This window comes from Panicum hallii, chromosome 7 (assembly GCF_002211085.1).
Source record: "Panicum hallii strain FIL2 chromosome 7, PHallii_v3.1, whole genome shotgun sequence".
NCBI lineage: Eukaryota > Viridiplantae > Streptophyta > Magnoliopsida > Poales > Poaceae > Panicum > Panicum hallii.
Genome location: NC_038048.1, coordinates 22,917,075 through 22,987,047, shown reverse-complemented (window position 1 = coordinate 22,987,047; position 69,973 = coordinate 22,917,075). Strand labels below are relative to the sequence as shown.

The 69,973-nt window shown below is 44.9% G+C and overlaps 5 protein-coding genes across 8 annotated transcripts; 1 reads left to right on the top strand and 4 right to left on the bottom strand.

The window, feature by feature from the left end:
• The first annotated feature begins 20,885 nt into the window (after positions 1-20,885).
• Positions 20,886-23,182, top strand: LOC112901319 (triacylglycerol lipase 2-like). Its single transcript, XM_025970208.1, has 8 exons — positions 20,886-21,116; positions 21,312-21,419; positions 21,552-21,692; positions 21,794-22,051; positions 22,181-22,221; positions 22,326-22,405; positions 22,498-22,593; positions 22,682-23,182. Exons 1-8 carry the CDS (start codon positions 20,907-20,909, stop codon positions 23,005-23,007), a joined length of 1,260 nt encoding a protein of 419 aa, XP_025825993.1. The 5' UTR covers positions 20,886-20,906; the 3' UTR covers positions 23,008-23,182.
• Positions 23,183-23,749: 567 nt separating this feature from the next.
• LOC112899621 lies at positions 23,750-25,178 on the bottom strand. Its single transcript, XM_025968160.1, has 4 exons — positions 24,630-25,178; positions 24,073-24,437; positions 24,027-24,040; positions 23,750-23,942 (listed from the first exon to the last, which is right to left on the bottom strand). Exons 1-4 carry the CDS (start codon positions 24,979-24,981, stop codon positions 23,927-23,929), a joined length of 747 nt encoding a protein of 248 aa, XP_025823945.1. The 5' UTR covers positions 24,982-25,178; the 3' UTR covers positions 23,750-23,926.
• LOC112900539 (zinc finger MYM-type protein 1-like) lies at positions 25,061-26,650 on the bottom strand. Its single transcript, XM_025969393.1, has 3 exons — positions 26,578-26,650; positions 25,187-26,501; positions 25,061-25,091 (listed from the first exon to the last, which is right to left on the bottom strand). The coding sequence occupies exons 1-3, from the start codon at positions 26,618-26,620 to the stop codon at positions 25,061-25,063; spliced, it is 1,389 nt and encodes a 462-aa protein (XP_025825178.1). The 5' UTR covers positions 26,621-26,650.
• Positions 26,651-28,741: 2,091 nt separating this feature from the next.
• LOC112899620 (uridine-cytidine kinase D) lies at positions 28,742-44,732 on the bottom strand. Of its 3 annotated transcripts, none has more exons than XM_025968157.1 (27): positions 44,513-44,732; positions 44,327-44,442; positions 44,089-44,227; positions 42,590-42,688; positions 42,439-42,507; positions 42,202-42,336; positions 42,036-42,104; positions 40,607-40,662; positions 39,774-39,933; positions 38,328-38,492; positions 37,132-37,216; positions 36,858-37,061; positions 36,634-36,725; positions 36,499-36,541; positions 35,200-35,357; positions 34,439-34,549; positions 33,411-33,479; positions 33,161-33,304; positions 32,953-33,027; positions 32,519-32,695; positions 32,343-32,428; positions 31,699-31,753; positions 30,950-31,075; positions 30,736-30,849; positions 29,455-29,574; positions 29,147-29,276; positions 28,742-29,068 (listed from the first exon to the last, which is right to left on the bottom strand). In XM_025968157.1, exons 1-26 carry the CDS (start codon positions 44,651-44,653, stop codon positions 29,211-29,213), a joined length of 2,874 nt encoding a protein of 957 aa, XP_025823942.1. In that variant the 5' UTR covers positions 44,654-44,732; the 3' UTR covers positions 28,742-29,068; positions 29,147-29,210. The 3 variants fall into 3 exon arrangements, with proteins under 3 accessions (XP_025823942.1, XP_025823943.1, XP_025823944.1); XM_025968158.1 differs by having other exon boundaries at positions 44,516-44,732; XM_025968159.1 differs by lacking the exons at positions 42,590-42,688; positions 44,089-44,227; positions 44,327-44,442; positions 44,513-44,732 and having other exon boundaries at positions 42,495-42,513.
• Positions 44,733-45,930: 1,198 nt separating this feature from the next.
• Positions 45,931-57,131, bottom strand: LOC112899745 (tRNA-dihydrouridine(20/20a) synthase-like). 2 transcript variants are annotated; one of them, XM_025968342.1, is made up of 12 exons: positions 56,885-57,106; positions 56,642-56,768; positions 56,380-56,507; positions 56,228-56,297; positions 56,032-56,134; positions 55,539-55,656; positions 55,051-55,132; positions 47,669-47,730; positions 47,386-47,458; positions 47,203-47,286; positions 46,583-46,663; positions 45,931-46,341 (listed from the first exon to the last, which is right to left on the bottom strand). In XM_025968342.1, exons 1-12 carry the CDS (start codon positions 57,046-57,048, stop codon positions 46,153-46,155), a joined length of 1,281 nt encoding a protein of 426 aa, XP_025824127.1. In that variant the 5' UTR covers positions 57,049-57,106; the 3' UTR covers positions 45,931-46,152. The 2 variants fall into 2 exon arrangements, with proteins under 2 accessions (XP_025824127.1, XP_025824128.1); XM_025968343.1 differs by lacking the exon at positions 45,931-46,341 and having other exon boundaries at positions 46,599-46,734; positions 56,885-57,131.
• Between the last annotated feature and the right edge of the window lie 12,842 nt (positions 57,132-69,973).

Sequence of the window (69,973 nt, the reverse complement as noted above, 5' to 3'; positions counted from 1 at the left end):
CAACCAGGAATACGGGTTTTGTAGTCGTGCTACAGACGTATGTCCTGCACTTTGGAAGTGCGTATGGTCCTGCAGTTGCTTGTGGTGGATCTGATCCACGAGTCGGAATGAAAGGCAAACGGTTGCTTCGGAACACCCCTTTGGTGTTCCAAGCGTGTGACTTAGGTTTACCTTGCAAGGTTAAATTCGATTGAGAATTGTCCGCTTCTCACGATGGTTGAGACTGTTTGATCTCTTTACCACATTGAGTAACAAGAGCAATCATATGACTATCAAAGATGATGTTTGATCAAAGGTTATACCATGCTTGCTTAGTTATAAGTGCTTATCTAGAATGGATAATCACCTAGAACCTGAAAGCTAAAAGTTGAAAATAAGGACCTACTCTTTATCGCTTTTCAGCTGAAAACTAAACTAGGATCCATTACAAACCTTCATAAGTCTAGATACATGGCTAAGTATACCATGACCGGGTAAGCCTTGCTGAGTATTAGAATACTCAGCCTTGCCTTGTAACTTTTGTTCAGGTAATCCTCCTGACGGCTCAGCTCTGCCTGTACCGTGGCCCTATCCTCTGCCTGATGGTTGGTCCGTGGAGTGGGACCTGTCCCCGGCCAACGCAGACCCCTCCGAATGATGTCATGCAAGGGCGAGTATGACATCTGCACTGACGACGTGTACAATGCCGTACTTTAAATTCCGCTGCTTGACCTAAAACTTATGTCTGTTCTGTAATAATTTCCCCAGTTGGGAAAGTTATGTTACTTTTAAACACTCATGTAATATATCTGCTTGTGATGTAAAATGTGATGGCATTTTGTATCTCTGGACTCGCCTTCGTGCGGGGTACCTTGTTTGGTCCTGCATTCGGTGGTTTATCGGGACGTTACCCGACAGGCCAAAGACTTATACCATTTGAAGCACGTTGAAGCCCGCGGAAGTGGACTCGCGCGTTTGAGCCAGTGTAATTCGAGTTGGTTCTGCCACAGATAACAAGTTTTATTTTTAGTTTGAAAGCTACAAAGGTTCTGGCCTTGAATTTTTATAAGCATGTTCATCTCTATCAGATGAGCTTGCTATAAATTTTTCATAAATTTTTGAAAGCAGAAGCTAAGTTATTTTAATTAAATTCAAATTTCAAGTTTAAATCAAATCCTAAGGCAAAACAGTACTATAAAATTATTCAAAATTTATTATGATTTTCTCAACATCAGAACAATACATGATAAAAAGATTTAAGTATGGAAGCATCAGTAGCATGCTTGAATACATTTACTTTATTCCAAACTTACTTTGCACAAGTTTAAATTGTTTCAAGTTAGAGTACAGTACTGGTGGTAAAATTTGTACACAAGTTCACTCATATCACATACAAGTTGCATATAAAAAATAACATGAAATAAAGCTAGCATCCAAGAAATATATACAAGATTCTCTTTTGTTAAACTTTGAAATAACACTTAAAGCATTAAGCTTCAAACTAAACTTTAGTAACAAAAATTGTAGAACTATACTCCCAAGAGTATCACAGAACTGGTTTGATAATTTTTGGATTTTTCTACGAATTTCTACAGATTTTCAAATTTGGCTAATTTGAATTGAGGGGGTACTGATATTTTGCAGATAAGACACTAGAAAGAAAAGAGGGTCTGCACTTGGGTCCTTGGTCGGTTTGAACCGAGGGACCGCAACGGAGGCGATCAAAATCCGGCGAGGAGAATCACCGCCGGCGAGGGGAAAGTGGGGGAAATGGTTCAGGAGCTCACGGCGAGCTCGGGGGTGACCGGAATCGAAGAAGGAAGGTGCGGAGACGGTGGTTCGATGGAGAACTGAGCTGGCACGGCGAGGTCCCGAAGCGGCGGCGGCGTTCCAGCAGCCGGAGTGCAGGAAGGCGGCGAAGAAGTGGCTAGGAACCTTCCACGCGTAGACGTAGTGCTGGTGGTGAGCTCGGTGAGGGCCAAGAAGGGGCGGAGCCGCGGGACAACCGTGACACCGAACGGCGGCGGTGGACAGGACGGCCGGTGTGGCGTTCTAGTGGCGTGAGCGTGAGGGGATGGAGAAGAACTGGTCAAGGAGCTTTAGTGGCGTGTAGTGGTGCCGGTGGAGCACGGGATTGCGGGTGTGGGGTGGCGGAGGTGGCTGACAACGGGGAGCAGAGACTGCGGCGGAGCGGTGGTGACGGTGGTCGAGTGGAGAAGAAGCCGAGGAACCGAAATGTGGCTGCGTGAGCAGGTAAAAGTAGTTGAGCAGGACTCCTGGACGTGCGGCGGGGATTAGAAGGGGCACGGGCGAGCCGGAGCAGTTGCTGGCGACCGGCGGCGCGATGTGGCGGTTTCGGGCGACGGCGGCATGACGTGGCGGGGCGGGGAGAAGCCAGCAGGGGTCGGGCGAGCGGCGGGCAGTGAGCTGGAGGGCCAAATGGTGGGGTTCAAGCGGTAAGGGGCAGCTGTCATTGCGGGAGTGCGCCGGCGAGGGGTGGCGGGCGGTGGAGCAGAGCAGTAGAGAGAAAACAGAGAGGGAGGGAAGAGAGGAAGACGACGAGGACTTCTCTGTAATTTTCCAAAAGAGCAAGGGGTGCACTATAAAGTAAAATTTTCTTTCAAACCATAGCCCAAATGAAAGTATGCTCAAAAGCAAAAGTGTAGAGTTTAAAAAGATCTACAACTTTGCTTTAAGAGTGGGCTTCAAAAGAGTTAGGGTTTTGAAACTATTTCAAAGTCCGGCAAACTATCGAATTTCACATAAAACCTATTTAAAATTCACATTCCAAATGAAACCTACGGATAATTTTACTTCTTACAGTGATTTAAAAGTAAATTCTTGCCTTTACAAAACTAACCTTCATACAATTTGAAATTACCCTACCTTCAATTTAGCAAAAGAACCCTAATTTTTCCATAATTACAAAAATACCCCTTTAACTTGCATTTAGGTTTTAAAAGTATTTATCAAAGCAGCACATACTTCATTCTAACAAGCATAACATATACTAGAATTTAGCATGCCTATCTCCTAAGTACCTGAATGTCACAGCCTTTCCCCCTAAAAAGAATCTCGTCCCGAGATTCCGAAATAGGATGGAATCGAATGATTAGATATGTGGATTGGCTTTAAGAAAGTCTAGAAAGTTGTATTGGAGATATGACTCGGTTTCCCAAGTCGCTTCTTCTTCGGTGTGATGGTTCCACTGAATTTTAAACATCTTGACGGTCTCTCTTCTTGTACTTCTTTCCTTGGTCAATATTCGGATCAGGTGCTCAGTATATGATAGATCTGATTCGATTTCGATGGCTTGTGAATCGATGATCTCAGTAGGGGTTTTGATACACTTCCTAAGTTGAGATATATGGAAGACATTATGAACAGCTGCTAGTTGAGGAGGAAGTTGAAGATGATAAGGTACGGGTCCACAGACTTCGATAATTTCAAAAGGTCCAACATATCGAGGAGCGAGTTTTCCTTTTATGCCGGACCATTGAATACCTCTGGTACGAGATACTCGGAGATATACGAAATCACCAACTTCAAACTGTAATGGTTTTCTTCGTTTGTCCGCATAACTCTTTTGTCGAGATTGGGCTGCCTTTAGATTACTTTGAATGATCTTCACTTTCTCTTCTGCTTCAGTAACAAGATCGGGTCCAAAGATTTTACGTTTGCCGGTTTGAGACCAACTTAAAGGAGTTCCATCTTAAGACTCGACTGATAACTGTTATTGTAGGAGAATTCTGCCAAAGCTAAGCATTTGTTCCAATTCTTGTCATACTGGATTACACAGGCTCTAAGCATATCTTCTAGGATTTGATTTATTCTTTCTGTTTGTCCGTCTGTCTGCGGATGATATGCGGAGCTTCGAATTAACTTGGTTCCGAGAGAATGTTGAAGTTGCTCCTAGAAATGAGCAATGAACTGTGCTGCACGATCAGAAATGATCGTCTTAGGTACTCCATGGAGACGAACGATTTGGTCAAGATATATCTCGGCATACTTTTTAGTATTATAAGTAGTATGCACGGGAAGGAAATGGGCGGTTTTGGTTAATCGATCAACGATTACCCATATAGAATTATGCTTTTGAGAGGTGTTGGGTAAGCCAACGATAAAATCCATACTGATATCTTCCCACTTCCAAGAGGGAATGCGTAAAGGTTGAAGGATACCAGCAGTTTTTAAATGGCTGGCTTTAAGTCTTTGACAAATATCACATTCCGAGATATACTTTGCAATCTCTCTTTTCATGCGAGTCCACCAAAAGTTTTGTCTCAAATCTTGGTGCATCTTGGTACTCCCGGGGTGTATGGAAAACTTGGACAGATGTGCCTCGTCCAATATCTGCTTGCAAAGCTGGTGGTCCTTGGGTACAACAATACATCCATTGAACCATAGAATCCCCTTGTGATCCACTTGGAAACACTTCTACTTTTCCTCTCCTTGGCCTAGCATCTGCTTGATGATGTTGACACCTTCATCATGCTGTTGTGACATGATGATGCTATCCTTAAGTGTAGTCTCAACTGCGATATGATTTAGACTACCTTGAGGAATAATCTCAAGATTGAGTTTTCTCATATCCTAGCAAAGAGTTTCACTAAAGGTTTCTACTGATAAATAAGAGCAGTGCGCCTTGCGACTAAGTGCATCCGCAACCACATTGGCCTTGCCTGGATGATAGTACACTTCTATATCATAATCCTTTATAAGTTCCAGCCAACATCTTTGCCTCATATTTAGATCTGCTTGCGTAAAAATGTACTTGAGGCTCTTATGGTCAGTATAAATGTTGCACTTAGTACCCATCAGATGGTGTCTCCAAATCTTAAGTGCATGAATAATAGCTGCCAGCTCAAGATCATATGTAGGGTAATTCTGTTCATGAGTCCTGAGTGCTCGCGATGCATAAGCAATTACTCGATTTTCTTCCATAAGTACACAACCAAGTCCAATGCTTGAAGCATCACAATAAACATCAAAAGGTTTAGAATTATCTAGTTGAGCCAAAACTGGAGCAGTAGTGAGATATGCTCTAAGGGTGTGGAATGCTTCTTCACATTTCTCATTCCATGAAAATTTAGCTCCTTTCTTCAGTAATTCGGTCATGGGCTTGGCTATTCTAGAGAAGTCAGGGATGAAACGATGATAATAGCTAGCCAGACCAAGAAAACTGCAGATTTGATGGACTGAAGTAGGAGGCTTCCAATCCAGTACTTCCTGTACTTTACTCGAATCGACGGATATACCATCACTGGAGATGGTGTGACCTAAAAATTTAACTGTATCCAACCAAAACTCACATTTGAAGAATTTGGCATATAAACGGTGGTCTCTCAATCTCTGAAGAATCACATGGAGATGTTTTGCATGGTCTTCTAGGTTTTTGGAATAGATCAGAATATCATCGATAAATACCACAACGAATTTATCGAGCTCTGGCATGAAGACTGAGTTCATAAGATACATGAAATATGCTGGTGTATTGGTAAGACCAAAAGACATAACCAGATATTCATATAGTCCATATCTGGTGGAGAATGCCATTTTTGGAATATCACTGGGCCTAATCTTTATCTGATGGTATCCAGAGCAAAGGTCTATTTTAGAGAATACCTTGGCTCCGGCTAATTGATCGAACAAGATGTCAATGCGGGGAAGAGGATATTTGTTTTTGATGTTTACCGCATTGAGAGGGGGATAGTCTACACATAGTCTTAGACTATTGTCCTTTTTCTTCAGGAATAGGGCTGGACATCCCCATGGTGAAGCACTTGAACAATAAAAACCTTTATCAAGGAGGTCCTGAATTTAATTTTCAATTCGGCCAGCTCATTGGGTGGCATACGATATGGCCTCTTTGAGATGGGGGCTGTGCCGGGATGTAGCTCTATAATGAACTCAATGTCCCTATCTGGAGGCATCCCAGGCAAATCATCCGAAAAAACATTTGGGTACTCACATACAATAGGGATGTCCTCTAGCTTGATTCCTTTTATAGCATAGGCACAAGAGTTGATGCACTTCCGTGGTGAGAGATAAAGAACAGTAATGCCTTGGTAGGGTGAGTCTATCTCAACTGCTCGAAAAGAGATATCTAATGATACTCGGTGCCTAGTCATCCAATCCATACCTAGTAGGATATTCATTCCTTCTAGATCTAACACAATTGAATCTGTCTTTACCAGATTGCTACCCAACTGAATTGGCACATTTCTACAGATTTGATCGGAGGCAATTTTACCGCCAGGAGTCACTATCATATATGCTCCTTTAGTAGGATAGTAATCCAAGCCTACTTTTGTTCCAAACTTTGAATTGATAAAACTATGAGATGCACCAGAATCAAAAAGTATAACTGCGGGTTGATGGTGTAATGTGAATGTACCCGTCATTATTGGTGCACCCTCGGGAAGTTCGGAGAGAGTTGTGAAATTCACCCTCCCTTGGCAGACTTGCACAACTTGCTTGTTGCCCTAGCCCTTGCTGGTCGGGTTGGACGTCTGCCCTTGAAATAATTTCCTAGGTTGAGGGCAATTTTTGATGAAGTGCGATGAACTGCCGCAATTGAAACAACGATTGTTGTTGTTTCCCTGATTGAATTGCAGAAAGTTCGGTCTTGATCCTGACTATTGCTGCTGCAGCTGAGGCTGAGGCACTAGTAGCCTGTTGAATCTAGACTGCTGAGGGGGTCTAGCTACCCATCTGCCTAGCTGATTGTTCCGAGGTGAGGCTTGTGTAGCTGTATTATGGACTAACCGATACCTCGGGGGTTGAACACTCGAGGGTCCAGGGGGTATCTTTCGCTTCTTTTCAGCCCTATGGGCTGAGATGCAATCTTCTTGAGTAATGGCCATGTTGACCAGCTCGTTAAAAGTGTCTACCCTCACAAGATTCAATCCTTCTCTGAGCTTCATGCTCAGGCCACGACGGAAACGATCCCGCTTCTTGGCATCGGTGTTTGCATGATAACCCGCATACTGACACAGGTGATTGAAGACCTTTGCGTACTGCATTATGGTGCGGGTTCCCTGGGTAAGAGCTAAGAATTCATTAAGCTTCCGCTCAATGAGTCCTTCAGGAATATGATGCGCCCTAAAGGCGGTCTGAAACTCTTCCCATGTGACCACATGTCCTTCTGGTTGCATGGCATAGTAATGATCCCACCAAATGCGGGCAGTACCGCAAAGCTGTTGTACTGCAAAGAGTGCCTTATTGGCTTCAGAACATGGTGTAGATAGTAGCACAAACTTGGACTCAATAGTGCGGAGCCATGCATCAGCATCGAGAGGCTCTTTAGTCTTGTGGAATAGTGGAGGCTGTGTGCTGAAGAAATCCTGATAACCAGCAGATGGAGGTTCATCCCGACCTCGGTGTTGGTGATGGAATTGGTTCATCTGTGCTTGCACTAACTGATTAAGTAACTCAGTATGCCGTGCCATTACTTCTGCCAGATTTGGAGGTGCTGGGGGCGGTTGTTGGGAACCGTTAGCCTGGTCTGGCTTGAAACCTTCAGGGGTTCCACGCGTAGCGCCAACCATCTGAAGAATGGAAGATATCCATTTTTAGAAATATACCGCACAAAATAAAACATATAGAGATGGTGCAACAGATTGATAGCTCAAAAGTTAACCGAACGGGAACTCGAGTTATAGATCATAACTAGTGGTCTTTATGTTACATCTTGGTAATCTATCAATTACCATCAAACCATACCTACACCTGCCACATATAATACAACAAGTGGCCCTTAGGTCAAACTAGACTACTCACTCCCTATGTCACACTATTCTACACTAAACACATCTAGGATATCGATGATACGGATGAACTAGAAATCGTCGAGGTTGCCCACAGAAGACTGGCTGCCGGAAGAAGAATGATTGGGTTCGGGGTTAGGTTCTGGATCTCCATGCTCGGAATCGAGATCTGAAACTCCTTCAATCTCTTCCGGATCTTCTTCCTCATCTTCACTCTCAGGCTCCTCAGGTACATCAAGAGGTGCCGGCTGCTCTTGGAGCACATTGGCGTCATCTAACTCAAGGGTGAGGTCGTGGACTTGCTCCTGGAGGAACTCAATAATGGTATTGCACTGAACGATTAATGTGTCACTCTCAATGATCTGATCCTCTGGGTGAATGATGGTTTCATCCCGCTGTGCGATAACTCCATCTTTAGCAGTGATCGTAGCTTGGAGCTCTTCAATCTGAGTAACCTGTTGATCAACATTTCTGTGATGACTTTGAGCTATGCTGGTCAATTGGTTCATACCGCGGTGCTAAAGTATCTGATAGTGGTGCTGTGCATTCATAAATCTGATTGTAGCACATAACATCTCTTCGGCCAGATCGCCCAGCAAATGGCCATAATGCGATACTCGGAAAACCCACTCGGGATCACGAGAATCAGCTGCAGGGAATAGGCCAATGGGATACCCGGCAACTTCTTCTGGATGTTGGTCGCAGAAAATGTGGATAGCTTCAAGTGCTGCCGCTTCTATAGTGTCAACGAGGCAATAACCAACCACATTAATCTCGATGGGCTGCCACAGAGAATGAAAAGAATGTTGAGGGATGGTCATCTTCACTCTGCACCGAGGAACACCCTCTTCACCATACTCAACTCCATCATATTGCGGGGGCTCGGTGTAGCAAAATTGTGACACCCTAGGTGTCAAATAGAGCAAGCCAATAGGGAGAATGTTTTGGTGTGGATTAAATTGTGTTAAAACTAAGTTAGGATATGTAAATAAGGGTATTTGTGTAAATATATGAAAGTACAAGCCCTTTTACATAACTTAGTTGAAATATAAAAGTAACACCCAAAAATTACCAAGGGTCAAAATGTAAAAGGGGAAAAGTAATCATGACCAGTCTTAAATGCTTGTAGATAAGCCCAAGAGTTCATAAAATTTACACTATTAGGACAAAACTTATGTAAAGTTTAAATTGAGTGAAAAATGGTAAAAGAAAATAATGTGTTTTAGGTTTCTGAACTTGAGCCCTAAAGCAAAGTTATAGGATTTGAAAATTTCTACAATTTCTATTTTGACCATTTCCTCATTAGGGCTTTGGATCAGCGGGAAATTTCTATTTACAGTGAAGTCCCTGAGGTTTTTGCTAATTCCAATGAGGCCCCTCGGACCCCCTTCTCTCTTCTTCCTCCTCTGGCAACTCCTCTGCTTCGCCCGCTGCACCCCTGCCGCCGGTGTCAGCACCGCTTCTCCGGCCATGTGCTGAGCCTCGGTCGCTCCCCGGCGCCACCTCCAGCTCCTAGCTACTCCACGCGTCGCCCCCAACCCGAGCGCCGCTCTAGCTTCTCCTCCCTGTACCTCTTGCGCGTGCGCCATGCCGTCCCGCGGCTCTGCCACCGCCGTGGCACTGCCCGTGCATGCCCCCTCGCTCTCACTGCTCCGGTTCAAGAGTAGCACTAGCTCCCGCTCCTTCTGTTCCACTCGCTCGCGCGTCCTCCATTTGCCCAGAGTTCAAAACCCACTGCCGCCTCCTTCCTCTTCGCCGGCGAGCTACTGGTCGCCGCGGAGCCCCCACCTCGAGCCTCCCATTGCCCACCACAACCCCCTAGGAAGTTCCCCGTACCCCACTGACGCTCACCAGCCACTCCCCGTGGCCGGACCTCCACCGGAGCTACCTCGCCGCCCTTCTCCTTTCGCCGGTAAGCTCCTGACCACCGTCGAGCCCTTATCTCCGCCCCTCCTCCGTCCAATTCGACTACTCCATTAGCTTCCTCTTGTCCTGCTGCAGCTCTCAAGCCCAAGCTTGGTCCTCCTCCTCACCGGGAATCCCCTCGCCGACGAGCACCCTTCCGCCGCCGTGGGGACGCCCCTTCCGGCCATCCTCTCCCCTTCCCAAGACCTACAGAAGGTGCGCCTTGACCTCCTGGTGCTCGCTGACCACCCCTTCCTCCACCCCCTACCGTCCCCTCGCCGGAATTTGGCCGGCACCACCCCTGCCCTTCTTCCCCGACGAGCTAAGGGCATATGTGCAAAGATTTCAAAAGTGCTAAGGGTGTCCTTGTAAATTTCCAGAGCCCCCCCAATTCAAAAGCTGTGAAATTCAAAAATGCATAGAAAACTGTAGAAAATTCAGAAAAATACCAAACTAGTTTTGTTGGAATCCTTAAGTTAAATTCAACTACTTTTGTATAGTAAGTTTAAGCTATATGGGTATATTTTCTGATGTGGATTAAATACTAGGAAATGAGTATTTTATTTGTATCTCATGATATATACATGTGCTGTAGCTGAATTTTGGAACTTAGATTGTATGTGCTATGTATAGCTCTGTGTAAAAATCTTGAGTTCTTTACTGCTCTTTTGCTTAGAAATTTGAGTCCTTTTGTTATATGTTGATAGAAGACTTATAATTTAATTCTAGATGTTTTCTTTCATGATTAAGGCTGAAAATTTCACCTTAACTTTGTTTCAGTATGCTGAATCTAAAATAAAACTTTGAGAGTCAGAACCTAAGTATAACTCCAATAGTGATTTTAAGAATAGGTTCAAAGAAAAATTCATGAACCATAGCTCTAGTCCATAAAAATTTATGAAAATAATTTGAGAAATTTCTTTTGAGTAGTGTAGCATGACCACCAAGTCTCAACCTATGATCAAATGTAGAACCACTAAAAATAAATGGAACTTGATGAATAGGTCCATATTAAATAATAACCTAAGGTTATTAATGATAATTAGCTAGATCAATTAAATAAAGATGTTTAATATAATTAACTTAATTGTTGAAAATAACCAGACAGGTTACTTTATGCAGTTAGTGAAATACTTAGGATTACCACCCATGCTACTTAATGTAACTAAGTAAATAGATTAATACCCGATAAATGACTGCCCAGTAAGGGAAATTTGTGTTGTTTGCTAGTATGTAATGTTTAGTTCGTTGGATTGCAACTTTATCGTGAAGTAAAGTAACAATCTATGCATTTTCTAAACTGCATCATTTACATCACATGTAGACTCGATGTTTCTCGCCGACGGTGATTATCAGATTCTCCCAGAACCCGAAGTGGAAGTCTCTGAAGATGCCGGGAACATTAGCGGAGAGATAACTGAGGCCCCGAACCCGAGTTCGGAAGAATTTATTATCACTTCTGACCCCAGCCCTGCCAGTAAAGGCAAGCCCCAAACATAAACCCAGTATCTTATTCACACTGCAATTTACCTTTATATATTTATATATACGTGTGCATTAAGTTCTTAGAAGTTGTCTGGAAACCGTAGATGCATCTCCCTAGGAACCAATGTACTGAATATTAGAAGCTGAGTCCAACTAGTGCTATGCTAATAGGACCGGTAGAAGTCGAGTGATTCCCTATCACTCGCGTGATATAGGAATTGATTGATTACAATTCTGCAATCACTATAAGGATGATGGACGGGGTTATGTGTAGTATCTTGGAAAGAAAGGATACCCCATCTGTGTTGATAATTTTGGTTAAGGTTGCAGTGTGTGGTAGTGGTAGTTAAGCGTTTGAAAGTACTAGCCACATGCCGCGAAATATGGTAAGCGGTAAGCCTAGTAACCAATTAGCCCGGCAAGTGGGCTCGTCCCCCACCACTCGACTTTTATTTTATGTTTACACACACCGACTGTGGGAGTACGTTCTGCAGAGCAGACGGGAATACGGTCATGTAGTCGTGCTACAGACGTATGTCCTACACATTGGATGTGTGTATGGTCCAGCAGTCGCTTGTGGTGACTTTGTTCCACGACCCGGAATGAAAGGCAAACGGTTGCTTCAGAACTATCATTGGATGTTCCAAGCGTGTGAGTTAGGTTTACCTTGCAAGGGTTGAAATTCGATTCAGAATCGTTCGTTTCTCACGAAGATTGAGACTGCTTAACTCTTTTGCCACATAGAGTAACAAGGGAAATCTTATGAGGAGTAATACTGATGTATGCTTTCAAGAGACTCTACCTTGCTTGAGTAGTTACAGGTGCTTACCTAGAATGATTAAAGGAACTAGAAACTGAAAGCTAAAATATGAAATTAAGGATCTACTCTTTGTTGCTTTTCAGCTGAGACAGGACTCAAAACCCTATTAAAGCCTTCATGGTCTAGTTATGGGCTAAGTATACCCTAATTCCGGGTAAGCCTTGCTAAGTATTAGAGTACTCAGCCTTGCAATGTAATTTTATTTCAGGTAATGTCTCTGAAGACCCTACTTACCCCATGCCTTGGCCTTATGCTTTGCCTGATGGTTGGTCCGTGGAGTGGGACCCGTCCCCGGCCAACACTAATCATAACGAGTGATGTTATGCCATGGCTTAGCATGACGTCCCTACTGGCGACGTGTATAGTTATCGTACTTTGAATTCCGCTGCTTGAACTTGAACTTTAAAACCTATTTGTAATAATGACTCTTAGTTTGGAACCTTTGCTATATCTGCAAACTTTGTAATAACTTTACTAAGTGTGGAACTTTGTACTACTTTTGGAAACTCTTGTAATGTAATTTCCCTGTGATGCAAAATATGATGGTGGCTGTATCTCGGGACTCACCTTCGTGTAAGGTAACGTTATTTGATCCTGTATCGGTGGTTTATCGGGACGCTACCTGACAGGCCAAGGGATTATACCGTTTGAAGTACGTTGGAGCCCTCTGGAGTGGACTCGCGTACTTGAGCCGGTATAATTCAGGTTGGTTCTGCCACAAAAATAACTGAAGTGACTCCCACAAAAGACGTGGAAAACCCTCCCAATGCAAGGCATTGGTATGAGCATGTCCCTCGTGATCCCAAAAGATCTTTGGAAATTCTGCCATCTGAAGCAAGAATTCAAATGGTGAGATTTGAAGGTTTTCAACAAAGAGTTGAATAGACTGGGCAATAAAGGTGAATTAGAGGCATGGAATGGCCGGAAGGCGATTACCCTACCGAGAACTCAACTAAGGCTGCCACAAGAATCCTATTGAAACTGCACTGGAGTTAGACAACACTCTATATGTCCTTAAAAGAACAACACATTCAATACATTCACTTTGTTTGATCATGGATTATGCATGCACGTATTATTCAACCTCACAACCAAAAAAAACCTACCAAATATCTTTGGACTTACGTGGTTAATTTTAGTGGCACAATACATACGTCTCTCTCTATAATAACTAGTCGATCAGTCCTATCCGTCATAACCTATTAATCGTGGTTAATGTACCTGCAGAAAATCACAGTTTTATATCGTGAACCTTTCATGCCAGCACGTCATGAAAGCGTCCCCAAACATTATTGTTCACTATAGAAACAGTATCCGTACAATTTCCATCGCACGGACGATGTTAACATACATTACATCTGCAATGTATTCACGGGGGTACCATATAAAATGGGGGTATGAACTGCGATCACCATACCCTGTGCCTAACCATGTACTCCCAATATGACCAACTTATTGTTGATATATTGGCAGCATCTCTAGTAAGCCACTGCTTGAGAAACAGCGTTCGGTTCGCATCACCGACGGGAAGGCCAAGCTCTCTTAGTTGGCTGAGGATCCTTACCTTCTTACCTCTACGTCGAATACGTCGTTACAGAATATAAGGTTGATTGTGCTTGAAAGTAAGTTGTTACAGAAATGTAGTGCTGGAAGTTAGAGTAGTACTATATATATTAGTAGCTACCTGATATATCCCATATAAACCCTTAGGGCTTTACGATCTAAGCACAAACCTTAACGAGTCCAACGTAATTTGTAAACTCTTTTGTCAAACATATTTTTATTCTAAAAATATTTTTAAGAGCTGCTGCAATCTGTAAGCGTAAACCTACAGCTCTGATACCAGCTGTGGCAGAACTGCCTGAATTATTCCGATTCAAGTACGTAGACCATCGTTATACAAGCGACAGAGTCTCAACGCACTTCAAATGGAACAATCCATTGGTCTGTCAGGTCACCGCCCAATTCAACCACGGTTACGCAGGATCGATGTAGGTTTACCTCACACGAAGGCGAGTCCAGCCTTACAACAGCTCGCAAAGTTTACACCACAGGATAATTAAACATTATTACATAGGGTTTTTGTTTCAGCCTAGCTAATACAAAATTATACAAGCATTATTCGAAACTTCAAGTTTTAACTGATATTGTTTAGAGGGGGCAACGAAAAAGATATAACAACGCGACTACTCGCGCAAAGAAGGCACCATACTTAGCCCAGAGCAGGGCGTCACATCGAAGGGTCACTGCCGGCCGGGGACGGGTCCCATTCCACGGACCAGCCAAGAGGAACATTGCTAGGTCAAGTCAGGCTATCTTCTTGAGTCACGAACGACATACCTGAAAACCATATTACTAGCAAGGCTGAGTATACTAATACTCAGCAAGGCTTACCCGACCTTTGGGTATACTTAGCCCATAACTCGACCATGATAGGTTGAACGGCTCTAGTTTTCTTTTACTGAAAAGCAACAAAGAGTATGTCCTTACTTTCATATTTTAACTTTCAGATTCTATTTTCTTTTAATCATTCTAGGTAAGTACCTATAGTAGTCTAGCAAGGTAGATATTAAGCACCCATCAAAATTATTCCATTAACTGTTACTGTTATTACTCTATATGGCAGAAATATCAAGTAGTCTCAATCTCCGTGAGAAACGGATGATTCTGAATTGAATTTCATAACCTAGCAAGGGATCCTAACTCACACGCTCGGAAACTTTCCTTTCCGGGCAACCATTCCCCTCATATTCGGGTTCATGGATCAGGGCCACCACAAGCGACTGCAGGACCGTACGCACATTCAATATGCAGGACGTACATCTACAGCGCGACTGTATAACCGTACTCCTGTCTGCTATGCAGAACATACTCCCACACGTTGGTGTGTGTGTACAACAAAAACTAAAATTCAAGGGGTGGGGTAAGTCCACTTGCCGGGCCAATCAGGTACTAGGCTTACCGCGTACCATATTTACGGTATGTGGCTAGTACTTTCAAACACTTGACCACCACTACCACACACTGCGACCTTATCAAACTTAAATCAACACAGACGGGTACCATTCCAAATCCTGGTACTGCACATAATCCCGTCCGTGATCCTTATAGTCATTGCAAAATAGTAAACAGTCAACTCCTATATCGCGCGAGTGATAGGAAATCACTCGACTTCTGCCGGTCCTATTAGCAGAGCATCTACTCGATAAGGACTAGAAAAACATTACATAGGTTCTTAGGTCTCATGCAACTAGGGTTTCATAACAACTCCTAACACTTAATGCACAAGATATATATATATAGTAATATAAGTGCATAATTTAAAATACTAGGTTATGCACCGGGGCTTGCCTTCGTGGGTGGGGCTGGGGTTAGGAATGTCAATAAGTTCCGAACTTTGGTTCGGGGTTTCAGTAACCTTCGGCGATGTTCACTTGGTCGTCAGAAATACCTTGCTCAGGATCTAGGACCAACACGTAGGTTCCGTCTTCAAGTGTCGTTGATTCTACATGATATGCAATGATTTGAATTCAGTGATTATTAAGTTAATAAGTTCACTTCACGATAAAGTTGCAATCCGACAACTTATATTGAAAGCATCACAAAGCAAAGGTTTGAATTCCAGAATTTCAACCTACTTATGGTACATTAAACAAATTAATTTTACTAACATCATAATTAATTTCTATAGCTTTAAGCATAGGAGTACTGAGGTTAGGAATTTAACTACGCACATCTGAAGCTAATACAAGACTTGTGTTGATTTTTCATATTTTTAAACCTAACAAAATAGTAGTATAAAAATGGACAAATTCAAACTTAAGATAACAAGTTTTATTTTTAGTTTGAAAGCTACAGAGGTTCCGGCATTGAATTTTTATAAGCGTGTTCACCTCTATTAGATGAGCTTGCTATAAATTTTTCATAAATTTTTGAAAGCAAAAGCTAAGTTATTTGAATTAAATTCAAATTTCAAGTTTAAATCAAATCCTAAGACAAAATAGTACTATAAAATTATTCAAAATTTATTATGATTTTCTCAACATTAGAACAATACATGATAAAAAGATTTAAGTATGGAAGCATCAGTAGCATGCTTGAATACATTTACTTTATTCCAAACTTACTGGAGGTTGCATATATGGTGAAAAATAAGACTTAATCACTAGTTTTGTTTATTTTTGTGGGTGCCTAGCACCCCCTAATTATAGTGTAGCTTCACCCCTGTTCGTAGTGGTTTCCCGAAGCACTACAAGAGTGGCACGAATGAGGAACTTTATTATCTATCCAGAGTAAAAAGCCGTCACGCATAATTAACTATCTATGTCAGGCCCTTATACAAGGCTGCGTTATCCTAGCATCGGTAGGGATCCGATCATATTGATGCCTTTATTTTTAGAATATTGACCAGTCGTGTTATCTGTCCAGTAGGAATATTAGCTTATCCCCACCGGTGCTAGTCTACTCAGCTAGCGGTAGTGTTGCTGTTGTTTGGTCCAAAAGAAATTACAATTTTTTTATTTTTTTATAAAAATACAAAATCACACTAGTAGAAATAGTAGCTTCCATGGCGTTTCTCCGCGTGACGTTTGAAACTTCATCATTGAACATACTACATCCATGACAAAAATCCCAGTTTCATCGTAGGTCATCGGCGGCAGCCCTCAGCCCCTACAGAACTACGATGAAACTAAAACGCGCATCACAGAACAACATCTCATATCGCTAAAAAATGGTGCACCATCAACTCCTTGTACCTGTGATGACCTTGACTTGTCGCAGAACTGGTGAGCCACATGAAGCGATAGGACCCATAGGCCACATGTGATGACAGAGGATCCAGCGTGTCTATGTGGCTGCCATGTGTAGTGAACTGGACCTGCCGGTCCACGTCCACGCTTGTGGGTCAACTATATCAACCCAGGTCCATTGGAGAGGTGTGACCCGGGCATCCACGTATACGAGTGCGGGCCCAGCAGGCCGACGTGGCTAACACGTGTAACTGTAGGTCCCAACTGACTAGTCCAACATATCTATCTGGCAGCCCTGTGCGCTGACCGGGACCCGAAGGTCCGTGTGTCAGGGTTTGACGCAGGGTCAACCGGAGAAGTGGGATCCGGCCGTCCACATGTACGAGGTAAGGCCAGCAACCGACGTGGCTAGCACATGTAACTGTAGGTCTCGGTTGACTGGTGCAAGATGTCTACATGGCAGCCACGTGCTGACTGGGACCCAAAGGTCCACGTGTTAGGGTTCTAGGTCAAATATGTCAAAGTGGGGGCCCACTGGTGAGATGGGATCCGGCCGTCCACGTGTACATGTGCGGGCCAGTAGGCTGACATGCCTAACATGTGTAACTGTAGGTCCCGATTGACTGGTCCAAGATGTCTACGTGGCAGGCACGTGTGCTGACTAGGACCCCAAGCTCCATGTGTCAGGGTTCTGGGTCAAATATGTCAAAACGGGTTCCACTGGTGAGGTGGGACCCGGCCGTCCACGTGTACGAGTGCGGGCCAGCAGGGTGTTGTGGCTAACACGTGTTAATGCGCGTCCCATTCGGTGGGTCTACGTGTTGCTTGCCCGGTTCAGCGTGTCCACATCGTGGGCACATGTCATGGTGGTGCCTGCAGATAATAAGACCTGGGCCTATTTTATGCGCCCTGTGTGCCGCCACCCTGCCGTCGGCCGGCGCTTCGCAATATAGCGGTTCACCGACCACATGGAGTGAAACGACCCCGATGGCTACAACGCCCTCCTTGCTCGCCTGATCCAAATCGGCAACCCGGAGGCCTGCTTCATCACCGGGTTGAGAGTCATCTTTGGTGAAGGGAAGCCCATGGCCCGGCCATGCATCGTCGAGCTCACCCGCGCCACCGCGGAAGGGCACAATGTGGCGGCCTATATGGCTGCCGTCCTCCTGTACAGGGCCAATGCCGGCGCCAACGACGATGATGCTGCAAGGCGGTAGATAAGACAGGTCGAGGGTGAGGAAGAAGCGGCGGCGGCGGCGGACCAATAATGTTGAGCAACCAAGGGAGTCAGCTTTGCCGCGAAAAGGCCTATCATGCCATCTTTCAAACGTTACCCTCGGAGTATCTTGAATCGCATTAGCAGCAGCCACCGCCGGTGCCGCGTGGCGATCTTCCATGCGGCAAGTGCGCCTGTCATGTGGTCAATGAATGGATCAGCGAAGAACAATTGGTTTTGTGTTGCAACAAGGACTGTAGGATTTGAAATGAAGTCGATCAGCTCCTCAAGTATTTTGGATTCTAGGTTGCTAGGACTGGTTGCTTTTCTGTTGATTTTGGTACGGTTGACGAAGTCCAGCACTGGTTGCTTTTGTGTTCGTTTAGGTCTAGAGTGAATTAGTGTAATGGGTATTGCTTTTCTATTGCTTGTGCTTCATGTGAGGTACTTGTTGCCAATGTAAATATATATATGTTTAATGAAGATCTTATGTTACCTTCAAATTAAAGTACAAACTTCAACACATCAGGCATAATAGCAAAATAGTCATCATCACAAAAAATTCAACATTATTACATGAATTCCAATACAACAGCATAACCATAATTAACGACTAGTATGTCCAATAACAGGCAACAACACAACACACACGGCTGGAAGCAATACAAATCCTATAGATCATCATCATCGTCTTCAGCTACAACATCTAAACCATTCACATTGTCGCCACGTGGCCCAACATGGGCATAACACGTGGGAAAATTGAAAAATGACGGGCGGGCGAGCTAGAAAAGGACACGTGGGCCAACATAAAACCGACATGTGGGCAAATAGAAAACTGACACGTGGGCGAACCAGGAAAGGACATGTGGGCAAATAGGAAAACAACACTTGGCAGAACCAGGAAAGGAGATATGGACAAACCAGAAATCGACACATGGCAGAATAAGGAAAGGACATGTGGGCGAACCGGGAAAAGACACACAGGCAAATAGTAAAAAGATACATGGCAGAACCAGGGAAGGACACGTGGGCAAATAGGAAACAGACACGTGGGCGAACCAGGAAAGGACACGTGGCCAAGCCAGAAATAGACACATGGCAGCACCGTGAAAGGACACGTGGGCAAACCGGAAATAGACACGTGGCAGCATCGGGAATTGACACGTGGACAAACAGAAACCGACATGTGGCAGAATCAGAAAAGGACACGTGGGCAAACAGTAAAACGACACGTGGACGAACCAGAGAAGTGCCATGGACAAACCAAATCATGACATGTGGCCACTTATTGAGATGACACGTGGACAGAACACAAGATGACACATGTCCAAACGAGGCAAGGACACGTGGGTGGACAAAATTATGACACATGGCATAATGCTAGCGCGCCATGTGGCCTTACGCTTGCTCGCCACGTGTCTGTCCCCTTTGCTGCACATGCTGCCCGACATGTCACTTGCCATCATGGATGAAGCCCCGTGGCATGCCAGCGTGTTTGGCCACGTCACTTGCCAGCGTGGACAGCGCCATGTCAGTTGCCAGCGTGGACTGGAACACGTGGATCCAGTTGTTTTGTGACGTTTTGCGACGCGTCAATATCCTTCCATGATAATTTTTTTTTCAAACCGTTCTGTGACGTTTTTGGGAATTTCATCATGGTAGAACTAACTTGAGCGAGTTCTTTGACGAAGTCATTTTCATCACAAATTCATCACATAACTCATTTTATGACGATTGGCCTTTACAGTGACGAAAGTCGCTCGTCACTGAAGTATTAATTTCCACTAGTGTCAGTCCATTACTTCATATCGTCGAAATTTAGAGGTTGCAGAGATAACATCTTAAATTTTAAATTTAAAGAGGAAGATGTAGAGATCCAATATTAAAATATAAAACTTGCATGAATTTGAAACACCACTATTCATGTATTTAATTAGTCCTTTAAGATGAGGTGAGATTCTCAACTCTTTATCATTTATACATACTTTGTCCAAGTAATAAAACGGTTTCCTTTAACTAATATTTAGAAACAAGCATGCACTCTCTACATCTAATCACACCCAAGCAAACAAGTTAATCCTCATCAAAACCACTGCTAGAGAAACCGGATTTAGTCCCGGTTGGATAGTTATTTTAGTCCCATTTTTTCCAACTCTTATATCACGCATAGCTTTCTTATCATCCCACATATACAGCACATGTGATTCTAGATAAATACTTTATTTTTAAACTAAGCCGTGGAAGATCGAACCCTTAGTCCTGATTGATAACCCCAACCGGTAAAGAATCTTTATTAGTACCGATAGGTGTTATCAACCGGAACTAATATCCAGAGAAGTTTTAGTCACGGTTATTAATACTGATCATATTTTGTTGATCCTTAAATCAATTTTCTACACGTCACCAACTTAAACTTTTAAATGCACAGTTCAAGTAACATTTACCGAGACAGACAGATTACGACCCACGTACCAAAGAAATTAAGACCCGACCGGCTATATAATAGTAGCTACTCACACATGACTTTGGGTGGTCTTGTGCGTGCGGCAGACGTCGTCCTGCGCCACGGACGTGTGAATCCCGTCGCCGTCGTCGGAGTTAAACCTCGGAGCTGCGTACGCATCACGACGCCGTAACTGAGGCGGCCAAACAAGCAATAACCAACCTGGCCTTCACGTAAAACCGGAACGCCCATTGGCTCGCGTCCATCGTTGCAATCATCGACGCCTTGTCCTGTCTCTGCCAGTGACAATAGCCAGAGCGAGAGGTCAGTTGGAAACATGACTAGACAATACAGATTGCATCGGTTCAAACTAATTCACACACACGCCCCGGCGTCGTTTGGTCCGAGCAGAAAATGACACGATAATCAAGTAAAATAAAACCCTCAGCCGATCGAAGCAGTATAAAAGACGAGCACAAAGTACAGGAATTTTTCATCCAGTAACCTTTGCAAGAACCCAAGAACAACGATCAGCATGTTTGGACCGGCAATGTCGTCAGGAGGAAGAAGCAGGAGCAGCAGCACCGTTGCTGTGGCGAGCTTGACGATTCTGCTCTGCGTGGGCGCAGTTGCCGTCCTTGTGGCAGCCGCGCGGCCAGATCCAGACGCGCCACGTGCGGCAGCGGCCAACGGCACGTGCCAGTCCAGGGTGGAGCCGTTCGGGTACAAGTGCGAGGAGCACACCGTAAGTGAAAGAAACCAGATGTTAACTTCGTCGCAGATCGAGCATCGTACCACTGTGCAAATGTTCTTTTTAAGAGGCCATGATAAACTGTTACTACTATCAGAAGATTAACTGTTTGCCAGGAGACAGATTAGGAATTACTCCTACTGTACTGTACAATATGCTGAGCGACTGTAATAACTGGTAAATGCGCAGGTGACCACCGCCGACGGGTACATCCTGAGCTTGCAGCGGATCCCGGGCGGCCGCGGCCAATCGGCGGCCGGCAATGTCCCGGTGCTGCTGCAGCACGGGCTGTTCATGGTAAAAACTCCATCCTTTTAGTACTATAATCTGGGTGAAAACGTTTCGGTAAAAAAGTAGTAGTAACTGGCCAAGAAGCGAAATGGATGTTGCCACCGTACAAAATGAGAGATTCCAAATTCTGGCGCGCAGGACGGCGTGACGTGGCTGATGAACTCCCCCGCCGAGTCCCTGGGCTACATCCTGGCGGACGGCGGCTACGACGTGTGGATCGCCAACAGCCGTGGCACCGTCTACAGCCGCGGCCATACCACGCTGTCCACCGGCGACCCGGTGCGCTCCTCCGCCCCATCGGATGATCGTGTGATCTTGACAAGGATCACTAGGTCTGGTCCTAATGATCTAATTCGATCGTGCCTTATTGGCTCCTGCAGGCGTACTGGGACTGGTCTTGGGACGAGCTCGCCAGCAGCGACCTGCCGGCGGTGGTGCAGTACGTCTACGCGCACTCCGGCGGGCAGAGGATGCACTACGTCGGCCACTCGCTGGGGACTCTGATCGCGTTCGCGGCGATCAGCGAGCAGCAGCAGCTGGGGATGCTGCGCTCCGCGGGGCTGCTCAGCCCCATCGCCTACCTCGACAAGGTCTCCTCGCCGCTCGCGCGGGGGGGCGCCGACGTCTTCCTCGGCGAGGTAAGCTTAATTAAAGGCCGGACAGAGAGCTGACGACACCCCCGATGACAATGACAGATCGTGAAGTGGCAATGATCCACTGATTACATTTACCGATGCATTCTCTTGTGTGTTCCTTGTTCTTTGCAGGCTCTGTACTGGCTGGGGCTGAACGAGTTCGACCCGACAGGGTAATAATCCTTTAATTTCACGCTGCTAGCTTCACATGGCCGGTTGCTCAGGAGGACAGAAATTTTCTTCCTAGTATATTCACCGCTAAAAAACCTGCATTCAGGGAAACTGTTCACAAACTAGTGACTGACGTATGCTCGCAGCCGGGGATCAATTGCTACAATCTGATGTCAGTGTTCACAGGTAATCGATAGGCAAGCCATCCGATTCGTTTTTGCCCTCCAATTTGCCATAGAACTCACGCACTTTGCCTGTTTAAAAAAACATTGGGGCAGGTGACAATTGCTGCCTGGACAACTCATCTGTCCAGGTCTTCCTTGCCCACGAGCCACAAGCTTCTGCAACCAAGAACATGGTGCATTTGGCTCAAAGTGAGTGCCAACTCCAAGGATAACAAAAGGATATTTTTAAGAAGACTCATCATCGTTCATTCATGAAATGTGCTTTTGGTCCCAACAGTGATCCGGCGGGGGACGATCGCCAAGTACGACTACGGCAACGCCGCGGACAACACGAAGCACTACGGACAGGCGGCGCCGCCGGCCTACGACGTGTCGGCGATCCCCGACGACTTCCCGCTCTTCCTCAGCTACGGCGGCAGGGACAGCCTCTCGGACGTGCAGGACGTGAAACACCTGGTCCAGGCGCTCAAGTCGCACGACGGCGACAAGCTCACGGTCCAGTACCTGGATGACTACGCGCACGCCGACTTCGTCATGGCCGGCAACGCCCGGGAAAGGGTATACGCGCCTCTAATGGCCTTCTTCAAGCTCCAGGAGAAATGACGGCGCCCGTGGCCGTCGCTATGGTAGCATTGTAAATGATGTGATAGGGAATGGGGCAGAACATAATGGTAGGGAAATACGACTTGATGAATTAATGTTCAACGGCAGCCAGACAAGGATAACTACAGATTATCGTTGTATAATATTATTATTCCCTAGTCAAGTTTCATCCCAATGGAATTCCTCCAGTTAAGTTCCATCCCAACGCAATATCTAAATTTGCCTCGCCAGTTAAGTCGTATGTAGTCCATGGAAAAAAAAGTCGTACGTATTTCTTAATACCATTTCTTCAAAAACGCATTTAACGACTTACCAAAATTTAATAGGTTTCATGACTCCCTGCTCTTTTTTAAGAAAAAGTAAAGTCCGTTTTCCCTCCTAACTTGTAACATGTAACCGAATTTAAAAAATCCCTCTAACTTATAAATCAGACAACTACATCCTCTAACTCTAACTCTAGAAGACCGGACAATTATCCCTTAAAATAATTCAAAGTGGTCTATGATGTAATTTTTTCTAGTGTGACATGTGGGACCCACCTGGTAACATCCCAATCTTCCCCCTCTCACTTACACGTGGTCCCAACCGTCATCACCTACCACTTGTCCTTTTCTTTCTCTCCCTTTTTCACCATGGCTAAGCCGAGCTCGTCACTGCTAGCCAAAACCTGGCCATTGCCCACCACCTACACCCAATACCACTCACTCACGGCCACCCCACCTCCTCCACCGTATCCCCGTGGTGTTCCACCCAGTGGCGGAGCCAGCAAAAAATTTATGGTATGGCGACTTGGCGAGTCCGCGAGTGCATGACACAAACTAAAACGCAAGACACAAATCAAAAGCACCATTGAGATAGATGTTACCTCTTATATGATGCATTAAAATTACTTGCGAGCAGTACAATCCATATAAACATATCAATAAACGATGAACCTGCAAATTTAAGACATAGTTAGTGATCAAAACTAATTTAACGTGTATAGAAAAAAATTCATAACAAAACTAGAATATGCATACCAATTAAGATCTAGGAAATTGCATTTTTCCTATCTTTCTTTTTTTGAAATGCCTTTTTAATTTGTTGAAGATCAAGACCTTTGAATATTTCTCTTTCGATGTAACACAGCATCAAATCATTTAACCACCCATCGGTCATCTTGTTGCGCAATTCAGTTTTAATAATCTTCATAGCTGAGAATGCCCTTTCAACTGTTGCTGTCGCCACCGGTAATATCAATGCCAACTCAATGAGACGATAAACCAATGGAAAAACAATGTGTCTCTCAAGTCTAACCATTGTTTTTGAAAGGCTTGCAAGATCATAACAAACTTTGAATTCTTCAAGTCGCCGCACATGAATGATGAAAGTTTGAAGTTGATCTTTTATGGTCTTGCGGTCATCAAAAGAGAAGTCATCATAATAGATATCTGCAATACGAGCAAGTTTCTCAACATCAAACTTAGAGAATGAATCTCTAGGGTCAAGACAAGAAAATCCAACAAGCAATTCTGAGGACCGCTCATTAAAGCGGTGATCAAACTCCGTGGTAAGAGCATCAATTGCAGCATAGAAGATATCAACACGAAAATAATAATCTTGAGTGATATTGTTTCTCCCACCTTTTCTTGATCGACCAAATCGTGATACTTGATCACTCATATTTGGTATTGGAATACATTTTGCAAGGCAGAAGGCTTTTGTTTCTTCAAACAATGGTTCCCAACCTTCACTTCTCAAATTATTCAAACGTGTCGTGACATCAATAATTAAAGACATAGCTTGAACAACATTTTGATCCTTCCTTTGCAAGATGAGTGAGAGCTCATTTGTAATACGAAGGATTTGTAACATCATCTTCGTAATAAATACAAAGCTGAAAGACTCCATTATTTGTACCAATCCTCCTGCCCTAGATGGATTGCGCTCATCTTGATTCACAATTTCTAGCACTTCTATTACTGAATCCCACATTGACTCAATACGAAGTAAAGTCTTATAATGAGATCCCCATCTTGTATCTCCAGGTCTTGCCAATGATGTTTCTTGTTGTTTACCTCTCCCAGATGATATTTCTCCACTCTCTAATTTAGACAAGAGATTCAATCGATGTCTATCAAGCAATAAATCCTTCCTTTTACATGAAGTGGAAGTGCTGCTCACAATTAGTGTCACATACTCAAAGAAATCTTCAATAGATGAGGCGCATTTTGAGACAGCAACAACTACCAATTGCAATTGATGAGCAAAACAATGGATATAGAAAGCACAAGGGTTCTCATCTCTAATCAATTTCTGAAGACCATTAAATTCTCCTCTCATATTGGAAGCACCATCATACCCTTGCCCTCGTATATTTGCAACAACTAAACCATGATCATTTAACACTTCAAGTAATGCTTTCTTCAATGATTCCGATGTTGTATCCTTGACATGCTTGATACCCAAAAATCTTTCTATGACTTCCCCTTTTTTGTTCACAAATCTAACAACTATGGCCATTTGCTCTTTGATAGATATATCACGTGATTCATCAATAAGAATAGAGAATAGACAACCCCCCATTTCTTCCTTTATTGCCTTTGTGATTGCTTGTGCACAAGAGTTTGCAAGGTCTTTTTGAATCGTGTCGGAAGTCATTTTTGCATTTTGTGGACACAACTCATCAAAGGCACGTTTCACTTCCTCATTCCTTTCCTTGTACCAATCAAGCATTTCCAAAAAGTTGCCCTTATTCAATGAAGTACAAGTTTCATCATGCCCCCGAAACGGCTCACCTTGCAATGCAAGATAAGCAACAATACTCAAGGAAGCTTCCACTCGGGTTTCATATTTGACCAGTGCATCTTTTGTATGAGTTGACACCTTATTTCTTAAACTTGATCTTTGGTTATCAAAATCATGATATGATGTTGCTGCAAAGTTATGAATGCTACTAGGTCCACCAACATGTTTTGGAAGTGCTAAATAACCATTCTTCCATTGCGAGAAACTGGCTTTTGTAAAAGCATCATGACCAAATCTCTCTTCTATTCGATCATGTCTAAAAAGATAGCAATAGAAGCAATAAGCTTTATTCTTCTCCACACTATATTCCAACCAATTGTATTGCTTAAACCATTTCTTTTGAAAACTCCTACTATCATTCGAGGTAGGAAACTTATGATCCATTGGTTGAAAAGGACCTTTAGCTATAAAAGCCCTTCTAACTTCATCTCTAATATTAGGGGCAAAACGATCAATTGAAATACGAAGTCCTGGATCCGATATGATATAGTCCGGGTTGAACTCGGTTATACCTTCTTGAAGCTCTGCTTGAGCAACTTCATCTTCTACACCAGTTGTTGCTTGAGCAAATTCATCTTCTACACCGGTTGTTACAAGCGCAAAATGATCTTGCCCATCTTCAACCTCTTGTTGAGCAATTCCACTACCACGAGTACTTGGTTGTCTACTTGAACCACTGGAACCAGTGCCAAAATAGCTTTTTAAACCTGTAAAAATAAAATCAATTATCAGTCAATGTAAAAGTAAATTGAATCAATCAATTTTTGCAAATCACAAGAATACCTTTTTGAGATATCTTTCCTTTTCCCTTTCCATTACCAGCCATCTCTTACTGGAGTTCTTTCTTCTGTAATTCTGTTAAACCAAATATATCAACAGCAATTTAAGTTCATTAAGTATACAAGGAACATAATGTTTTTAACGGAACAAAATCAAAGAACATAATGCACATGCTTTGTAAGACCTGCCCACTATTCAATAGAAATTTAGAATGCACGCAGGCCTTCTTTAGCCTATAATTCAAAAGAAATGCATGGCAGGGTCAAAAGCCCGAGATGCATCTAACTTTCCTGAAAACGACGTTAAGAAATTCGCATCTAGAATGCTCCCCTCGGTTTGGCCTGACTTGGATTGGCAGATGATTGGGGATTAGAACAAGCATTAGTGTTGGTTTCTGAAACAGATACTAGATGGAAGATGGACGGGTCAGGACAAAGGTGAATTTAGGTTCTGGGATAGGTGAAAATATCTAGTACAAGCAGAGCACAAGGATCAGGCCAAAGTTTCAGACATCACACAGGGCTAAAGAAACTTAGAAACATACTTAAAAGTGGAAGTGGGGAGGACCAGAGGAGCAGGGGGCGGTGGTGCGGCCGTGCGGCCGTGCGGGGGGGGGGGGGGGGGGGGGGGGGGCGGGCGCGTGGCGGCGGCGCGGGGGAGCCGGGGGCGGCGGCGCGGGGAGAGCAGGGGGCGGTGGTGCGGCCGTGCGGGGGGGGGGGGCGGGGGCCGGGGGCCGGGGGGGAGCAGGGGCGGGCCGCGGGCGGGGCAGCGGCGGCGGCAGGGGGGCGGGCGCGCGGCGGCAGCGCGGGGGGAGCCGGGGGCGGCGGCGCGGGGAGAGCAGGGGGCGGTGGTGCGGCCGTGCGGGGGGGGGGGGGGGGGCGGGGGCCGGGGGCCGGGGGGGAGCAGGGGCGGGCCGCGGGCGGGGCAGCGGCGGCGGCAGGGGGCGGGCGCGCGGCGGCAGGGGGCGGGCGCGCAGCGGCAGCGCGGGGGGAGCCGGGGGCGGCGGCGCGGGGAGAGCAGGGGGGGTGGTGCGGCCGTGCGGGGGGGGGGGGGGGGGGGGCGGGCGCGCGGCGGCGGCGCGGGGGGAGCCGGGGGCGGCGGCGGCGCGGGGGGAGCCGGGGAGGAGCAGGGGGCGGCGGCGCGGGGGGAGCAGGGGGCGCGGCGGCGGGGCGCTGGGGCGGCGCGCGGGGGGAGCTGGGCACGGGCGGGCGGGGGGCAAAATTTTGCGTGACGAATCGCTATTTTAGATTTTTCGGTGGGTAGGTATGGCAACCGCCATACCCTACCACATTGGTGGCTCCGCCACTAGTTCCACCACCAGTTCTGTGGCGCACCCCAGCCGGATTTGGCCGAATTTCAGCTGCCGAAGCTCCTCTACCAACCGCCCATCGTTAAGCACCTACAGTCTCCCTCAACAGCCTTCGACCTCCAAAATGGAGCTCGGTGAGCAGTTTTAACACCTCCCCCCTTCCTCTACTTGTCTCCCGCACAGATGACGACGCAAACAGCCTGGTCCGTCTGCCGCTTCCGGCCGACCCACCATGCCCCGCGATGCCTATCTCATTAGGTTCGTCTCACCACGCTATAGTTGGTAGGCACACCTCGTCGCCAACCAACCCACCAGTGGCGTGGTCCGCTACTTACCCACGGCCACACCTATAACCATGGCTATTGTAGCCAGGCCACGAGCCCCGCTTGTGAGAAATCAAGCACTAATCTTTTTCTATATGAAATCTTATGAAAACACCCTTGAGTGTTTTTTCTATAAGAAATCTTGTGAAAAGACCCCTAAAAAGATTCTAAGTATATGAGGTGGATTATGACATGTGGGGTCCATCGCCACATTAACAAAACCACCTTAAAATCATTTTGAACGATCAACGGGATCAATGTCCAATTTTTTAGAGTTAAGAGGGCGTAGTTGTCCAGTTTTTAAATTAGAAGGGTTTATTCAAACTCAGCCATAAGTTCAAAGGGGCAAAACGGATTTTCATAAGATTTTGTTCAACACGTGACCTGAATCAAGGATCATAGAAAAACCTTAGAAATCTAGCAGGCAATGACTCATACGATGAAGCAAGAAAATTCACATTCCAAGCACTACCTATACAATGCACAAAAAGAATATTTGAAAAACAAAATAGTAGAAGGCACTTTTAAGCAAAGATGAACATGAAAAAGGTTATACGAACAATACATTCAGCATTAGGGTTTTCCTTTTCTCCAGCAGTTATTTTAGACACGGAGCCATCAAGCTGAAAAACATGCATTTGGGACGGAACGCGGGTGGCCATCACCTCACACGTCTAAGATCTGTATTTACAGTTAGGAATGTTACTTGTTTTAGGACTGCACCTAAGCTACTTTGTGCCTGTGGTGTGCATGATTTCAGTTCAGCAAACATCATGAATTGTGTCCTACCCTATCAGTAAAACTATTAAAGGATCTGTACCATCAGTACAGAAACATCACCACAGCGTTTCCCCAAAAAACCCTGCAAATTTATAGAAGATAGTATCAAATATGCAACTTTCTGATAGAGCAATTGCAAACCTAGTGTCATTTTTCAAACCTTTTGGATCACTGCTCAAAGCAAAATTAATCATTGTTCAGTCGAGGTCAACCATATCACTTGGTCAGTGACGTCTTTTTTGGTAAAGCGAATATCCAACAAGAGCAGATAGTAATATAGTCCACAATACCTGCATAAGAAAACTAACTGGATCAACAGTTGAATCATGACTATGCATAATGTTAAATTAATCTAACATATCATTTCACTAATGAAGTTACATGTGAAAGTACCAAACCCCAATACAGTTGATTGTTTGGAGCTAAATTTCAACATATGAACACTAGCGCTCAAAACATAGAAAATACCATATTTATGGTATTCCATCTCTCAAGCTTCCTTATCCTGGATTGCATATCATCAAGAACACTATCAGTGGAAGAAATTTCTCGCATGGGTGAAGACGAATCTGAATTGAAGCTCCCTCCCTGTATTATGATAATTTCAATATATGAGAATGATTTGACAAGAAGCCATGACTTTTATTAGACAAACAGTTGTTGAAGAGCTAAATAGCCCTTGCACATTTTAGTGGCCGAGATGAGGCCACCCATTTACCCTTGTTTGTCATTTGCCGGACATTAAATTCAGACTAATTTTTATCTGTAATTTATAACAGAACTACAACTGTGAGTTTTAAGGATTCCAGCCAAGACAAGTTCCAAGGATAATCAATCTGTGCAATTTCCAGCAAACTGGTGGGAGGCAGAAAAATGGCTAATTCTATGCCTTGGAAATGGGAAGTTTCCAGCAGTATTACTAGATAGAAATAGAATCCTACACAGATTTAAACAACAAAAGGATATCGGTGCGTAAGCATGTTTAAAAGGCCCAAAATGATGTAACCTGACAATTTAACAAATATGCCACATTTACATATATGGTACAAATTACCAGAAAGAAGATTTTACTCAGAGAAAATTGCATAGGAGCTCCATAAATTGTTCATCTTGCAAATTTATAAAGTGCAGTTAGCTCTGTGAAGCTTCCAGCAGTAATAACTAGATAGAAATAGAATGCTACACAGATTTTAAAAACAAAAGGACATCGGTGTGTAAGCATGTTTAAAAGGCCCAAAATGAAGTAACCTGACAATTTAACAAATATGCCACATTTACATATATGGTACAGATTACCAGAAAGAAGATTTTACTCAGAGAAAATTGCATAGGAGCTCCATAAATTGATCAACTTGCAAATTTATAAAGTGTAGTTAGCTCCCCAAACTTAACTCTCTTTTTTCTCTTCCTGAACTAGTACTCCCTCCAGTCAAGTATGCTTGATGTTTCAGACAGGGAGAACAGCTTGTCTTCAACTTGTTTTTCTTGTCCGAAACATCAAGTAAACTTGACTGGAGGTAGAGGTACTAGTATAATCCCACAAGTTTGAGACCTCCAAATTAACTTTGTTTATCTAATGCCATTCCTTGTATGTTAATTGAAACAATATAGTAGATGAATGCAGACAAACAAGTATTCTCAGTTGCAGGCCACCAATATTATTACTACCCTCACAAATAGCTTATCAAGAAAGGTTCCATGTATGGTATACAAAAAGTGAACATACGTAGGCATCTACAGCAAACATACCTGAGACTGGATGAACTCAACCAGTTCCTGCAGCCTTGCAGCTTGTTGATTGTGAATACCAACCGAAACATTTTCATCAGCTGGTAAGCTCTCCAAAATAATTTGAAGATAGCTCTGCATGTCAGCAAGAAACCATGAAACTGAATAAATACAGGAAATAAGTTATATATATGCCTATCCTTCCCATGGATTGACTGAGGACTCCTAACCAAACCTTTGTTGTGTATGAACCATCCAAACTGAGTGCAGAACCAGCAGAGGAAACTATGTCTTTATTTGTCCCTTTAATTTGAAGATATGGAGTTGCCACGCCTTGTAGATGGTCAACTTCTATTAAAATCTTCAATCGAGTGAAAAATGCATCAGAATATACTGGTGGTAAAGCCAATGTAACTTGAACAAATATACTGATTTGCTTCCATCATAACACTACACAATTATGCTATGTAAAATATGAGATGAGCATTGCTTTAGGTATTCAAAGTTACCCATGAAGCAGTTTCAAAGCACAACATGCGAGAAAGGTGCCATATTTTCAACATATATGACTGGCAAGAGATTTAAGTTGTTCATATTTTCAAAATTATGAATTTTCTGTTGAACTTAAAAGTTCTAAATCTTCAGGATTAAAATATGTAACTATACTTTGACAAATCTTTCCTCCTAATGAGGAGGGCATTTGTAAAGGACATCTGGAAATGTGCCATCAATATTTTACAACTGCTATGTCATTTAATCCTTAATCATGCATACTTGCATAGCACAACAATGATGCCAAAGGATCACTAACCACTGTACAAGCATGTTATAGTGGCACAATTGCACTGGAGTAGGCAGATTTTTTACAAGAACAAAAACGATAAAGCCTCTGGTCCTATTTTTGATACAGTTCTCAGAAGAGCTAGTATGCAAATTTTTCTCCCAAAAAAAGAAGAGCTACAGTTCTCAGAAGTAGATAATAACCTTTCCATCTTGGTAAATCACAGCAGAAGCTTCAATATATGCAACAGCTTGGTAACTACAAAATAGGAACGGAAAGAAATTAATACAATGTAGTAGACGAAGGAATTTCAGAGAGTCAAATAATTTAGGAAATACTAGGTGACTTTTAGCATATCAACTGAAAGTTTACTAGAATACAATCCCACATTTTTGTGTTATATGGCTCTTCTAGTAACAGCACAGTTTGCCAGCAGTCATAAGTTCTTTGGCAATAGTGCCATCATGCGATATCTAACACAGCATCCCATTCCCGTCAGGCCATCACTGAGTTCTCAGTAGTATATACTAAAATCACAACTAAGTCCAATGAGAGACACATTACTCAACAGCTCAAGATTTTGTGTGTGGTGCTGGTGGGCACTCTGGTGGGGGTGTGTGGGGGTGTATTGTATGTGTCTCTTGGGCTCTTTTCCTGTATAGGTTAGCACACATTGAAGGGAAGAAGAAACACATTAGTCAATATCTAAAGTTATCCTGTGCGCTTGAGGAAAAAAAAGGAGTCAATTTTGATGTTTACTTGCAACAGCTCTCAGATGAAGAAATGCCCAGTACATTTTTCTCAAAACAAGTGAAAAGGATAGACACCAAACAGGTTCACCACTTACCCAAGCTTAAGAAGTCCTGCGACAATGCTGGCACTGATATCAAAATCAACCTTTGGTTGGATAATAAAATTTCCTTCCCGTATAGGCTAGCATATATAGAAGGGAAGAGAAAGGGCAACAAGTTACTGACTCGTGTCAAAGAAACATAAATGAAATAAGATGATAAGTTTGCAAACCTCTCGTATTAACAATGCAAATCTTCCTTCACAAATTCTGACCCGGATACACTCGCCTTCTGTGAGCTGTCCATTAGATGGTACGCCAGGAAGCCTTAAGTACACATCAGTAAAGTTCTGGACAGAACTGCAGACTTTACTAGCATCTAGTACCTTCAGTATGTCTTGATAGGACACCTGACAAAGGGAGCAAAAACTCAACACTACCCAAAACATGGAATGTACAGTGTTGTCCTAGGCGGCTGCCTAGGTGCTCAGTGACAAAACCCCACCTAACCGATTTATCCATCCTAGGCAGCTATTACATGTACAAGGCAGTCACCTCGGCGTACCAAATCACCCATTAGGTACAAGGAATTGATCTGCCTCCCAACTATCACCTATCGCCCAGGGGTGAACACTGGAAAAGTGGGAATATGAAGTTGTATGTTTACCTGTTTTTTACTTTTTAACACAAAAAGTGAGCTTTCAGGAGAGAGCACAGGATCAAAATCATTCTGAATCTTAAGCTGCCAAGCAAGTACAGAAGAAAAATGCATAAGTACACATAAATTACTGAATGCATAATACGAACAAGACAATGGACAATTGTATAATGGGAAAATAATCAAATAGGTCAACAATTATGTTTTCTGTACCAACATGAGCATGGACAAGATGTGGTTCGATGTATTGCTGAAACAGTGGAAACACGGTGGTCATGATTTCAGTCTGGGAAATAGAAAAGCCAGCACGATTCTTGTCTCTCTGTATTCTTGCGATAAGGTGTGAATGAACTCCACCAACCTAATGCAAGGGAATATGTTAATATCCAAACAATTATTTATGACGAAGTAGGAAGACGATGGAACCAGAGTACAAATGATTGAAGTTATGAAAGTAAGGAGCTTACAACTGCAATCCACAAATCCAGCAATTTCCTTATAGCAGGATGTAAAGTATAGACACCTTCAAAGATTACCTGGTATCCGAAAGAAGTCAAGAAACGATCACTACTTATCCAAGAGAGCTAAGCATTGCAGAATGTAATAAATACCAAACGATTGCATATAAAATATTTGGTAGACAATAGTATCAAAATTCAACCGTATTCTGTTAGATTCTTTAACGTAGGATCACTTCTGTTCTGTTAAGAACAGGAGAGAGACATGAGAGGAGTGGTTTTGTGGAGTGAAGCTAACAATGTATATTTCTATATTACACAAGCTTGGATACACATGAGGGGTACATGTCCTTTTATAGGAATTTTAGGTCGGTGCTACAGTACCGCTACAGTACCGACATTATGTCAGCTAAAGCAAAATCCAAATTTACTGCTACTAGCAGCTGTCAACAGCTACCTATAACTTAATGGCTAAGCAAAGTATATCTGACCCTACTGGTCAAAACAAAACAAAACTCATGGATTATCTCACATATTCTACTCCAGTGCCTCCATTCATTTAAATACAAATATGTCAATTTTCTTTTTTTTCTCGAACACACAGGAGAGCTGCGTATCCTTATATTAAGAAGGTGAAAAGAAGGGGGTAAAGAGCCCCTACAAAGCAAAAAAAAATAAACCCACCATACGCACACACCCAGCCACTCACACCATCACACTCACACTAGGGGGGCACTGAGCAGACGCGCCTTTTACAAGAATAAATACATCAATTTTCTCTCAGACTTTCATTTTATTAATCTGTCTATCAAGCATATCATAAAATTAGCATGCAACCATTCAAACAGAGGTATCCAATTGCATATTAAGAAGATATTACAACGAATACCCTATACTTAGCTTTCAAAAAAAAAACCTATACTTCCAATATGACGACAATTTTTCAAAAAGTGTATCATGCAAGAATAGAAAACTAGCCCAGTTGAAATATTAGCAAAATGTACTCGATGAGACGGTTGGATGGATATATACTTTACCACTCCACTTTCCTCAGAGACTTGAAGCTCCTTGAACCCCTTTCTGCTGAAATTTTCAAAGTCGAAGCAAGGAACTTCCGCCTTATGGCTATTTCTGATTTCCATAATGTTCTGTGTTACAACAATAGTTACAGACAGTAACTAACTAATCATCAATATAGTTGCTCAGATCATGAATTAACATCTTAAACTATACAAAATTACCCTCCATTTCATAATATAAGTGCAAAGCCATCAGCAGAGACCAAGGAGGCACTACATCAAAGAAAATGACTTTACATGCCCCTTATTAAATTCTCTCTAAATTCTCTGCTACAACCACTAAACCCCCTTCACATCACAAAAATTTTAGGGGTGGAAGATGGAAACTTTCAAGTTTCAACAACATTCTAGATCTCCTCAATAGACATTTTGGAACGGTGAATCCCATGGAAAAAGACTCACGTTGTGAAACAGACAGAGTAGGGTGCAAACCAAACAGCGACTCAGTGAGCAACTATGGATAAATGATAAAGCTGCAGGCCTATACTAACCAAGAATAAAATATACTCTAAGCGTGTAACTAGGGGTCTCCTATAATTAACTGCCACACTTTCAAAATACCATAGTGTCAATGACAAGTATGCCAGTTACGTTGATACCAAGAGATAACTGTCTAACCATCAGTTTTCGATAAACTAGTTTTGATTAATCTCGCCTGTTCAGAAATCTGGAAGCATTTGAAGCATAAGTTAGCATAGGAAATGAAAAGGATATATCACCTTAGTCAGCAAAGCAATGTCCAATGAGCTGTAATCATCATACTTGTAATCTCTCACTTGTTCAGGCTTGTAATAACTTTCCAAGCTTACAACTTCACAGCCAATTATATTTGCCATCTTCTGAGCTAAACTTGTCTTTCCCGATCCACTAGGACCACCTATAAACAATAGAAGAAAAAAGTAGTACTAAGCATGTATAAAAATCCTCAAATGAAATTTTCTAATGAAACATGATGCAAGATAGAAAGTATAGCAGAAACACCAAAAGACACAAAATTGATATAAAGAATCAGCTACAGAGGTGACTAACCCAACAACGAAGGCTAAAGTTTTTACCTCCTGAGATCTTAAGCCTGACATGATTGTCTGAATAATTTGAAAATTAAAATGCATTTGATTAACCGAGTAATTCTCATGCTCCAGTAACAATATACTGGATCTTTTTCTCCTTTTTACACGAGTGCTAGATCTAGTAGTGTGATATGGGGAACTCTTTCCCCAATATTTTTCCTAACTATTGTATAAGGTCACCATGGGCCTTAAGAATTGGTGATGAGGCTAAGGTCCTGCGGGTGGGCTTTAAGACATGATTCATGTATTAATAAAAAACATAAATGGCAATTATTTTTTTCCTTCCCACTACTCATTCTTTAGGTCCAATGTCTATAAGGTATTCCCTAAGGTGCCAACTCATCCTTTAGGTCTCCTTTTTCACAACAATTGAGGTGCACCTAAGCAGTTACCGTCACGGATCAGAATCAATGGATGTACTGACATTTAAATCGACAAAAGGATAGCATGATATGGAACAAGTGGAGAATCATAAAAGTGATAAGCCTACCAATGATACTACAATAGTAATACTTGGTTTAACCAGATTCCCAAAAGTATACAGTGATGAAATGAGATTCTGCCCAAATCTTAGCATCCATCACAGCATACACCACTCACACTCAGAACAAGTACATTTTTTCCCCATAACTGTATCCGGAACTTTTGGTGTTTTGCCAGTCATAAAAGCCTACCATCACTGGAAACTCATTCATTTAGGATCCTGACAAACCAGTAAGAGCCAATAGTTCTAAAATACTTCAGTGTGTGAACTCATTGCAAGTGAATATGAGAATGTGAAATTACTATTATGAATATTTGGATTTTTAAGGAAACTTAAATGGTTTCCAAGCCAGCTGCAATCCTGTATACCCTTTTTAGCTGAGGCAGATGTTTGGTCTACAACTTTTGAGTCCAAATGCGAAACACAATTCGACTATGTTCGAAAAATAAAGATGGAGGCATTACCAATCCCAACAATGACAGGATATCCTTTGTTCTCCAACAATGCCTGACAGATAACATAATACACAATTATGTGATATCTGTTAAATATGTATGTAAATTAACAATTGGCATGCATAGACTTAAGGCTCCATTTACCTGAATTGCTTGAACTGATAGAAGGAGGCCCCTATCCAAGTCATAAGAATCTGGCAGAGGAGCTAGCTGGACATTACATCTTGAAGAAGAATCTGAAAACATGTAATAGATAATCATTACAAGCTATTCATTGGAAGCTGTGGTCCTAAGCCTCCTCTTTTTCTTTCCAAAATAGTCCATGGAAACAGTATCACAAATTCCTATGCAAAGTTAAAGTTCACAACCTGGGATAAACTGCCATTTTGCCAGAATATGTTCCTGCTCCAACTTTTTGGGCGGGGATCTTGTCCACGGTTGCATCAAGTCATCAAGATTTGTAACGTTTTCAGCAGAAACACGAATTGGTTTAGGTGCAGCAATTTTCTTTTCTTGGCTTTCAGTTAGAAGTGTGCTAGAGACTGGTGGCGGTGTATTGAGTCGTGGAACCCCTATGATCAATAAAGAACTTATTAGCAAGCTGGTCTGGTTGCAAACTAAGGGAATATTAGAGATCTATACCTTTGCTATCCAATATCATTTCTAGGTATGACTTTGTGATCCATGGTCCCTTTATACCAAGCTTGGAAGCTTCTGCTGCAACAATCTAAATTATGTAAGTCAGTTAAATTTTTTCAAGCTTTATCCAAGGTTCAATCACAACAAACATGAAATTAATACGTGATCAATAAGAATTCATAATCACAGATATTTCTCCGCTTGGAACAATTTGACAGCACAATGACAGCAGTAGCAATTAGGAACATTAATCTTTCGATTACTCATCTATAACAGACAGCATATAGGGTCTTATAGCCAAACAAGAAGAAAATGGATGTTGTGAACTGGTACCTGAATAGTTACAATTCATAAGTTTCTTAGAAGTAAACAGGTATAACAAATAGTTGATGTATGTTAATGACATCTCTTATTAATAGCACAGGAATAGTTATGTTTTTGAGGGTGCCTTGCCTAATTTCAGCATTATCATGCAAGACATTAGAGACTGTACGTGTTAAAAGGTAAGTGTATGTTAGTTGTTTGGTGTGAGGGTGTGGAGTGAGTGGTGTAATGATGCACAGCTCTCCTCGTGTTAGAGAAAAAAAATAGTAGCTAAATTGTGGTGTATGTCAGGGTCAAAGGCCTCAATAGCATGTGGCCATGAGAGTTTATCTGGTCAATGGTCATGTCTTAGTTTTATTCTGCAAGCCACAATGTAATTAGCATCCCAAACGAGCATTAGGTTCTACGAGTATTCTTAGACTCCTTTTCTTCTTAATATAATGATGTGAAGCTCTCGAGCGCGTTCAAGGAACAAAGATATCTCTTATTAATGACCTAGGAGGAAAATATAATATAAAGTGTCAATCTCAGTCCTCTAAATATTTTATATGAAAAGGTAATAAATGAGCATTAAAGGAAATATTGATGGATTATAAGGCCACAAGCAACAAAAGCCACACTAAATATTTTAAGCCAAAAATCATACATAGTTGAAAATCAACAAGAAGATGAAATAAACCAATTTGAGCACAAGATAAAGGGTATTAGCACTTATCAGATTCAAGGATGGTCATAAAATGGTAGGTGACAAAACCCGCAAATGGATATCATGTTTGATTAATTTATTCCCAAGACTCTTGAAATAAATTGAGTGTGCCGCAGAGCACAATCGAGTCGTAACTCATCACCTAGTAATAGTATTGAAGAATGAATACCTTTCTACTTGGGCCCTTTAACACCAAAAAGGTCTCATTCAGGGTGTCAATGGTCTCTGCTGCTATCAGTAATTGATCTCTATTGACAGACGTGCTTGTACGTTTAAAGCTAACAACAACACTGTATCCCAAGGCCAACAATCCTCCAAGAGTTGTCCGCCCAACCTGAAATAATTCAGAAACATGCCGCACGGTCAGAATGTGCACTTACATTGCGTAATTTTAAGTGGTACAAGGTGCTCCCATGAAATAATTTCTCTCTTTATTTAAGGAGGGCTTCACCCAGATTGACAATAAAAACATTGGTTACTTGTGACTGAGACTGACTTAAATGCAATAATGTAATAAAATATATTTCTACATAAGAAATTGTGTTTAAATGTTATTGCCGATCACTTGCAATATCTCGCAGCACAAACAAATTGTAGTTACACACATTTCTATGATGATATGTAATTTCTACTTCGAGTAGTATTACCACTCAGATTTACATATTCCACTTCTTTAGATTTTCCGCACTTTCCTGCTGGTGGATATATACATTGCTGGTTCAGATACTAGTGAAAATAAACTACTTAATCCCAGCATCCTACACATTTTTCTCAAACACGCAGGTGGGATGCGCATCATTATAATAAGAAGAATGAAAGGAGGCTAAGAACCCTTACAAGACCCACACGAATTACACACCAATTACATCATTCCTACACATTATAAGCCATACCCTTAAAGCAGAGCTTAAATCAGAAACAATTGCAACTGAGACAACAATTATCAAACATTCATGAATATCACCAAGTTTACCTTCTAAGTTATATTGTTTTATATGGAGACATAAAAGCAGACACAAAATATTTAAGATAAACTTCTTTTGTCATGGAAAGGATGAAATCACTTAAGAACAAATAGTTCTTAATGAAACTGCAAGTTCAAAAAAGAATCAAGTAGCCTAACATCACAAGAACTAATCATTGGATGCCTGACCTATTGCCAAAAGGGGCTGAAATATCCTATCTGATTGGTGGATGATGGCAAGTACAAGGGTGGACAAATTGTTGAGAAAGGGTCAACTCCCTAGTAATCTGGGAGCTTGAGCTTGGTTGATAAGAAAAGAACATAATGATTGTGTTAAACGGAGCATCACCAAGTATTCAATGGGTGCTTGTTGGCTGGGGAAGAGACCTGCCTGATGCGAGAGTCAAAGAGCTAGCACAGCTTGCCATATACGTAGGCTTTTTTTTTTTGTGTGTGTGTGTGGTGGTGGTGGGGCGCAGGGGGTGGGGGTTGCATGTAACGGTTTCCTGGACCTATGGCAAACACATACTATTTCACCTTAGTCAGCAAGCACCAATTCTCTTCCCAGAATGATAAACCAATGCAAGTTTTAAGTTCTTGTTCAGCAACTTAAAGAAAAATAGAACAGTTCCTTTTAAGATCAATGAATACCTCAAACTCAGCTTTTGGACGAATTATGAAGTATTTGTCAACAATCCTCTGGTCTCCAAGAGATAAGTAGTATCTTATTCCACATTGTCTAACTTTAATCCAATCATCGATCTTCATTTCTTCAGAAGTAAAAGGTGGCCTAAGGTACATCTCAATAAAGCTGGAAAAATTAACAAACCAGTTGTCACAAACTAAAATGAACACACATATGAAGGTACAAGGGAACTCTACCAAGGCTGTCAGGATCCTGCCAGATTTATAAAATCACATATGTCTCAAATGAAAATCAATGACAAGGTTTTTGTACGCATGCAAAGTCTACCACATTGACCATGAATCCGAGCAACCCCATGTACTAAAAAAAATTAAGTTTTGAGTGGCTTACACAGCCTCATGTAGAATAAGTGTTGTAGGATATAAGTGTCTATGCTGCTCATGTTCAAAATGGATGCATTTATTTAATTCCAATTCTTCTATTGAATGAAGCAAAATATTTCTTAGATATGCAGACTGAGAATGAAAGAAAAATAAACTAAGAATTAGAAGTAATGGAAGTGTCAACAAATTCATATTAATGCTGGCATAGTTTGTAGTAAGGATTACGCTACAACCAATCCTGAGCATAAATAATTATTGATTTTATTAAGTTCCTATCCATGAACCAATTTAGGTTAAGTCCAAGCATACGATTGTGGGATCGCACACTCCTACAATATATACCACGACTATGACAACTTTTAAACTGTCATTGTTATCAAAAAAAAACTTAAACTGTCATAACTACTACTGCTGAGTGTGCAAGTAAATTAAGAGGTTCAAGAGGATGCACTCACTTCTCAGTTTCTGCTTTATTTTGGTCAAAAGAATAGAATTTTGTGCCATCTGGTGACTACAATAAAATAAGAAAAGTTAAAAAAAACAAAGAATATAAGTAGGTACAAAGAATAAGCATAACTACAAGCAAGCAATTAGTAAGCACATTATAATTGTGTACTGAAGCTTAATTTTGCTGGGTATTGCAATGTAAGGATAAAAACAAAGGCTGCTTCAAATGAAATGTTGATAATGAGAATGAGTAAAACGTGACATTTCAGTCAAGGTCTTCAAATTTAATATTTCAAATGTAAAGTAGGTCCATAACTATGGCATCTCTGATACAGCATTGGCCACATGTAAAATTTTCTGAAACCAGTGTGCTCTCCAAGGCAAACTTTTTTTTTTCATTTTGCAATTTACAGTTCTGACCAATTTGATCACACATAGACTAAAAACACAAAGATTGAAATGCAACTGTTTGCAAAAGCAGCACTATCAAATTAGCATTCAAATATGAACATCACACTAAATTTAAACAGCAGTATTTTTGTCATGAAACATCACATAATGATCAGGTAACTAGTGCAAGAGGGAGTAGACAGATATCATTCTTGCAATGACTGAAGAGTTTTCCAGCTAAGAACAGAAATTCAACGAATCTTAGGTGGCATACTTCAAAGTGCAAGCCAGATTCTGGCTGACCAGTTGTTATAGGCTGACACAGAACTGGAGCAGGAAGTAGAAATGGGAGGCGCAAGGGTGTGTGATCCTAGGAGCTGTATGGCGGCAGGACATGCTGAGGAAGGACAAGGTATAAGAACATATTGCATATAATATTCTTCCTTAGTTGAAATCGATATGCCTCCACTCCTTAAATCGTGATAAGGCCCAAATAAATGGTAGCTAATCACAGCTATCCTAAAGATAGGATACATAAATCTCAAAACCTTCAATAATCCTAACAAACTGGAAAAGCAAGCAATTTCCTAACTATCTGTTGATTGTGGTGATCATGTGAAGATGTGACTGGATATATAAGCTTGGCTGGTGCCAGCACCTGGCACGGTGCAGCTCCAAATTTGCTAGTATTGCTGATTGTTGTGCTAGACTCACCAAAGCTAGAAGTCCACTACAGGCAATACTATGTGTTCAGAACTAAGCATTAAGAACCTTCTAGCAGGAAGTGTTATCAGAATTTACTGGTGCAAGGACTAACAAAAGAGGATGCTGACACAATATTACTGATTCCCGAATAATATGATTATTCATCACAACAAAACAAAAATACCACCACAGATGGGAAAAAAATAACTTTCATTCACTCAAGGGCAGGAAGTCAAGAGAACTACATTAATAAAAATCAAGATTGAAATAATTGATCCTGCATGAAATAAGCAGCAAATTGATATTAAAAATAGTACTAGTCAACAGTAATCCTTTGCTGACCTCATTTTTGCACTTTAGCTTGTAGTAAGGTTCTCGGAATGAACAGACAAAGCTGTTATCAATCCTAATCTGCACCAGTAGATCACTAGGAAACATCATGACCAAAGAACTGAACGAATGCCAGAAATCAGAAGAAGGTAACAGCTATGGATAGACAAGGGTGTACTTGTGCATGATGCAGGTCTGGCTCAATGTGCTTCCTAAACAATGGAAATATGCTGTCGATCAGATAATCCAATGAGCAAGAATCTCCAATATCATGCTGAACTTTAGAGAGTAGGCTAAAATGAACGCCACCAACCTGAAACTCATTTTGCAAGGTTACTCAACAGGTAAGATTACTGTTCTGCCAATAAGTCTTAACAAAAATAACTTACAGAAAGTAAGGAATTATCATGTTTACCACAGCAACCCGGATATCAAGTAATGATCTTAGTGTTGAATGCAGAGCATACGCACCATCGACAATCACCTAGAAGGATAACTTGTATCAGAAGATGTAAGATTGGTGAAGATTTTATAGTAGTATAGCGTGCATTGCTGAGATATTGCACCACTCCAGATGAAGAAATCTTCAGTTGCCTCCATCCTGTGCGCTTCTTCTCTTGAAAATCAACGAGTGGCACCATCGTATCTTTACCCTTTACAAGATCCTGCTCAGTAGACATGACCGTAAGGGTACTAGACAAAACCAATATAAGCAGAAAGATATCAATTAAATTTCTGCAATTATCTGAAAAAATAAACCACATACAATTAAAATTGCGCAATCAACATCTAAAATATTGAGCCAACCAACTGTACCAAGTCCCGATAACAAAAGCAACATTAGTTTTACAAACTTTGGACAAACCTACAAAGCAATAATGTCAAATCTGTGCCTATAAAGGTCCAACACCAGATCATCACCGCAAAATACCAAAACTATGGGGAGCCAGTCTCGCAGATATATTTGCTAAAACCAAAACATTACACCATAATTCTTCGTACAGGTAAGTAGATCAGAACCAAGGAGAATTTGGATTTTCCATATACTGACATCGCTCTTTATTTGGTGGTCAGGTGAATAAGTTCCCAGCTCAGATAACACTTTGTGGATTTGCATTTTATTTACCTCTATAAGACAATATGAATGCTTATCACACCTAAATGATAAGAAACTCTAAAATGTTGCAGATAATAGTCAAGCCTAAATGCCCTCAGTACCATTGAACGTGCAGTCAGACAACAAATCAGCAATTATGACATATGTGGCCCTGAGCCCAGCCTTACATGTAGTTGAAACGCACAGTCACACAGCTAGTATAATGGAAAAAAAAGATATGCTAGAACTCACAAGGAAAAAAAGGAAAGGATATAAGCTAAGTATAGGCAATCTAACAAGTATAACGACAAAGAAGGCTCTAAGCACTAAAAAAAGAAGTGCCTAACAGGATGTGATGGGGAAATCAACACATTGCTGTCCCAGTGACACAGAAGAGCAGCTGATGTATCAGACACTTAATTTGGGCATCTATATGTGTTTGAGCAGCCTTGATTCAGGAAAGTGCAAAGATCTAAAACAAGAGTAAGACGTGCATGTAGTCACTATTTATGAACTGGCAAATAGTTGAAAAACCCAAGGTACCAATAGTTCCTGCCTTCACAATCTAATCGGCCATAATCAAAAGTCCAAATGGTTGCTAAATTGCCAAGTAGTCATCATACAGCTATGTCTTTTAGTTCAAATTCAATAACTGTGACCCTAAGCGGACGCGGTGTTATCACTTGATCTGCAGAGGACTGGAAGAGAATTTGATAGCAACAAGGAAAACACTGGACACTTCCCTTTCTGGAAACAACTCCATGTATATACCGTGCGTCCCCCAATTAATTCAATTCGCCTACAATGACCACTAGTGCAGCCCTACCAAACGGTACAATGCACAAGCGCATTGAAGCCCGCCATTTCTCACTACACCCTGGCCCGTCACTAAAGCAAGCAGCTGGTGCGCATCCAACCAATCCGACCCAAAAACCAACGGGACGAGAGGAGAAAAAACCAGACCCACACCTGCAGGTTGCGCGCGAGTGCTTCGAAATCGATGGCATCGATGTCGCTGTTGCCGTCGTCGCCACCAGCTCCCGTGCGGTAGTCCTCCATGGAGACAATCACGACGCACCCAAGGACCGATGCCACCTTCTCCGCCAAGCTGCGCAGCAAAAAACCACCATCAGCACCACGAAATCACCAACTCACCCCAAAAGTTGGCGCCACTGATCGAGGGGAGAAGATGATGCCGCCGCCGTACCTGGTCTTGCCGGAACCGGTGGGTCCGCCGATGCCGACGGTGACGACGTGCCCATCCTTGCGCGCGCGCAGCTCCTGGATCGCCTTCACAAGGAGGTAGTACCCGCGGTCGAATGACTGGGAGAAACGGCGGAGGAAGACATTAGGGAGAGGAATGGATAAGGAGAGGAAGGGGGAGAGGGTTTACCACGTGGAGGGGGAGAGACTGGAGGATGGATGAGGATGCGGCGGCGGAGGCGGAGGTCGGGGAGGGAGGAGAGGAGGGGTGGTGGAAGAGGAGGTCGCGGCCGCCGGCCTCGAGGCAGCGCTGCACGAGGTCGGCGTCCATGGCGACGCCGTGGAGGTGGAGTGCGAAGAAAGGAAGGGAGAAGTGTTTGTTGCTTGCAAGTTGTTGGAACTGCCGCTTCTGGCCTGCTGCTTAGCGTGCGGAACGCTGTCACGCTGAGCCCGGCCTGGGGCAGGGTTGGGCCGAGCCGGACGTATGGGCCAAAATGACAACGAATGAGGTGGCAAAAAATATTAATGAAAATACTAAGACACAGACATCCGAACAGGAAAGAAAAATCAGACGCTTCGATATATATTTCAATAGTTGATCTTTGATATTGTAATTATTATTTCTACATGTTTCATGATGAATGTTGCATGAAACATAGTGTTCATGTTGCAGCTGAAAATTTTCGTATCCGATGCTTATAATCCAAGTTGAAATCAAGGGACACTTTTGTACAGGCGGGATGCGTGTATTGAAGTGCCGTGATGGGAAAAATTGTACACGTCGGAGCAACGCTAGAGGTTTGTTCAGATAACAGAAGTGGGTTATATTGGCAAAAATTGAAAGCAAAATGGTCAAGTGATTAATGATGCAACACGTTGTTCAGCAAGTGGCAAATGGGTTCCAACGGCTAGTTTCTACCTTTCTGGAATGTAGACACCGGATGGTCCGGTGCTTCTAAAGTTGTACTCATCAGAGCAAAACGTAGTTTGTGGGGTTGATCAAGCCAAATTAGCAGTCTTGGTAGCTTGCCAACAAGTTTATAGACTTTCCGATTTAGTGTAGAGGAGAAGAAAGCATCTTTGTACAGGGCCTTGGAGGTCCTTGCCTTTGTGGCTCAAGCTTTACCCTAGTGACAGAAGGAGGCATCATGCGTTCGGTGGATGTGCTGATTGGAGCAGAACCCTTAGTGGTGCTCCAATACGAAGTAGGGATAGTCTTGGCGACCATCGATACCACGTGATAAGTCTTTGTTCCGAGTTTGCTTTCTCTCCCATCTCTCTACTTCCACATTTTATTTTTTGTGATGTTGTTTGAGTGTTTACTTTTCTAGAATTGCCATATATAGTTGTCAGGACTGGAACAAAGTTGCAAGTCTCTTTTGTGGTAGGGATAGTTACACTAGGCGTAGAAACCTTACGAAGTGTACGTTGCTATGATCCATCCTTAGTGCATAAAAGGGAATGAACAGGGGCTGCGTTATTCATTTGCGCCCAATTCATTTCATCATGGACGGTGTGAAAACAATGGTCGTTTGGACTTAGTAATAACATGCACTAAATCCTCAACAAAAAATGGTATTTTGACGGTCAAGAATCACGGGGAGAAAATGGCGCACATGCACTACAAATTTCATTTTGTCGTCTTTTAGCTGGCATACATTGACAATTGGCGTTGCAACTTTAGTCAATTTAAATATATTTTGTAGCTGAAGTGGTTACAGTTACAAACTGATGGTATAGCTACAACTACGAGGTATCTGTGTTAACAACAATTTTGCAGGCTTGCATGTTTCTAGCTTGCCCATCTTCTTCCCTCAAACCTCCAGTTGCTCAAGTGGATGCAGTTACAAGTTCTGCACTTCCGTAGCAACAGTTGGTCAGTGCAGTATACCTTGGTGGCAACAGAGAATCAACATCAGCAAAATATCTTTCCTCTATAGATTGTTCCCTGGTTACTGGCTTGTCAAGAATAGAGTCCGGTATTGCGTCAAGAGTCTCCTCCAAGAATGATTTGACTGTCTGCAGCAGAAGCATCTCAAAGTTAGTGGTTTTGCCATTTAAGAACTTCTATTTTAGAAAAGTTTGAGATCTACAAGACTAGCATTTTCCTCATTTTCATTTACAACTTCAAAATTGACCTTACAACTGGTATGTCAAAAAAAAATTCTCCTTAATATATTGATGCACAGCTCTCCGGCGCGTTCAAGAAAAAAAAACTGGTATGTCAAAAGTTTTGAAGTAATGCATCTTCATGACTTACCTTGCAATAGCGCAATGCAGAGTCAGCTTTGCGTTTCCAAAGGCTGTTGCCAGGTTCTGAGTGGAACAAGTGTAACAAAGGCTGTGCCAAATCAAGTGAGTCTCTTAGCCATTGTCAAGGACAAAAGGAAGTGAGCTGAAATGTAAGTAGAACTGCAAAGGGCTAAGACAGGTAGCATTAGCATTAAGTTTTGTATTCTGATAAAATACAATACGCGAACTTCCAACTGCTACTTCTTGATCAATTGGATAATAGCATGCAAAATTTATAAATTTGCTACATCACTGGAAATGTTTTCTGTGAGTTCATTTGTCAGCGTCCCACGTTTGAATTCATATTCAGGCATACAGCATACTCATTTCTGATCCAGCAACAAAATTTTGCTAACAAATCTTATTATGAACTAAAAAGCTGCAATACACTATGGTGAGAAATGCACGTGAAGTTCTAATACATGACAAAATAAAATAGAATGTATCTGAATGGGAACACCGGAAATACAGCCAATTTCTGCAAATGGTATACTTGGATTGCAATTCTCCACTGGTTAAAGTGCCAATGCTCCATTTTATTACAAAATCCAATGTTAACTATTTTTCTCAACAAAATGAAATTCCTACCTTGACAAGTTGTCTCACGTTTGGCCTGCTGGGGCCATATTGTCCAATTATTGAATCACCATAAACCTGGTAGCTCTCGAGGATCTAGAAAAGAGAGTTCAGCCAAAGGAAGATATAGCTGATAGCTCAAAGCCAAAGAAATACATAGCTGGTAGCTCAAACTAAGTATGTTTAATGCTAAACCTGGCGACGAGAAATGCATCTTGTTGGCTTGCCATAGATTGCCCCATCCACATGCCCTAGCATGTTCCATGGACTGGAAAGATCAACCAAAAGTTAAATCATCAAAGATGATAACTGACATTGAAATTAGTAATCAAAGCAAATCTTTGCATAAAAGGAAAAAATATTGCGAGAATTTGTAATCTCAAAGCCTAAGAGCAGATCTACATACATTTTCTTTTGGTTTAGTTTGCAAGTTGGAGAACAAAATTAAAATGTAATAAAAGATTTTCAAAGAACATACTTATTATAAGCAGCCCGGCCAACCATAACTCCATTTGCACCATGTCTTATGGATGAACTAACCTGTGATGGAACAAAAGAGTTTCAATCAAACCATCACAGGGCTAAAATTCATTGAAGGTTGAAATGTCAGCATTGCATAATCCTGATTCCTAACAAGGGAGAAAAATGTGTTTAAAAGGAGAAAGACTCAGATCTGATATCTTTATCTCGAGTACATGACAGGTTCTAGTTCTCTGCATAATTTTCAGGGTCTAAACCAGTTCAAAAATAGTTGAATTTGAAAAATTCGTTTTGCACACATTGGACCATGAGTTTATTGAACTCAAAAAGTCAGCTGCACTTTCTAGCCACAAGAAAAATGACTCACTTTAGAGGTAGCACAAAATGTATTTACCATTCACATCACAATAGACCTATACTGGCATGGACACCACACCATTCAATGAGGTCTTGGACAGGGGCGGAGCCAACATGCAGGCGACATAGGGCGGCTGCCCCAGCTATCTGCAAGCTCGGCCCCCATTACCCCTCCATCGATGCCCCTGCCCAGAAAAAAGAGAATGGTGGAATGGCAGGGCCTGCTGCCTGCGCGTCCAGTCGGTCAAAACCAAAGGGACTAGTATATGGGGCTATTCCACTATTGCGTTTTGGTGGACATGTGAAGGCCAAGGTCCAACAGTGTGCTAGAGCCCAAAGGTGACTGCACGATGTTTCTTCATGGCTCAAACAAAACAAATGGTAGTCATCAAGGTAGAGCAGGATTGGTCTTTGGCAACTAAACAAATGGATTAGTTGGCAAGTCATCTACTAGAAAAATGTCTGGAGCAACGCTAGAACAAGAGAAATAAACAAAACATCAGCCGGAGCTTTCTTTGCACATCAATGAGCAGCACAATTTGCAACCCAACCAACATGACTAACAGAAACTGAAAAAACACATCATGCTAATCTCCAATATTTCATGGCAAATTTCCATACAAAAGTTCACCGTTCCTCAACTTCACCAAATAAATCAAAGTTGATTTGTCCGATTCCAAAAATCAATTTGGGGTCCACCAATAAACTGTTAGTAGCAGAATTTTCACTCATTGAGAGTGAAGATGACACTAGGAGTTGGGAATTACTTGTTAGTAGCAGAATTTTCACTCTCATTGAGAGTGAAAATGACACTAGGAGTTGGAAATTTTTCCTGGGTTTACTTCTCAAACTCTACCACAATGCTATACCCTCTAGGGGTTGGGGATACATATTTATAGGCTGCTAGCCAGCTAAGGATATGCTAGTTGCTAGTCTAAGATGCCAAACTAGATGCTGTCCTAGATGCTGTCCTAAAAGCAGTCCAAGATGCTGCTGTCCTAGCTGCTCTAAAAGCAGTCCAAGATGCTGAAAAATGCTGAGAAAAACCCCCTGCCCACAAAGACCAAGTACAGAGACTTATTCCCATCATTCTCCCCCTAAGTCTTGTGCGTCTTGTGGGAAATCTGGACCATCCCAATCTTGGAGCAGAGCTCCAGGAACTTGAGCCTCCCAAGAGGCTTGGTGAGCAGGTCTGCAAGCTGGTCCGTGGTGTTGATGTAGCCTGCCTTGATGCTCCCTTCCTCCAAGCAGCCTCGGATGAAGTGGTACCTCACCCGGATGTGCTTGCTCCGTTCATGGAAAACGGGGTTCTTTGCCAGGGCCAGAGCGGACTTGCTGTCCACTCGGAGATCCACCGCTCTAGCGTCTCTGCCGAGGAGATCACCGAGCAGTCGAGCGAGCCAGATCGCCTGAGTCGAAGCGGTGGAGGCCGCGATGTACTCGGCCTCACAGCTAGACAGAGCTACCACCTGCTGCTTGATCGACTGCCAGCTGACGAGGCACTTGCTAAGGAAGAAGAGGATCCCAATGGTGCTCTTGCTGGTGTCAATGTCGCCGGCGTGGTCGCTGTCACTGTACCCGACGAAGTGTGCCGCTCCGGGGCACCTCGGGTAGTAGAGGCCGTGGTCGAGAGTCCCTGCAACGTAGCGGATGATTCTCTTCACCGCCTGCTGGTGCTCCGTCGTCGGTCGCTGCATGAACCGACTAACGTAGCCGACGGAGAACGCCAAGTCCGGCCGTGTGTGGGCAAGGTATCGAAGGCTCCCCACAAGACGCCGGTACTGGGTAGCGTCCACCTCCTCTGCCCTGCTATCACGGCTCAGCTTCAGCCTTTCCTCCATCGGAGTGAGAGCTGGGTTGCAGTCGGTGAGCCCAGCTAGCTCAACGACGCGCTTGGCGTAGGCAATCTGCCGAAGTGTGATCCCGGAGTCGTCCTGGTGCACCTCGATCCCCAGGTAGAAAGAGAGAGGCCCCAGGTCACTCATCTGGAAGGTGGCCTTCATCTCTTCCTTGAACGCCGCCACCTCCGCAACCTTGGTGCCGGTGATCACCAAGTCGTCGACGTAGACGCCCACCAGCAGGACATTTCCTCCATTGCCCCGCCGGTAGATGGCCGCCTCGTGCGGGCTTTGCTCGAAGCCCATCCTCCTGAGCGTGGAATCCAACTTGGCATTCCATGCCCTTGGTGCCTGCCGCAAGCCATAGAGGGCCTTGCGCAGGCGCAACACCTTGCCCTCCTTGCCGGGGATCGCGAATCCCGGCGGCTGGTGCACGTAGACCTCCTCCTTCAAGTCGCCGTTTAGGAACGCCGACTTGACGTCCATGTGGTGGACACGCCAGCCCTCCTGGGCAGCCAGCGCAAGGAGGAGTCGCACGGATTCCATCCGGGCAACGGGAGCGAAGGCATCATCGAAGTCGATCCCCTCCCGCTGCAAGAAACCTCGTGCCACCAAGCGAGCCTTGTGCTTGATGATGGCGCCGACTTCATCCCTCTTCAGCTTGAACACCCACTTAAGGGTGATCGCGCGGTGACCACAAGGGAGATCAGCAAGCTCCCAGGTACGGTTCTTCTCTACCACATCCATCTCCGCCTTCATCGCGGCACGCCATGCCGCGTCTTTCTCGGCCTCTGCGAAAGACCGAGGCTCGCCGTCATCGCACGCAAGGTGCAACTGCCCCTCCAGGTCATGAGGCACTAGTCCCGGCACTGGCTGGTCGCCAAGAAGATCCTCCATCGTACGGTACCGCAACGGCTCGCCGGCGTAGCACGCGTCGATGCGCTCCTCATCGTGAGAGAGTGGGGTAGCGAACTCCACCGGGCTGGGCTCGACGTGAGCTAGTGCTGGAGTAGACATGACCGGAGAGTTGGCTGTCGGTGCTGGAGTGCATGGCGTTGCCGACTGAGGTGGAGCCGACAAGGAACTCGTCTTAGCCGGAGTCGTGGCTGGAGAGCATGGTGTCGCCGGCTGTGGTGGAGTCGGCGAAGACAATCTCGTCGCAGCCCGAGTCCTGGCTGAAGAGCGTGGTGCTGCTGGGGTAGAAGGCGCCGGGGACGGTGAAGGCTCGGGGACTGGGGTAGGCACGCTCGTCGAAGAGGGGCTGCCTACTCCCCCAGCTCCCTCGAAGTGGAAGTACTCGACAATGAAGTCGTCGTACGCCGGAGTCGAGCCGTCGTCCACTGCCTTGTCCCACGCCCATCCCCGGCCTTCGTTGAACACAACGTCGCGCGTGGTGCGCACACGCTGTGTCTTCGGGTCGAGGATGCGGTAGGCCTTCGAGCCCTCCGCGTAGCCGATGAACACTCCCGGAGTGCTCCTGTCGTCGAGCTTGCTGACGTGGCCAAGCTCCTTGGCGAACGCGAGGCAGCCAAAGACCCGCAGGTGGGAGACCGCCGGCTTGCGCCCATGCCAAGCCTCGTATGGCGTCCTGCCATCGAGTGCCTTGGTAGGCGAGCGGTTGAGGATGTAGACGGCCGTCATCACGGCCTCTCCCCAGAAGACAGCCGGCATCCCCCTCTGCTTGAGGAGGGCCCGGGCCATCCCTACAACCATCTGGTTGCGCCGCTCGACGACGCCGTTCTGCTGCGGGCTGTATGGTGCGGAGTAGTGGCGCTGAATGCCTTCTTCAGCGCAATACGACGCGAATTCAGCCGCCGTGAATTCGCCGCCGTTGTCGGTGCGCAACACGCGCAGCTTGCGGCCACACTCCGCCTCCGTCACAGCCTGCGTGCGCCTGATGGCGTCCGCAACCTCTCCCTTGCTGCCGAGGACCATCACCCACATGTAGCAGGAGTGGTCGTCGACGAGCAGCAGGAAGTAACGTCATCCTCCCGGTGTGGCCGGTGTCACCGGGCCACACAAGTCCCCGTGAACGAACTCGAGCCGCTCCTTGGCTCGGAAGCTCGCCTGGTGGGGAAACGGGAGCCGTCTCTGCTTCGTCAACACGCATACGTCGCAGAACTGCTCCACGTGGTCGAGGCACGGCAGGCCTCGCACCATCTCCTTGGCACTGAGCCGCTTCAGGGCCTCGAAGTTGAGGTGCCCGAAGCGCTCGTGCCACTGCCACGCCTCGTCGTCCCGACGAGCAGTGAGGCAGAAGGGTTGTGCCACCTGCACATGGAGGACATAGAGGCGGTTGGCGCCCCTGGTTACCTTGGCAATAAGGCGACGCTGGCGATCCCAAATCCTCATGACTCCGTCCTCAACCATCACGCGCGAGCCGTTCTCATCTAGCTGTCCCACGCTGATGATGGAGTTCCTCAACGCGAGAATGTAGTAGACTCCGGTGAGCAGCCTGTGCTCACCGGACTTGGCGGTGAAGACCACGGAACCGACGCCCTTGATCTCCACGCCGGAGGCATCTCCAAACCTGACGAGGCCTCGGACGCTGGGGTCAAGCTCGGTGAAGAACTCCCGTCGGCCAGTCATTTGGTGGGTGGCACCGGTGTCGAGGCACCACCCGTCGGTCTTGTCGTCGCCGGAGCCGTCACCGAGAAGAGCATGTGCCTTTGGCTCGTCAAGGTGGAGGAGAGCCGCTGCGGCCGATGCCGCTGGAGGTAGCTCGATGCTTGTGTGTGCCAGGAGCAGAGCTGGCTCCTCCTCCTCCGCCTGTGCGAGGTGGGCCTGGCCGCGTCGTGGCTATCGACAGTCCCTGGCCTAGTGGCCAGACGTACCACAGTTGTGGCAAACATCGTCCTGTGCCGGCTTGCGCTTGCCGACGGCGCCACCCTGGGCACCTCTGCGCGCGCCCTCCTCAGCACGTCCTCGAGCCCCAGCCTGGGCGCCTCCCTGCGCCTTGCGCAGCTTGCCGCGCTTGCGGCTGTCTGTCGTGGAAGAAGGCTCCCCCTTCTTCCCGTCACCTCGACAGACCTCCCACTGCTTCCCAGCGAAGTGGAGCTTGCCGCCAATGGTGACAGGGTCTGAGGAAAGCTGTGGCTCGTCGGCGTCGGCGACCTTGAGGCGACCAGTCGCCTCCTCGATCGACATCGTGGAGAGGTCCACTAGAGACTCGACCGAGCAAACCATCTGCTTGTACTTCGGGGGGCGCAACGAAAGAGCTTCTCGATAGCTCTTTCTTCGTCGTAGGAGGCGTCGCCGAACTGCACCAACTTCTGCCTCAGGGTGTTGAGACGGAGGGCGAAGTCGTCGAGGTCCTCACCCGGCTTGAATGCCAGGTTCTCCCACTTCTTGCGAAGTGTCTGCAGTGTGGACTTGCGGGCGCGGTCGCTGCCGATGCGTGCCGCAGCGATGGCGTCCCAGGCCTCCTTGGCAGTCTCCTTCTGTGTGAGCGAGAACTGCATCTCGGGCGGGACTGCAGCAATGAGGGCGTCCATCGCCCGTCCATCCTCGTCGAAGTCGACGTCGCCGTAGTAGACCGCCTCCCACAAGTGCCGCACCTGGAGCCTGATCCTCATGATCGTGGCCCACTCGACATAGTTGGTCTTGGTGAGGGTAGGCCACCCACCGTCCCTAACGACGGCCTGGACCCCGTAACGGCCTTGGCGCCGGTCTGGGGAGAGGGAGTCGCGCCGCCGGTGAGGGGCGCGCTCTCCGTCGAGCCTGCCATGTCGTCGGTCACGGGCCATCTCAGCCTCCAGCTGAGCAACCCTCTCCCGCAACCGTTGGGCCTCCAACGCGCGGCCATCAGGGGCGCCTCCGCCCGGAGCGCCGCCGCCGTGCGCGCCTCCGCCGGGAGCGCCGCAGCCGTGCACGCCTCCAACAGGAGCTCCACCACCGTGCGCGCCTCCGGGAGCACCGCCGCCATGCTGGCCTCCTCCGGGAGCGCCGCTATTGGCGTGCTCGGCTGCCAACCGCGCCGCACGCTCTCGAGATGCATCCATGGCCAGCAGCTCAAGGTCTGCGTCGGCGTTGTCATCAGCACAGACAGAGCCGCTAGCATTGCTGCGCAGAGCATCGGCCTCTACTGCCGCCGCACGTGCTGCAGCCGCCGCTGCTTCCGCCTCCACCTCCGCTCTGGCTGCAGCCAGCTCCGCTGCTGCCAGCCTCGACGCCCTTGCTGCTGCGGCAGCGGTCTCTGCTGCTGCCCGCTCGCGTTCCTCCACTGCAGCGAGTTCGGCCTCCTGCGGGCGCCGCACGTTCGAGGCGACCGAGTGCCGAGAGTGTCCTGCAGACATGGCACGCTGCTGGGGGGCTGCTGCTGCTGCGTGGGGTGGATCCTCCATCAGACAAGCTGCTGCTTGTCTGTACAGAGGAAGGGGGTTGAGCAGGATCAGCCGGAACTGCTGCTGCTGCCGCTTCTGCTGCCGGCAGGGGCTGCTGCGAGGCTATGGAAGGGGATGAGCAGGAGATGCTTAGGCTACAGGATAGTACGGCCCTGATACCACTTGTTAGTAGCAGAATTTTCACTCTCATTGAGAGTGAAGATGACACTAGGAGTTGGAAATTACTTGTTAGTAGCAGAATTTTCACTCTCATTGAGAGTGAAGATGACACTAGGAGTTGGAAATTTTTTCTGGGTTTACTTCTCAAACTCTACCACAATGCCATACCCTCTAGGGGTTGGGGATACATATTTATAGGCTGCTAGCCAGCTAAGGATATGCTAGTTGCTAGTCTAAGATGCCAAACTAGATGCTGTCCTAGATGTTGTCCTAAAAGCAGTCCAAGATGCTGAAAAATGCTGAGAAAAACCCCCTGCCCACAAAGACCAAGCACAGAGACTTATTCCCATCATAAACGGTACAATTTGTTAATGTTTGGTTGGACATTTTAGTAATTAAACCGATAATAGAGCATAAAAAGTATTTTTATTTAGTAATCATTTTGCATGCACTTTTCACTATAACTTTTGTGATTGCAATATGTGAATGTGGTGTGTATATTTTTTTTCCTTTTGATTTAACTTGTCGCTAGAGTTTACCCCACCTAAATACTTTCCCTGGCTCCGCCACTGGTCTTGGAAGTAGTATCTTGAAAGAATTGAAGCGACGCCAGAGAGTGAATTTCACAGTGACTGACTCTTCTGCAGCTAAATGGAGCATTCAATGGTAAGACAAAAACTTACTTGATCAATGGTAGTTATACCTCCATTTAGAGTAAACTTTACTTGTGGGAAGTCCCGTAGCAAAGCAAAATAGTACTCATATCTGCGATAATGTTGAGAAGGAAAAACAAAATTAAAACCATTCCAAGCAACCATGCTGACAGCTGATATGAACCGGAGCATTACACGCAGGCATGCTACAGCAAATTCCACCATAGCATTCTCTTCTCTATCTAGGTGCCATGGCTAGGATTAATAATTCAGAATTCAGACTTTTCCCATTAGCGTCACAGGTTGGATATGTAGACTAAAAATCAGCACCGCAGCAAGTAATAATTATGAATGTTTCAATAATAATGCTGAAGAAAATACACGAAAGGACTGCAAAATTGCCTCAACATGACTCAACATATTAATTATCAAGAGATATTAGTGGCTCCCTTGTGCAAATCATGAATATTTCCATGCATATAGATTTTTAAAATAATCATATAGATTGGAAAACATACTTCAATGAAGGAACTTTCCGATTTTCTGCAGGACTGAGGCCATTAAGCAATGCCTTCCGAGCATGAATGATGAAATGCCTAGTTGGTGATTTTGACACAACTTTATCTACAAACTCACCTGGTGAAAACAAATCAATGAAGTTAAATATTAGTCAACAGTATAGCATATATTATAATATGTCACTATGCCAGCACAGTAGGGGAAAAGTAACTATCAAGAAAGATGAATACTCATTAAAAGAATGTAGCACTATGAAAGTAATAGTAATTCTGGCTTCAAGGAAAATAACTGTTTCTAAAAAAACGAACTGCATTTGCAGCTTATCCCCGTTGCTCATTTTCTTTGTGCGCATACATGATCCAATAGGGTTTAACCTCAAGTCGGAATGTGTATGATCCGGTACAGTGTTATGTAAAGTCAGGGGTCTCTTTCTAATATTTGAAAAGGCTACTGAAGATATTAGGAAGTTAAACGTGTCTGAAGAAGACTCACATAGTTCTTCATAAGAGTCACGATCATCAACACCAATTCTGCACTTAACGCTTACAGGGACATCACAGTTGGTTGCAATAGCTGACATAGCATCCCCTACAAACTTCAGAAAACTGAATCAAACATCAAATAAGGACAGAAGGAAAACAGATCACATCAAATTGTGGCCTTGCTATGATGAACTCATGGAGAAAACCTCTGGATCAAACATTAGTCGAGCACCAAAGCAACCATGACCAGCAACTTTGCCGCTGGGGCAGCCACAGCTGACAGAAAAGTGGTGTACAAATATATGAATATTAGACTATTCCGCGAGATTATACTAGATAAAACAAGCGAGACTGTTACTTTAGGTTGATCTCATCGTATGAATAAGCATTTGCCAGTTCAGTTGCCTTTGCCAGATTTTCCAGATTACTTCCACCGATTTGCAGCACAATAGGATGTTGGTCCTCAGGAAATGCTAGAAACCTATCCTGCAAATTTCGACAATAAATATTTGAATCCATCAGCTCCACCCATACGCATTTATATAACATGACACGTATGCTATAGACATGTTCAGGCTCGATAAATAAATTCTTGAAAAGTTGCAAGAGAGGACGCTCACCAAGTTATCCTTCTGGTGCACAATAGTCTCGGCGACGACCATCTCCGTGTAGAGCCACGCGTGCCGCGAAATGAGCCGCGCAAGCGTCCGGTAGTGGTTGTCCGTCCAGTCCATCATCGGTGCGACGCTGCAGGGGGGACCGAGCATAGACACCACACCACGAGCCAAATCAGGTCAGCCCGTCAGCGCCCCCTACATACCTTACTCAAGAAGTACCACACAGCCCTATCTGGCTCCGCTCACCTGAACAATGGAGGGAGATGCTTCCCCGCTGCCGGCGAGGAGGCGTAGCTCGCCGCTCGGCACGGCCCCGCCCCGGGGGTGCGCGGCGAGAACCGGCCCTGGAGTAAGGCGCCGGGCAGCGATGGTGTGACCAGGGCGTGCTTCGCGGCGCACCGCATCGCCATGGCCGTCCCGAGCACCCCGCGGCTTCCGAGTGCGGCGGCCGCCACCTCTGCTGGGGATACGGTCGCTGGTTGGCGAGGGTGAGGTGGGGGCGGCGGTTCGGTCACGGGGCCACCGCCCGATCTGATCGGACGGTGAAGATTGTATTGTCTTGGAGTTTTTTTTTTGAAAAATTCGGTTTCCCCTCTCAAGCTATCGCAAAAATCTTATTTTCAACAACCATAAAATCACCAACTGCCGAAACCAGATAAATTTTACCTTAGATAGTTTTAAAGGTGAAAATATTAGAATTTAAACTAAAAAGAATGCATACATAATTCATTTTAAATTTAAAATAATACAAAACACATGCCAACATTTTTTAAAAAATGTAGCCTATCCATTGGTACTCTACTTATCAGTTATTTGGATCCAATTTTTTCATATTTCTAGTATTTGTTTACTCGTAGTTATACCTATTTTTTTGAATAAATAACATTGATAACTTATATTTTTATTTTTCTAATTTAAAATGAATTAGTTTCGTTTTTAGATCTAACTAGAATTTTTAGTTTTATAAAGAAATATAAAACCACCTTTAAACCCTCCTAAAAGGCTAAATTTATCCGGTTTCGATAGTTGGATGGTCTTTATTATCTGATTTTGCAGTTAAAGCTTAAAAATTGGACTTTTATGATAATTCGAGAGTGTAAAGTGGACATAATATTTCACGAGCTTCTACTGCCAAATATTGGTTGTGTTTCCTAACCACCAAATATTGGTTGTTGTTTCTAACCCTGGTATTGAAAGTGCATTTGGCCTCCTAAGTGGATTTTGGTGTTGATGACATGCATAATTAAGGAGCTAATGAGCGTATCGAGTTATGAATAGTTATGAATAGGTTAAAAGTTGATGAAATAAAAAAGAGTAAGAAAAGACACCAATTTATTTGAAAGACGGCGTTGGAGCCTAAATAAAGATGTTTTATTTAATTTCTGTTTTGAATTTGAGTATATGAAACACCTAACTATTAAGGGGGACGCGAAGAGATGTCATGAAGATGTCAAAATGCTTAATTGAGATGCTAACTACTCATAAGAGATACAAATCACACATTTGCACATTGCCATCGTGCAGTAGTTTCTGCAGTTGTCGGAAGTTGTCAGTTTTTTCCGATAGGGGTCCTCGGGCAGGCTGATTTAATAGCAATGGAAGTTCCAACCAGGGGTTGGAAGTTCCGACAATCAGTAATCCTGCACACTAATGGCTACTTTTTGGGGCTCAGACATTTATATCCTCTCAGCCCCCAATTCACTTGCTGTTTTCCCGTGAAAAAATACCTCCTAGAGCTTCCAATACTTCTTCCCAATCCCTCCAAAAGCTAATCCTTGAGTTGATTTGAGCTAGAGCTTGCTTAAGAGTAAGATTGAGGTATGAGACTTGATCATTTGAGTGAGAAGGCAGCCACGTTCATCTCAAGAGCACTTGAAGTATCTCCATCTGTTGATTCGCGTTTGTTACTCTTGAAGCTTGCTTCTAGACGGTTCGGCTTTGCCTGGTTGAGCGTCCTCTTGTGTGTGTGCGCCCCGGAAAGTTTGTATTACCCATCCTCCTTGGATTTGATAGTAAGTGACTCAATCCTCCTTTGTGGTTGATTGAGGAAGGAAAAGGATTAAAGACCCTGCTCTTTGTGAGGTCTTCAACGGAGACGTAGCTTTCTTGGTGGAAGTGAACTTTGTTGAAAAAATCTCTTGTGTCTTGTGTTTATTGCATTCATGTAGTTCTTGTTGACCTAGAACTTGTTTTGTGCCGATTTACGTTCTCAAGTTGTTGTGCTTGCAAAGATCACTTATAGAAATCTCCTAGCATTATTGCTCAACTTTTGATTTAGCCAGGTTCTACAATTTCAAGTTTAATTTTAAATTTTGTATAAGAACTTTCCTTTTTGTCGGGAAGTTTCGGTCATGTGTCGGAAGTTCCGACCCATCTGAATTTCCTACACGGTGTCAGAAGTTCTGACAGATTTGATCGCTGCGATGATTTTTCAGGAATTTTCAGATATGCCTATTCACCCCCCTCTAAGCATCACCAAGATCCTTTCAATTGGTATCAGAACATAATCTCTTGATTAAAGCTTAACTGCTAAGGGAGAAAAAGATATCTCAAGTTGGGGATGGCACCACTGATGCCACCGAAGCTGCCGCCGCTCAAGCCACTGTCGGCCTAGGCCTTAGGGGAGGTTCCGGGAACCCCTTTGGCCAGACAAGCCATCCACTCACCATTCATGGATCCGTCTCAAGTGATGACTCAAGTTCAAGTGATAAAGATGAGGGTGGGGACACGAAAGCAAGAAGAAGGAGAAAAGAGAAGATGAATGTGACAAACAGGATTTTTGAAACGAGAACCCAACTCTCTGTATCATCGTGATAGTCTCTGGATCAGTAGCTATCACATACAGAACTCATCTCAGGCAGATATCATAGTCATACATCGCATAGATTCAAACATGGATTTAATTATTACATAATCCGAAGTATTGTATTACGAGTTTTCCAGTACAAGCCCCTTGGGCTAGGGTGAAACAATCAGAAAACAGAAGTGGTAGCTAAGCTTCTAGGCCATCCTTCATCTTGGGGGAAACACTCGTCCATAGGCAAACTTGAGCGAAACACGAGCCATCCTTGTATCATCCTTCAATGTTGGGGTTGCGCTTCGGGTCCAATCCTGCATCTACCAACTATCCCCAAGAAGTAGGATAGGTTCACATTACCATCCGTATGCATGCTTTAATGGAATGCAAGTGGTATAGAGAATAGCCAACAGATAAGGTTGGGGTTTTCCTATGCAAGCATCATCATCCAAACTCCAAACTCGGGCCATTTCGGCATCCCGGACTCCCGGATCAACACACACCTTCCAAAACCACCAAGTCGGTGCGAGAACTCCCACTCCTCACACCTCAGCTGCCCCAGGCAGGAAGTCATCACTAGAGGGTGGTAGAAAGCATGAGTAACACTACTCTGATGAAAGTAACAGAAAAATAGGGTTGTACATGACCGAGTATGCGGCTGTACGTATAGTTTTTACCCTACAGGGGTTGTACACCTGGACCTACTCGAATTGAATCCAGCCAGTCCATCGACTGACTGACTCCAAGACACCGGTCCAGTGAGGACGAAACTAGCGGCTACAGCAACCATACTATTTTCCCGGGTTTAGGTGCATCCTCCCGCGAGACGTCACCCCAAAACTGTGAAGCCTCCCTTGCTACATGGGGATCGTGAGGTCAACACCCCTTCCCCCAGCACAGATCCTCCCCCAACACTGATACTCTATCCTCCTACAGGCTTGGTGCCGCGCGTAGCTAGCTCAGACCGGATCCACCCGCATAATGGATAAGTGGTGTGCGCGTTTGACATAGTCCCACTAATCATAGTTACCTCAACCGGTCCTCATATGCCGAGGCGAGCATCTTCGTCACAAGGCGTATCCACCGCAGCGGTCCCTGATGGCACCCATTACAGGTATAGGCCCCAAACACCTCAAGTATCTCAAGTATCCACTAAAATAATATACCTGCAACAAGCACTCCATAGGGTGTGTGTCAGTGTTTTACCGCCACGCCCATTGAGGGATACCCCCGAGGTGTTGAGTTTTTCGGTAGGGTGTCGTCGAGATCAAAAACTCGAAGGTACAAGGAACATAAAGTTTAGATAGGTTCAGGCCGGCGAGAGCGCAATACCCTATGTCCTGTGTGGTTTGTATTGCCTTAGGTGTTGATTGGGGTGATCTTGTTTGGAGGGGGTCCCTGCGCGCCCTTATATAGTTGGAGGGATAGGGTTACATGGAAATCCTAGCCAGATACAAGCTCAAGAGTCCTACCCGAGTACTATTGGGATAGTTTTCTTCTGTTCCAAGTAGTTCTACTATGGTACGAGTAGTTCTACTACAGTACGAGTAGTTACGACTGACGTAGGGCGTGGGCCATATCCCATCCCTGATCCTAGAATATGCACGCCATGTGCGCACTCCCGTGGCCCTGGGTCTAACAAGTTCCCAAGCTCTTCGTAGTCGAGTACTGCAGGCTTCCGAATACTTCTAAAGGCATTTTCTAGTTCTCCCAAACTCCATCTTGAAGGTGTCTTTCGAGTACTTTCTTGACTGCATCGAGGCTATGAGGTGCTCATGCCCCGAGTAGCTATCAAGTCTTCTTTTATATGGAGTGCAATTAAATTCGCACTCCATATGGAGTAGCCCCTGAGCCTTAGGTTGACTTGAAGAATCAGGCTGAGGATCGATTTAGTCTTGAGTCTTCTATCCTTATCTTCCAAAATATTTGAAAAATAAGTCACTGGTGACACGTGTCCCGCATCCCTCGAGTCTTGAATCCAAATTCCTAAGATTTGGAATAAAGGATCCAAAGAATCGTGGCATGCAATATATGACAGTAAAGATTTGATGGTTAAGATGGGCAAATTGGTTCAGAAATTCAAAAACCGCTTTTTGTGGAATGAATTCCCTAAAAAATGGTTAAAACAAATAGCTTCTCCAAAAAGCGCCCTAAATTACCGCTCAAATCAAACCTTGTCCTTGAGTCAATGACTAGATAAGACCTCTTGGTTAAAATTTTTAAAAACCCCTTATTTCAAAATAAAACCACTGAAATAATGGTTAAACAATTACCTTTCCAAGATAAATCCTTAAAAGCCACTTAAATCGGGATCTTCCGAGTAGTTTTGCAGCATCCAGCCTCAAAGCCTGAGAGCTTACGATCCGCCAAAAGCATGCTGAGTGCCCTGTGGAGCTCAGCCCCCAAGCATGGGAGCTAGAGGAGTGTGTCAAAAAACACTTGAAGTGTCTTGTTTGTAGTCGAGACAAGGAATCGAGGTGACTGAAGACGTGTAATATTAGTCGGGAACTAGTAAACGCAGTGTTATGAGAGCAATGCCCCTTCAGTAAACTTCATGTAGAACTAGTCGAGAACTAGTAAATGGAGTAATACTGGAAGTATGGGAGTGATGCCCCTTCAGTAAACTTTGGGTAGAACTAGTCGAGAACTAGTAAATGGAGTAGTACTGGAAGTACACAAGCGATGCCCCTCAGTAAACTCCACGTAGTACTAGTTGACAACTATTAAATGCAGTGTTATGAGAGCGATGCCCCTTCAGTAAACTGCACATAGTATTAGTTGAGAACTAGTAAACAGAGTAGTACTGGAAGTATGAGAGCGATGCCCCTGCAGTAAACTGCACGTAGTACTAGTCGAGAACTAGTAAATGGAGTAGTACTAAAGTATGGGAGCGAATGCCCCTTCAGTAAACTCCACGTAGTACTAGTCGAGAACTAATAAATGGAGTATACTGGAAGTATGAGAGCGATGCCCCTGCAGTAAACTACACGTAGTACTAGTTGAGAACTAGTAAACGAAGTAGTACTGGAAGTGTGGGAGCGATGTCCCTTCAGCAGCTGACAACTTAGGATACAAGTTGGCTAAGGGTGTAAACGGCGTAGATGCTCAATATTCCAGGAGTTTGGGACCTCCTAGCCATCAGGGTACTATAAGCGATATGACCCTGGTCCTGTAACCTTGAGCACGATGAAGGGTATCTCCCATCGTGAATTAAGCTTGTGCAGCCTGGTCTCATCTTGGATGCAGCGAAGGACCAAATCTCTAATGTTGAAAGATCTTGATTGAACATTCCGGTCGTGGAAATGACAGACGCCTTGTAAGTAGCGAGCCGAATGAAGCAAAACATTGCATCTGACTTCTTCTACCGAGTCAAGCTTGAGATGTCTTGCGTCATCAGCCTTGTGCTCTTTGTACATCTCTAGTCGAGAAGATTGCCACATGACATCGGCCGGTAGTATAGCTTTGGACCCGTAGACGAGGAAGAAAGGTGATTGTCCTATGGCTTTGCTTGGTTGTGTGCGAAGCCCCCAGACTACTGATGAGATATCAATGATCCACTTGCCGCCCATTTTGCTAGTCTCGTCTTAGAGTCTTTTCTTCAGGTCATCAAGGATCATGCTGTTGGCGCGCTCAACCTGGCCGTTGGCCTGCGGATGAGCCACTGAAACATACTTGACCTCAATGGCACAGCATTCACAAAAATTCCAAAACTGATGCGAGTGGAAATTGGATCCCAGATCTGTGATGATAGTGTTGGGAAAGCCGAATCGGTGCAAGATGTCGAGATGAAGCCAGCCACTCGATCTGCAGAGAGCTTTGTAATTGGCTTGTACTCGATCCACTTTGTGAACTTGTTGATGGCTACCAACACGTGAGTAAAACCTCCTGGCGCAGTTGTCAAGGACCCTATCATGTCCAGGCCCCAGCATGCGATCGACCATGAAGGTGGTATGGTAATAAGGTTGTGGGTCGGGACGTGGGGTTGCTTGCTGAAGAACTAGCAGTTTGTAATCGGCGAACGAGTGTTTCAGCGTCTGCCAAAGTAGTCGACCAGTAGAACCCGGATATGAAAGCTTTCCCGACTAGCGTGCGAGAAGCAGCATGGTTTTGGCATACGCCTTCGTGAATCTTCTAGAGTATTTCTCTACCTTCCTCCATGCGGACACACTTCATGAGTATGCGTAATGCTGATCCACGCTTGTATAAGTTGTCCTCAACAAGAACGTACCCTTTACTGCGCCTTAGGATATGGGCGGCCTCAGCGCTTTTTGGGTCGACGCTTGGAGGCAGTTTGTGCTCCTTGATGAAGTCATGAAACATCACCCGCCAGTTGACCTCATCATCAAGACCTCTCGGTCGGGTTCTATTGGACCCTGAGCGATGGTGCTTTGATCTGGTATTTTGATGGATGGGTGATGCAACTCATGGACGAAAATTCCTGGTGGGACATTGGCTCGATCGGAAACCAGTTTCGAGAGTAGATCCGCTCCCACATTGTTGTCGCAAATCACATGATGAATTTTTAGGCCCGATCCGAGAAGTCCTGGTGCAGCATGAGTTGAAGTTGCGACGAAAACGGACATCCTCTTGATCTCCCCGGTGAGACCAGGGAGCAGCAACTCGTCGAGGTTGTCGACGAACTCGTCGAGGTCGCTGCATCGACTTGTTGCAAAGGCTTCCGGCTTCCTGGAGTCAGCTAGGTGGCCGTTGAAACCACCCGAGCCGTTGGCGACGCAGATCCAGGAGGGGAAAAAGAACGTTGTGTCCTCATCAAGCACGGTGCTGGTGAAGCTGAAAGATGCCATCGAGTTCTCCGGTGGATGCTCGATGAACAACCCTACATGGCGCGCCAGCTGTTAGTGTTTTACCGCCACACCCACTGAGGGATACCCCCGAGGTGGTGAGTTTGTAGGTAGGGTGTGTCCGAGATCAGAAACTCAAAGATGCAAGGAACATAGAGTTTAGACAGATTCAGGCCGCTGAGAGCGTGATACTCTACATTCTGTGTGTTGTTTGTATTGCCTTAGGTGTTGATCGGGGTGATCTTGTTTGGAGATGGTCCGTGCCCGCCCATATATAATTTGGGGGGAAGGGTTACATGGAAATTCTTGCCAGATACGAGCTCAAGAGTCCTACCTTAGTACTATTCGGGTAGTTTCCTTCTGTTCTGACTAGTTCTACTACAGTACGAGTAGTTCTACTATAGTACGAGTAGTTACGACTGATGTAGGGCATTGGCCATGTCCCATCCCTTATCCTAGATTATGTACACCATGTGCGCAGTCCTGTGGCCCCGGGTATGACAGTGTGCCCAACAGACACCCTCAGTCCCTGATCCGAGGACCAGGTTAATTCGCTCACCCCCAGCTAAAATTCCTAATCACCAACTCCTTGGAAGTGTATGTCCACTAATGCCAAGACTATATCCCCATATCCCACACATACACATAAACAATAAGGCATCTCTCTGTCATATATATATGTACATATCAAGTGTGATAGGATTGCAAGGAGTTCGGTATATAAATAGGACATGCAAGATCATCTCATCATAACAAAAATGTAAAGCGTAGCATATCTAGCAAGCAGTGCCTAATGGGTAATCAGATCGTAGATGGGCGTGAACCTGGTGGTTCTTCATAGTCTTCCGGAGTCTTCTAGTCATCCGAGAACTCCTCCTGGGTCTTCTGGTCGTCCAGGACGTCCTCCTAGGTCTTCTGGTCGTCCGGGACGTGTCACACTCGGTTTTGGAAAGGAACCGAATGCATCTCATATGTGCGCCAGAATCAAGCTCCACACATATGATAGACGATATAAGTGTATACCCGAAACAATATCATAATGAAAGAGAGTCTAATAGTACTTTATTACATGACCAAAATTCTTAATTTTAAGCGAATAACTAAACGTTTATAAGTAGCAGCGGACTTCAACTTCACAGACAGATGACTGGGAGACATACGCCTAGTACTCCTCAAAATCTTTAGGGAACTCCGGATAATTATCTTGTGCCGAGCAGCATTGATTTTAATAAAGCAAGCGTGAGTACACTTATGGTTGGTACTGAGCAAGTGGAGTAAATTATATGACATGCAAGGCCAAAATCAATGAAAAGCTGACATGGTTTGACTGGGATAAGCATTTTTAGTTGACCAAGTTTTATTTAGCAAGCATTAACTAAATGTAAGTATATACCAACTCTTAAATAAATAAAAAAGATAAGATAACAACAATAAATAAAGAACATCAATTTAGATCATCTTGAAGTTCAATTGTCATGTAAGGGTCCAAGCCGCTCTTAACCGTGAGCACGACTGATATATCAATTTTCACTCTGCAGAGTTGTACACTTTACCCACAACTCGTGTTTCCCTTAATGCCCGGGTTTGCAAGGCCCTTAAACACTTCCGAGGTGAGTGGCAGGGATTCACTACGAGGCCTTTACAAAAATTCCCTAACCTGCAATGGTCCGCTAAGGTTTCAGGCCGCAGTGGTCATAACACTCCCTAATGAGGAAAACGTATTAATCAGGATCATATCTACGCCTTAAGAGGACCGAGCTATACCCCATCAACGCACTCCCCTCTTGCCCTTTTGGTAAGACCATTACAAGCTAAAGTTTGTAATTAATTATCCAAGACCAGAGCCATATAGTATTGTGATTGCACTATTTTCCTAGGTGTAACATCCTGAGTTTGCACCCAGAATGTTATTGTGCGCAAATTTGAATTTTCAAAAACTTTTCGTGTATGTGCCCTGGCTAGAACCAAATATAAGTATAAGTTCTCTCCATCTCAAAATCTTAGTACATTTAACTTAACATTTTAAACTAAGGACCATTAAGATGTTAGTGTGACTATTTGGAGTCTTTTGGATTTAATTGCAATTTATCATGCTTGAAATTGTTGTTTGGTTTTTATTTGAATGGCCTTCAAAGTGCTTGATTCAATAGATTGGAATTTGAATTCAAATTCAAACCTTACTCACCTTAAACACCCCATGGGCCGACAGCCCAAGCCGGCCCAACCTCCTTCTCCCTCTTTCCCGCGAGAGGCAGCCCACTCGCACACGGCCTAGCCCAGCTTCCTTCTTTCCTTTTTTCCACCACGCAGCGCAGCCCACGCGGCCCACGGCCACCACGGCCTGGCCCAGCCGGCCTCACCGTCGTGCCCCTTCACCTTCCGCCCGGGGCAGCTGACAAGCGGGGCCCGCTTGTCAGCTTTCCCTTCCTCCTCTCGCCGCGCCCCACAGCACCCCGCAGCACTCCGCCCCGTGCCGCTCGCTCCGCCTCGCGACAAGGTGCTGTAACTGTCATGCTTCTCCTTTTCCGCCTGCGCCGCGCTGCCCCGCTCGCGTCACCGGCACTGCCCCACGCCTCGCCTGTCCCCGCTCCACGACACGGGAGCAAAACTGCCGCGCCTCATGTGTCGGCTAACGAGCCGCGCCGCGAAGCCCTAGCCGCGCCGCACCACCGTGATGCCGCCATGCATCCCGGCACGGACGCCGAGATCCCCCGGCTACAGCCGCACCCCAGCCCTAGCGCCACGTATAAGAAGCCCCAGCCACAGCCGCAAAACCCTAGCCGCCTGTATTGCTTTCCCCCTTTCACCGTCGCCACACCAGAAGAGGAGAAGTGAGAGGAAGAGGAGAAGAAGGAGCACCGCGAGGAGGGGGACGACGCTGCTGCACCGGAGCACCTTCACCAGGCCTACGCCCGAACGATGACAACGATGTAGCCGCGCACCCTGCACAGCCCCGACCCGCCTGCACCAACCCGCCACCACGTCAGGCCCCTCGCCAGCGAGCCTCACTAGTGAGCGTTGCCGCCGCTCCCATCTCCCTTGTGCTGCCGGTGAGATGCCTAGCGCCGCCGATGAACCGTCCGTAGCCAGCCCTAGGATCCCCCTTTCCCCTCCGACCTTTATGCCGCTCTTGTGCAGGAGCCCGTTGCATTGCTCATTGAGCCCGCAGCCATCGTCGCCCTTCGCCGCCGCGGCCCTAGGAGCCTAGGATGCCGCGTGCGCACCCACGCATACACCCGACGCGACCCGAGCCTCGGCCCACATTAACAGCCGCACCACCACCGTCATGCCACCACTGCGGTCGATGCCGCGCCACGACCCCGCCATGGCCTTGCCGTGCGCGGTGACCACGCACCGACACCGCGACGTCGAGTTCGCGTCATGGCCAGGCTAGTGCGGCCTTTCGTCGAACACGCCCTGGGCGCTTGCCACACACACGCTGGCACTCACTCACACAAGACCACCCTGGCCCGAGCCACACCGGATCTGGCCGCCACACCAGATCCGGTGGAAGACCGACAAGTGGGCCCCACTTGTCGGGGGAAAGAATGGGGCGCTGCCCCCTAGGTCCGCTTGGCAGAGAGAGAGAGAGAGAGAGAGGGAGAGGAGACAGATTGCGGGCCGGCCTGTTAGACCGAGCCGACCCTCTGCGCGTAGCCAGCCCATAAGCCCAAGCTGGCCTGCTGAGCCGCAGGCCGAGCTGATCCGTGAAGCCAAGCCAAGCCTGGTTGGGCCTTGACTCGGCCCAACTATTTTCGGCCTAGAGACACGAGCCGAGCCCTTTTCCTCTTTCCTTTACCCGGCCTGACCGAGGGCCCCACCTGTCAGCCTCGGGGTGAGGCTGACCAATGGGACCCACTGACCCTTTGACCCGTTGACCGTTGGCCGGTCAGCATTGATTGGTCAACGCTGATGTCAGCAAGGCCCACTACTGACGTCAGCAGGTGCTGACCCCCCGTGACGTCATGCTGATGTCAGCATGCCACGTGGCACGCTCTGGTGCTGCCACGTGTTACTGCTGAGTGATTTTCTTTTCCAAAATTCTTTTATTAATTTTAGAAATAGGTTTTCCCTAGAAAATTCATAATAATCAATCGGACCCCGAAAATTATGAAACCAGTTCCATAATTCTTCTAAAATCATGAACTACCCGTTGGAGTAGGTTTAGTGGTGATTTGGATCTTATTTGGAGAGTTTTGTGCATTTTTACACTTTGATCCTTGCCCTTACTCGTATTTACGAATAGGACCCGACCACGAGGAGTTGACCGACGGCCAGGACTACCCGGAAGCTCAGGAGGACTTCGAAGAGACGCTAGGTTCACACCCATCTACGATCTGAATACCTACTAGGCATTGCTTGCTAGATATGCTATCGCTACTTGTGTAATTCTATCAAGATGAACCTGCATAATTGAGGTGTACAACTTGTTGGATACATGGTTGAGGTGTTGGGGGCTCCCGTCAAGGGTGCAGTTACGGACAACCGTGGTGGAGATGCATATGATGAAGATGCCCGCTTCGGTAGTTAAGAACCGGGTGAGAGTAACTATGACTTGTGGGAATATGTTAAGCATGCACACGACTTACCCATTATGAGGTTGGGCCCGGTTCGGGGCTAGCAAGTGCGGTACCAAGCTGGTAGGAGGATCGAGTATTGGTGCAGGGGTGCTGACCTCATGTTCCCCGAGACGCATGGGAGGCTTCACAGTCCCGGAGCGACCTCTTGTGGGAGGATGCGCCCAAGATCCGGAAAAGCCGGATGGTGCCGTGGCTCCTAGTCCTGTTTCAGTAGACCGATGTTTCATCTCTTAGTCGGCTGATCTCCGACTGGTGTCGATTCGAGTGGATCCAGGTGTACAACCCATGTAGGGTGAAATCTATGCGTATAGCTATGTCCTCGGTCATGGACATCCCTACTCTTCTGTTGCTCTTATTAGTTAGTGTTACTCTTGACTTCCACCTCCCTCTAGAATGACGCCCTACCAGGGGGCAGTTGAGATGCAAGGAGAGGGAGTCCTCGCATTGACTTGGTAGTTTGGAAGTGTGCGTTGATTGGGAGTCTAGAATGCCGGAAGGGCCCGAGTCGAGGATGGAAGAAGATATGTATACTTATATATGTTGTTGCATGCATAGGAAACCCCAGCTTAATTCCTTGAACTTTGGTATACCCTTAGAATAGTCCACTATAAAGCTTGCATTCGGATGATGATGTGAACCTATCCCATACCTTGGGGATAGCCTGGTACGATGCAGGATCCGATCCGGAGTTCGACCCCAACGATAACGGTTGGTACGACTGAAGCCCGTGCTATGCTCGAGTTGCCTGTGGAGGAGGTTCCAGAGGATGAAGAATGGCTAGAGGCCTAGTTACCGCTTTGCATTTTCTGCTTGTTCGCTCTAGCCGAGAGGCTTGTAATAAATTCCATACTATAAATCCTATGGATTTATGTAATAATTAAACCTGTGTTTGACCTTTTGCAAAGTATGACTATGATATTATGCGTGGAATGAGTTCTGTATATGATAGCGCTTGATCCAGGAACTATCACAAGGGTACAGGGAGTCGGATTCCTCGATTTGGAAATCCGGTTCGTTTCAGTTGGTATCAGAGCCATACTTGACTGTAGCACGAGCCTTAGACATGGCCGGTAGACCTAGGAAAGTTTATACGCTTATATCTATTTACTATATTACCTTGAACTATTTTCGTCGCTACCTTGACTCAGTTTCCTCC

What these genes read in the sequence shown, in the direction of transcription:
- LOC112899620 (XM_025968157.1), bottom strand. Translation starts at nt 44,653, where the DNA reads ATGGACGCCGACCTCGTGCAGCGCTGCCTCGAGGCCGGCGGCCGCGAC. An exon ending in CACTCGCGCGCAACCTGCAG is followed by an intron (nt 42,689 to 44,088) that starts GTGTGGGTCTGG and finishes TCTACTGAGCAG; the next exon opens with GATCTTGTAAAGGGTAAAGA. An exon ending in CACATCTTGTCCATGCTCAT is followed by an intron (nt 33,028 to 33,160) that starts GTTGGTACAGAA and finishes CTTGCTTGGCAG; the next exon opens with CTTAAGATTCAGAATGATTT.
- LOC112901319 (XM_025970208.1), top strand. Translation starts at nt 20,907, where the DNA reads ATGTTTGGACCGGCAATGTCGTCAGGAGGAAGAAGCAGGAGCAGCAGC. An exon ending in AACGAGTTCGACCCGACAGG is followed by an intron (nt 22,222 to 22,325) that starts GTAATAATCCTT and finishes ACCTGCATTCAG; the next exon opens with GGAAACTGTTCACAAACTAG. An exon ending in TCTGATGTCAGTGTTCACAG is followed by an intron (nt 22,406 to 22,497) that starts GTAATCGATAGG and finishes ACATTGGGGCAG; the next exon opens with GTGACAATTGCTGCCTGGAC.
- LOC112900539 (XM_025969393.1), bottom strand. Translation starts at nt 26,620, where the DNA reads ATGGCTGGTAATGGAAAGGGAAAAGGAAAGATATCTCAAAAAG. An exon ending in AGGAAAGATATCTCAAAAAG is followed by an intron (nt 26,502 to 26,577) that starts GTATTCTTGTGA and finishes TTATTTTTACAG; the next exon opens with GTTTAAAAAGCTATTTTGGC. An exon ending in TCTATTGAAGATTTCTTTGA is followed by an intron (nt 25,092 to 25,186) that starts GTATGTGACACT and finishes TGTCTAAATTAG; the next exon opens with AGAGTGGAGAAATATCATCT.
- LOC112899745 (XM_025968342.1), bottom strand. Translation starts at nt 57,048, where the DNA reads ATGGCGATGCGGTGCGCCGCGAAGCACGCCCTGGTCACACCATCGCTG. An exon ending in CATCTCCCTCCATTGTTCAG is followed by an intron (nt 56,769 to 56,884) that starts GTGAGCGGAGCC and finishes TCCCCCCTGCAG; the next exon opens with CGTCGCACCGATGATGGACT. An exon ending in CTGCATTGCGCTATTGCAAG is followed by an intron (nt 46,342 to 46,582) that starts GTAAGTCATGAA and finishes CTTCTGCTGCAG; the next exon opens with ACAGTCAAATCATTCTTGGA.
- LOC112899621 (XM_025968160.1), bottom strand. Translation starts at nt 24,981, where the DNA reads ATGTGGGATTCAGTAATAGAAGTGCTAGAAATTGTGAATCAAGATGAG. An exon ending in ATTTGGTCGATCAAGAAAAG is followed by an intron (nt 24,438 to 24,629) that starts GTGGGAGAAACA and finishes CTCGTATTGCAG; the next exon opens with ATATCTATTATGATGACTTC.